Genomic DNA, 72,089 nt, shown 5'->3' with positions numbered 1-72,089 from the left:
ATTCATTTCATAGCCTCCGTCGCGCTTGAGTCGCAGACGCATACATCTTGTAAGAGACAATATTATTTATCCCCGACGACAATGACTGGAATAAGTGCAGAGTCCAAGAGTAAATCAACTATTTGCATGCGCCAGTGTCGGGGCGGGCAGCGAAGTGGGACTCCGTTTATTTTGTTATACAGAGTGCGCTCGAGACCACTTGAGATAATATTTCAAATTTCAACAAACAATTAACTGTACTTTTAAAAATTAGAACATTAACATTAACTATTGTGATATAAATTGGTTTATGTCTAATTTAGTAACTAACAGTGTCTTGATACTTGGTAATTTTTTTAAGTGTTATTTATTTAGATAATATAAAAAATACGATACATTAATATTATATTAATATTAAAAAATATATCTATTAGAAAGTATACTTTTTACGAAGGATAATAATGACTTTATCGATATAATAATTTGATCAATTAAAACATCCCACGCTGTGGATTTCTATGCGACGCAGTGCGCGTGCGCACGGCATCTTGTTAACGACAGGCGCCGGCGCAAGACAAATGGGACTTCATTATTAACACGCGCGAAATGCAATAAGAAATGTTCCTTTTGCAATTTAAACAATATTATTAAAATTAGTCCTTTCAACGCTAATTATTTAAAGAGAACGAGATCATTGTGGATTTTGTTGATTCTGTCCAGTTAATTGCATTTTTCAGTAATAATTATTTACTATAATACTTATAAATAGTTGAATATAAATAAATATAATGTAATGGACAAGAGCCAGGTAACTCAATAAAACTCGTCATAATCAACTGGCTGGTCTTAATCAACCATTTCTCAGAAGGTTCTATAAAACATACGCTCAAATATATAATACTAATGTACGCTCCAATACACGATGTAGGTTATATAGCTATACACTAATGAATTTAAAGATTAACCAAGTTTTCTAGAACTAATCTCGAATTTTCTTCCGCATTCAAAACGGTTAAGCATCTAGTCAAAGTAAAGTAAAGTAAGGAACTGTAATTAAGTGTATTCTAGTAAAGAGCAAAAACATTTTAGAATAACTACGCTCAAGTTTCTAATTACGGGTATTACTGGCGAGCATATGTCGCGCATGTATTTCAGTTTCGACGTCAGTTGTAGTATAAGAGCTTATTGTGAAATTTATAACGATACAAAACTATTAAAATTCACCTTTTTCACTTTAATGGCCGAATTTAAAAGTGGATGAAAATGCGAAGCGCAACTACTTTTTTAATCATATTACACTTACACGTTCTCCGAAACTCCGATATATTGGTTAAATAGGTTTTTCAGTTATACAATATAAAAATATGTCTCCTCATTTATTAGTATAGGATTAATTAATTTTTGTTATATAGTTATGTTTTAGAATCATTGTTATTATTGAATGTCTCAATCTTAAATGTATTTTGTATACAATTTATGAGATGATATAAAATATTATTATTATTAATTTACTTCAAGTTAAAAGTAAACAAATGTGAGTAATCGAGCGACCGAGATTGCCACTAGTAAAATACAACTTGATAATAAATTTTTATTGTCATACAAAACTTCGATGTACATTTAAAAGTTCATTTTTTGAATTATTAAAGCATAAAATTCTGTTTTTAAAGAATTTGTACAGACATAAATAGTGTCATAAATAATGTTCATAAATTTGACGTTTGCTCTCTGTCTATTAGAAGGCAATTTACAATACGCCCCGCTGAACATTTTAATTGCGAAACATTTAACTGAATTCGTATTTAAATGGTACACATCCATTAATCAAAATGAAGCTCTAAGGCCACAAGTCGTTTTAAATATAATACGGTTTTTATTATTTCATGACAGGTTTGCTTATTATATGTGGTAATAATGAAATTCTTTATCTGTGTAACTTTGTGGTTTTAATTATTTCTTTAGCCAACTTCGTAAAGATTGTCTTTATTAAATCGGCCTTATATATAAATATATATATATATACATTTTTGTGAATAGGAATAATATTCTTTTAAATTTGTTAAAATTAATATAATTAAAATTAAATTAATTAATTAAAAAAAAAGCTGAGATGGCCCAGTGGTAAGAACGCGTCAATCTTAACCGATGATCGTTCAAACCCGGGCAAGCACCACTGAATTTTCATGTGCTTAATTTGTGATTATAATTCATCTCGGTGCTTTATGGTGAAGGAAAACATCGTGAGGAAACCTGCATGTGTCTAATTTCACTGAAATTCTGCCACATGTGTATTCTACCAACCCGCATTGGAGCAGCGAGGTGGAATAACCTCCAAACCTTCTCCTTAAAAAGAGGAGAGGAGTTCTTTAGCCCAACAGTGGGAAATTCACAGGCTGTTACGGTTACGGTAATATAATTAAAGTATTCATTAGATACAAGAAATATATATATATCCCACTTTCCCACAATGGGCATAATGGCCGAGGCGTATGTTGGGCAAGAAGATAGACTAACCTGCGGCTTTGAACTCGCGACCTATATACCGTGTGCAGTAAAAATCTAGTTTTGATTAAAAATCATAAAACTGACTTCAAATATTTGCAGATGCAAGCCACAAATCCATTTAGATATGAACATTGAATGCAAAATCCGTAATAAAAATATCTAATGAGTTATTCAATAGATATTCTGATACTGATACTGACTGACTGATATTCGCCCGAGTATCATTTATAAGAACTTTAAGAGTTCCGTTATGTGTAAATACATATGTAACTACCGGATGAATTTCCGAAAGGTGGTAACCGACTTTCGAGCTGAAATTTAACACACAACTTCGTTAGGATATTATAAACTTTCCTAAAAAAGATTTGGAAAGGAAACAATGGAAAATCATTTTGTATATCCGAGTATATCTCTCGAGGCCGTGCGAGAGAATTGACTTTCAAAATTCATGACTTTTCGGAAGTACACCCAAACTAAGGGTAGTTTAGGTGTACTACTTAGGAAAATACACAAAAAAACGTCTAAATCGGTTAGCGTGGTAATGAATTCGTCCATTTGACGTTCTCACAGATCCTATTATCTAATATTGTACAAATTTAAATGGGACCATCTCTGTCATCTATGTCTAACAAAAGAATAATTTCAATCAGATAACAATGTCTCGATATTTTTTATCATTGAAGAAAAACATAATAAAAGAATTATTGCTAAAATTTTATTTTATTGAATTTAATACTTTAGTATAAATATTGCATTAGATTATTGAATAAAGTAAAGTTTGTATAAAATTTAAAACAAATACGACTTGTTTACTTATTCTTAATACAATTGGTTCTATGCAACACATTTATCGAATTTTAGTAAAACATACAGGGCTGTGAGAAATCGTAGCCATTACGGTGGACAGAAGCTCACGTGCATCACATTCACGAGTCGATTTTTCAGGATCAGTTTACGGACGTAAGGTTCGTTTTCATTAGTACAAGAATATTAAATATATATCTTGTAATGCTTTTCTTTTTTATTTCTGTTATTTAGTTTTGTTCGTGATTATATATCATTTAGTAATAACAATAAAACAAACCAACAAATAAGGTATTTTATAAAGTCAGCGATTTATATAAAAAAAAAAAACCCGCAGGTAGGCTGAATGCGTCATTATAAGATTGTTATTTACCTAACATTTGAATATCGTTAGCGCAAGGAACTTTAATGTATTGTTGCTGTTTAGCGGTTGACTAAATAGTGAAGCTTATATATATTATAGGTAAATATGAATTTTTAGGAATACCTACATCACTTTCACCATTATGAAGGTAAATAATATTTTTAAATTAAATCGCTTTTCATGCTACAATAACCTCTCTATAACGTCGTATATCATAAACTAGAGAATGGCGCGGCGGGCGCGGTTAGATTTACTGATAAGAAAGGGTCACAGCGAACAAACGACCCTCCATAAATTTGTATCTGCTTATTGGGTTACGAAATAGGAGCTTGAGATGAGCTGTTCTTTTGATGGATTGCGTTGCTTTTACGACATTATTACCATTTAAAAACTAAATTGAAATAGTGACGCAGTAAGGTCGGCTGATATTTCTTAGTAATAGTTTGTGAAGTGGTTTTGGCTATTTTTAAAGTAAAATATCTATAAGCACGTCTCGTCATGACCTAAATACTTTTTACGTCCTTTACTTCGTTTCTATAGTATTATAATTAAAAAAAAGAGAAATATATTTATTTCAAAATAATAATAATAGAATTAGCAGCTGTTAATAAATAATTAATTGGAAATATGTTTAAATGTGTTTGTCTTTTAATAAATAGATGACAAACCTCCTTGGCATCTTAATATATTGTTTGGTAAATGTGTCCCATTTAAATATTAGATCGGATGTTGGGTTGTCGCTCGAATTTGAATGTGAAGTGACGGCATAGCTTCGAAATCAATAACATTGTACTGCGTGGGCACAGGATAAGCATTGTATGCACGAATGAGACGATAAAGGCAGTAAAATGATAATAAACAAACAATCTTCGTGTTTTTGTGTTGCATATGACTTATAAGGTGATTTTTATTACTTAACTAGTAATGCCTATAGCCAAGTCCAACCACAATAAGACTAAAGACAAACGACTTAACAATGAAGTTATAATTTTTTGTTAATATTTTAGCTGATATTAAACACTGTTCCAATAAAACTAGAATTTTAAAATAATATTTTCTCTTAAGTTGTATATGTTGATTGATAAAAACATATTGCGTAATACTGATATTTCAATCTACTTTATTATACATATATACATTTATAGTGGTTAGAACGCGTGAATCTTAACAGATGATCGTAGGTTCAAACCCGGGCAAGCACCACTGAATTTTCATGTGCTTAATTTGTGTTTATAATTCATCTTGTGCTTGACGGTGAAGGAAAACATCGTCAGGAAACCTGCATGTGTCTAATTTCATTGAAATTCTGCTACATGTGTATTCTACCAATCCGCATTGGAGCAGCGGGGTGGAATAAGCTCCAAAACCTTTTCCTCAAAAGGGAGAGGAGGCCTTAGCCCAGCAGTGAAACATTAACAGGTTGTTACTGAACTCTAAGTTTTAAATTTCCATTACATCCCAATCTAATTCAATATATATTTCGTGGATGACCGCTCTAAAGTAATCAGAGTGGAAATTAATGGCACCTAAATTACCTTGAAACCTTAGAATTTTATCGAAACCATAAGATAAACAATACTATACCAGTATAAGTGTCGTGTTTACGGTTCAATAAATATATAAGACATCATTTGTATGTCCATTATACCCGTTATAATAGTCATGCTTATCATACTAATATTATACTGGGGTAAATTTAGTACGTGTGTTTTCATATCGGTTTTATGATCGAAATAATCTAACCTTTTTATAATTTACTAGCTTCCTCTCGCATCTTTGCCCGTGTGAGGGTCTGAGTTGATATGTATGTAAACTTTCATTTCATTTTATTTCTAGTACATAATAAATTCAATAATACGAGATTGTTAAATTTCAATAATTTAATCAATTATCTGACCATCGTCATGCAAGGGTTAGATTCGACGGATGTGTCTCATACATTATTCAAGAACGCTTGCAGGATAATTTCTTTTAGGTTACCCATTGCTCGTATTTTTACGGACACTGTCCTGCTTCACTCGAATATAATTTGACTTGACGTTCTATCATATTTTCTTAATTTAAATATCATTTATATAACTAATAACGTCAGTAAAAGTCGTAAATAAAGCTAGGCAAATACATTTTTATTTCGTATTGTCAAGTCATTGTGTTTTGAATAACAATACAGTAATGTAGCACCATAGATTGGAACGGGCATTGCTAATAATATTTATAAAGAAATAGATGTTTATAATTTTCATTAAAATGGTTTCAAAATATCATTCAGCTAAATATTTTTATATTTAATTGATTGTTTTTTATTTTCATCATAGTCAACCTACTCAAGTTCGATATTGTTTGTTAGTCAAATAAGCTATTGTACATGTTAACATCAGATATAAGGTTGATGGGTGACTTGGGAACTTGTAAGGAAAGTTGAAGTTGGGTTTGAGTGAAAGTTCGCCTTGGTTCGCAAAATGTTATATATTTATATATATATCTTTTCTTATACGAAAACTAGAGCAGTTTATAGGGATATATGATACGCTTTTTGTTCGATGTTTCTACTGCTCTGCTTATTATATTATATTAAATTTTTCTTGGTATTACTTAAGATTTACGCGTTCTTGAGCGAAATCTTCGGTCTTATAATACGGATGTTTAATCCATACATAAGAGAAATATAATATTTAGAATGAATATTGATTATATTTTCTTATATATGTGCTTTTAATTTTATTTATATTAAGCTACTTAAGTTTCCCGGTTGAATAAAAAAATAGCAATTACTTTATAGCTGTTATTTGTTGTTCAATTGAAAGTCATCGTATTATTGTGTTTATTGACATTTTATTCTATTTATATCCTACCCACTTTGTCATTGGACAAATTGAATGCGCATCGGAAATCCTAACCTGCGAAATGTGTTTAAAATGCTGATAAAGTAACCTTGCGTGTAGAATTATTTCAGTGGAAATAATTATATTCGTTCAGTTTTTATGCTTTACGGAAATTAAAAGAAAAAATTCCCAGTATACCGACTATCTTTGAAAATATTTTATTAAGTCTGCCTTAAACGAAAATTCATTCAACCTCATAAACACTAAGCTAATAAGTACTACTGTTTTTTTTTATAAATATTACTGTAAATGCCTATTTTAAAGAAGTTACTTATATTCCTATTTGACACGAAATGCTTGGGTTTTTTTAATTGTTCGTGTTAGGAGTGGAAACGACCATGATTTAAGGGGTCAGAATCGCATTCGGTATACCCTTAAGATTGTAAAATGATAATTTTTCATTTTCTACTTCAAATAATGCCTTCGTAACTTTTTTATGAATTATTTTACTACAACTATATTAGTGCAAGTTGTGTACGCTTGTGATAGACCTATATATCATGATACATTGTTTGTAATTTTTTACAAGTTTTTTTTAGTCTTGCAATGTCTGTTAGTTTGTTTAGGTCAAATCTTGCAAGAAGAATTAGAAACACTTCCTGAGATAAGCTTGAACTGATGCCACCCATGATAAGTTCTCCAGACTAAGGAACTACTAAGCGATCACCAGTATAAACACGAAATATTCCATACAAAAGCTTGTTTTAAAGTTGTTTTTACTACTTATTTAATTTTATCATACTGGTTAATAGGCTTATTGTAAGTGTACTTTACGTATAATAAGATATGTTATTGTAGCCTACAATTACTTGTCTTTATTTTGTCAGATGACAAAATATAGAGATCTATATTTTCATGTATTTTTGTGTACTTTGTTAATTATCTAATAAATAAAAAAGGCATCGAAGCTTTTAGGTACAACACTACTCCATCCAATCCATTTGAGGTTTTTAACGATGTTTTCCTTCAACGACCACAAAACTAGGGTAACCTAGATTTAAAACAGCGATATAGGTTAATATCTACATAGTGAAATCGTTTCGTGAAGTAAAAATATAAAAGATACTTAAAATATTACGACACAACATGTGATACTAACAACAAAAATATCCTTGTTGACATTTCTATAAATATTCCTTATTCAAACGTGATGCAAGTAATCTGATTTTATGGGCTATTGGACATGATTAATTGTCCATTGAATTAACTAATGTTTTATAGATTTGGTCACAAAACAATAGGAACGGAACATTCAAATGTGTTCACGTATAGCGCTCAATCATACATTGCTAGATTACGTGTGACGTTTTGAATTATAAGTAGTAAAGTAAATAAATCTGGAATAGTACAAGTACGATGATTATTATACAATATTGTTTTTAATTTATAGTTATTGACAACTAATAATCTGTGTTCTATATGCATATATATTTAAAAAATAAAATCGATTTTTAAAGAATGGAGTCACGTTGTGACTATGTTTTTCTCGTATGTCTTCTTACATTATTGTATAATAAGTACAAATTACTAACATTATCGTAATTATTATCATCTTCGGTCAATTGCTATCCACTACTGGACATCGGCTTCCTCGAAGGTATACCAAGGTGCCGGTTCTTCATTCCCACCTACCGCATGCAGTCGGATCCTACCACCTACTTCAAGTCATATAATAAACATAAATTATTTTATTTTATTACTGGCCAAATACATATTTTTTATTACAATAGAAATAAGGTATGGTGTAATTACTGGTGGTAGGGCTTTGTGCAAGCTCGTCTGGGTAGGTACCACCCACTCATCAGATATTCTACCGCAAAACAGCAATACTTGATATTGTTGTGTTCCGGTTTGAAGGGTGAGTGAGCCAGTGTAATTACAGGCACAAGGGACATAAAATCTTAGTTCCCAAGGTTGGTGGCGCATTGGATATGTAAGCGATGGTTGACATTTCTTACAATGCTAATGTCTAAGAGCGTTGGTGACCACTTACCATCAGGTGGCCCATATGCTCGTCCGCCTTCCTATTCTATAAAAAAAAAAAAAAAATTAAAAAAATATATAAATAAAGGAAAAATATGCATGAAGTTTTTATTTTTATATACATGTTACTAAAAATAAATTTGATAACATACTTTACTAATGTATGTCACACAAGTTTATTTTGAATTTTGGGTTTAATCGTAAATTTTCTAAATCCTCTTACAGTTTCCAAATTACAAATTCCATGGGATCATTAGGGCTGAATTAATCAACGGCCAGATAGCCCTTCCTTAAACCAAGACGCGCCCCAATCCTTTAAATTGTATTGTCAAACCAACACACGGCCCTTAGTGAAATAGCTTTTCTAATCGCCATGTGTTACTGAATCGTAAACCAACCTACAAATCCATTGCCACAGACTAGACCCTTAACTTGAACGACGGATCGATTTAAACCAGCATCCGAATAGTAAAGTATGAGGCTTACATGAAATGGAAGAGAATAAATTTGTATCGAGTATATGAGTATGGTATGATTCTAAAGCGCACCGCTACTATCACGTAATTAAGTACCCAGACCTGATGTTCACCCAACCGTAAGGGGACAGTTGCCTGAAATAGTTGAGAAGTTTAACAAAGTTTTAGTTGACATTAAAAAAACAACTTTATATTTATAACTTTAAGGTACATATTCAATTGAAAATGGTAATGATTTCGAGTGGTACAGTAGGCAATTGGGGTAATGGGAGCCCATATAAATTATTGTTTTCTTTGGGTACAAATTAAGTATTCGAATGTACGTAGTTAGCGGACAATGTCTTGTAAAGTGGGTACTCTTGAAATCTACCTATTTTTTGATTTAATTAAAGAAGCTTAGATTGTTAACAGTGTTTGTAATTTTTAAATTTAGGAAAAATAAATATTTATTTAACTTATTCTTAATATGATGAACTCTGAAAAAATAATATAAAATATTATATTATTTTTACATACTTCATATATTAATTTTTTTTTTTGCAATGTATCAATTTATTTTTAATAGAATCTATGGTTTGAAGTCACCGTCACCCGTATACTCATATATTGGTACTGCAAGAACCACGAAAGTAACACCAACGATATGATACACTAGCTTTTTTATCGTTTAATTTCTTTCTTTACAGACTTTTGCTTTTTACTTATTATTTTTTTGTGTTCCCTTTTTTATAGTTTTTATTTATTTATGATATTTTATGTTCCGTTACGTTTGGCGTCAGTTTTTGGCATGTCAGAAATGTGTAGTTTTCAGAGCAACAGTTTTAAATTATTACAAAACACGCATCTTGATCAATCGTTTTTAAATCGAAACTATATTAAGCCTAGGTTATAATTTTATTAGCTTGTTATTCAATAAAAAGCCACTTTCAAGTACCAAGGTGTTCGCATGTTTTGAGAACATAAATGAGATGTTGCTTAATAATACAATAAACAACTTGATTGATCGAAATGACTATGTATTGTTTTAAGTAGAATCTTAACTAATAACAAACATATACATAATATTTATGCCGCTTAATTTCAAGAGGAGTTCAACACATATGAACATTTCATAAATTAGATCCAGGAACATTTCAATATATATATACCAATTTCGAATGTTGATTCACTTGTCTGTTGTTGTATTTGCGGTACTCGTATCCCTCGTCTATATTGTATCAACGTAAAATAGCTGTAGTTGTAATGATTGCGCTTAAACGCTTTCGTCTCGGACTAGTGCTCCGTAACAATCTACAGGCTTTAGTTGAAATCTCATTTAGAATGTTACACGAACTCCATATATTCTTCGGACAACGAATTACAATTTGAAATAAAAACACATTATACACGAACAAACCTATTCGAAAACAAAGTCGTTACTGGATAATATTTTATTTAAGGAAAATTATTTTACATACTTACATTATGCTTTTTAACATTTTTAAGACTCGTACAAGATTGTAAGTAAGGATTGATTCGCCTTTATACAAGTATGTATATCATTATAGTATTGAAATAAATAATTAAATGAGTTTTAAGAAACCTAGACCGATCTGCTAATTAATTTTTAATCAGAAAATTGAAATTGGTATTAATAAATTGAATTTTTTAACAAATACTTATACTCAATTAAAATAATTTTATAATCTTGAAAAATACGTATAAAAATAATATATAAAATTAAGTTTAACTTCAATGAGCGTTAATGCTTGATTTTGTGTAAAAATGTTTATTCCAAATAGAAACACAAATGATTTTTAAGCTTTATCAGTAGGTAAAGATTGCCACTTAAACTTTTTATTGGATACTACGGTACGGTAAGAAGTTACAGTCAAAAAGCATTCTAAAAATGAACTTGTCAGTTATTTTGAACAAATAAGAAAATTTGGTATACAAGATTGTATTGTCGATTGTAGATTGAATTGTCTTAATCTATTGGATGTAAATTCATTTACAAGATTGCACCAATATATAGGCTTTTAGGTATTAGGTACCCTATGTCCTTTTCTTTACTCTGCCACGTTATGCAATTTTAATGATTGGTTAAGACGAGAAAACGTAACAAACAAATTCACTTTCGTATTTATAATATTTAGTAAGGGTTGTTATCGAAATAGCTCAAGCCTGCGATGCCAGACTATACAATTTTAATATAACTAAATTTGTTTTGAGGATAATCGCTACAAAGCTGCTTCCCGAACTTTGTAGTCGTTAGTTTTATTTGTTAATTTGTTTTGAAACCCCGCTTTCACTGATTCGCCCAGCGCTTTACGATTATGGTATTTGAGGACTCAAACTTATCTCGTTAAGATAAATGCGGTCGGCTAGCTTTAAAGGGATTTTACAAACAAAGTTAACTAAATTCATGTATTGAATGAATATTTAACAAATATTGAAATTCTTGAATATTCTTTGTATCATTACCACATTAAATAAAACAGTAAAGTACAAAGTTGGTGACAACTTTGTTCGTAACATGGTTTAGACTTAATTTGTGAAAATTGGCCGCTGACTACGGTTAATAGAGTTCATCCCAATTTCCCGTCGTTACGAAACTTGGCTTTTCAGAAATAATTACATTCTAAACTTTGCTATCCGCGTTTAACATTTCACTTTGCGTTACATTAAGGCTTAAATAGTATCGCATACAGAAACATTTTCTTACATCATTAACTTCTAAACGATTGAATTATTCTAAATAAAAATAAACAATAAGAAACGACAGATCACCTAATAAAGATTCCTATTATTGCGCGAAAATCTCCCACGTTATTGGATCCGACATTCTGCAACAAAATAAATACTTCAAATAAATTATCCGTTTCCAATAAAATAACATCCTTACTACGCTTCGTGAAACATTTTATAGGATTGTTAAACGATTTTGAATTACATATGTATTGGAAGAAGACTGCTAATCCATTGTAATAATTGCGATGTACCGATTTGGCACGTGGCGCGAGTTAGAACAGGCGTTGGTATATTTTTCAAAATCTATCCTCCGCGCTTAGTCGAGCGCGGGTAAACATGGTATTTTCGCCGCTCGCGAAAAATATTGATAGGGTAAGTCGCATTGTGTTAGATCCCGGTGAGAGATGGGGTTCTCACGAATATGTTTTCGAAGACTGGAACCATTAATCATGCATTGAGTGCTAGCACAATACGCCTAATGGTTGGTTTTGTCGCGAATGAACCTCTGATGGGTTTATATATTCCTAAAAGTACGGTAGCAAGGCAACAATAAGGGGGAGTTTTGTCTTAAATGCTTCGCCATTTATCATATTTCAAGCAAGAGTACAATCTGAAAATGTAATTAATGATAAGTATGATTAAAACGTCTTTGGCTACTTCGAGTCTATCCATTAGTATTAAATGAATAGTTATTTTCTGTATTTGTAAATGTTATGTGCGTTATTGATAGTATACTCTCTTATAGTATTATAAATATTAACCCGATAAGGAAGTCTTATTTATTATGAAAGGTTTATGAGAGAAGACCTTGTTCCTTTTGCCGTAAGGCTTATCATTCAAAAGTTTAATAAATATGGTAAATGCATAACGGAAAGATTAAAAATGGTCCGTGACGATCAATCAAATGACATAGCTAGCGATACGCAGTGTCTCTTATTTGCATAACGACCGCTTTGAAAAAATTATGGAGAGATTTTTCGATTGTTAAATATACTTAAAACTCTTCAATTGTAAATAACATTTTTTTAAATTACAAAAAGAGGGGTTCCTCCTCCTTTCAATTATATTTAAAAATACATTATTTGTATGTACAATATAAATTACATAAAAATTAAAACAGAATATCGCAATGTAACGATAAAAGTAACATAATGTCTACTAATACTTTCATCGTTATTTTTACGAACGAGAACAGATAGTTTTTACATTTATTATACAAGCTTTTCTTTCTAGATTACGTATTCATGAAAATGTCCGTTTCTTACTAACTGAGAAATTCAATAGCAACTAATCAATTTAATTCGAAGGACGCTCCTCAGCGTTCCCTGTCATTTCACAGCTTGTTACGATCCACAAGATTGATCGGGCGGCTACGAGCCGACTCAAATTGTAGATCATTTTAATATTTGACGCTGACAAGCGCCCACTCATGCTAGTGAAACTTGCAACTTTATAGTTATGTTTGTAAAATATATAAAATCATAAATCTTAAACTAATCTGAGGGTATTCGTTTTCTTAAAATAGAAGGCCGTTCATTGCTGGGTGCATATTTCTAAGGAATTTTATTAGTCTTGGCGCTGATAGAATTCGTTAAACGATTGGCATAAATCTAAGTAAATCGTATACAAGTTGCTTCGATAAGAACTCGTAGTCATTATTTTATTAAGGAAGACTGATGAGCAGGTTGGCCAACTAATGGTAGTTCACAACCACTTCTTATACCGTCAATGCGCTGTCATACACGCCATCTAAGATCTTATCTCCATTGTGCCTGTAATTATAGTAAATCACTCATCATTCGATCCAAAATACCGGTTAGTGGGTGGTAACTGGTATGTAAGGGATGCGTAAATCTCGACCACCGGCAAAAAAATTAAATTATTTTCATTTTATTTGAAAACAATCGCAATAGCGAACATTTTCGACATGACATTTTCGACATTTTCAAACGAGTATTTTTTTTTTACTTTTAAATATCTAATATTAATAAATGTCTAATATTATAAATGTGAAGGTTTTGGTGTTTCGTTTTCGTTGGTTGTCCTTCTTTCGTGATATTTTACATACGGTCAGTAGATGGACAGTAATTTTAATCACCGAAAACTTCGCGGGTAAAAAAATATTTGTTATTAATATTTCATTCTTTAAATATTGTTATTACTTATCAACAACTTAACAATAACGCCATTACCATACCTATTGTTACTATACAATATATTTTAAATTTCAGAGTTTTTATGTACCCTTTGGCAGATTGACATTTAAAGGAATTTAAAAGGACAAGGACGTAGAAATTTTTTCTTAGATATCAAAATTATAAAAAAAATTATAATTATTCGGTTAATTTATTCTTTCTAATATATAAGAGTGAAGAGTTTGCTTGTTTGAACACTATCAGCATCAGTCCGATTTAAAAAAATAATTTTGCGTTAGATAGCCAATTTGTTGAGAAAGGTATAAACAATAACATTAGGCTATGAGCCACGAGGCTGAACATTTTAGTAACACGGGTGAATCCACGCGGAGCATCTACTGATTAATAAAATTTATGAGAAAATAATCTACAGTATTTTATCTAAATAATGGGAAAAAAGAAAGTATTAGAAATCTGACCATATTAAGTATAGTAAATATTTCAAGTATAAGATGATTGATGATTTTGATAATACGGCTATCAAATTATAATCATAATTCTGTGTTTGTTTGTTTGTGTGCGGTCATATCGCGTCGGCGCAGGCGTTCAGTATAACGCCGCCTAATTGATCGGTTGGTCAACGTATCACAAAATATATTTTTTACCTTGTGGACAAAGGTTTTCGACATTGAACCTTAAAACCCTACAAATAAGACTCAATTGACTAATCAAAAGGTTTATATTCAGCATATTTAAATTTGTTAATGTAGGGGGTACATTACAATATTACTCTCGTCTGATTCGGAAGCTTCAAACATAATTTTAGTCTTTACGTATTAAAAAATAGGGTTTATAATGCTATGATGTTATATTTCAACAGTATAATGTCAATGTTCTTATTTATATTCAAATGAAGCTTATACAAACTATTAAATCAAACATATCCGTTTTCTGTTGGTGCGATAAAAATAATTACGTATTAGCTTTCCACGCCTTATGTGTGCTCGTAACCGTTTATAATTATAGATTTAAATGTTTTCTGTTGAAATAAGTCAAGTTATTTTTTCAAATCAATCTTCTATATATGTATAGATATAAGCGAAATACCACTGATTGGCTAACTCGACATAGATCTCCGATACTGTATGTTTGACTGACTTGAAATTAAGTTGGAGTAACTTTAGCAACGTAGGCGATAAAATATTATAAACTATCAAAATGCATATAGCATTTTATTGAAATATGTTCATTTCAGTTCAACGTTTCATTGAAATATGTAGAATGTATCGTTTATAATTTTTTTACAGCTTACAATTTGTTTAGATTTATTATGTACTATTTACCATGATGCCAGGCGTTCAATGCTTCTTTAATGTTTTTTGTAAAGGACAGCTCTATCCTATAAAGGTACTCGACCTTGCAACCTATTTTACGTTGATGCTGCTTTCTGCCATCAACCACTATACTGTACAAAATTTTAACTACTATTATTAAATATTTATAATGGTTGAAAGCTAGCAAATGGGTCACCTGACAGTAATTGGTCACCACCGCCCATTGACATTGCCACAGTAAGAAATTTTAATCACCTTTACATTATTATTGCGCCACCAGCTTGGAAACTAAAATATTATGTCATTTGTGCATGTGCTTACACTGGCTCACTTACCTTTCAAACCAGAACACAATAATAAATATTACTGTGTTCTTACTCAGTGGTTGGTACTTACCCAGAGGGGCTTTCACAAAGCCCTATCACCAATTACAAATGTGAACTAACGAACAAATGAAAATCAAAAGACATTCATTTTTATATATTATGTATAGATAAGTAGATTCATGACAGCTTATTTATTACTCTAATGGAGAGATTGTGTAAAGACGTCAGCCAGCTGTAATGTACGTTGTACGTATTAATAGCTCGCTTTTAATATATTTGGAACGAAAACTCGCTTAATTTCACTTGAATTAACAACTGACTTGTTTCGATTTTAATTAATAGCTGGAGAAATTGTTTATTTATTTATTTTTATTTATTTATTTATAATAGCAGATTTACAACATACATATAAATCATTGAAAAGATTAATTTATAAAACAATAATAGTATATCTAATATGCATGTCAATTACATCCATTTAATCAAATTCTAATTAAAAGTAACAAAAAATCATCAGCAATTTAAAAAAAAAATGAAAAAATTAAATAATAAATAATGTCATTATTATAATAAAAAATCAATCGGTGAAATCATAATTAAAAATTATTAAAAGTATTTATTAAAACTAATCATGCATTTTATAATGATTAAGTAACTTATTTCTAAAGATTGAGGGAGAGTCACAAAAAATGTCAATGTCTGGAATTGATTTAAAGATATTATTATATTTATTGTTATTTTATTTAGCAGTAGTATTAAATTGAAATTAATTCTAATCGAAAATACTTTTTTCTAGCAAGTTCTTAGGGCAAATTTCGAATGGCTATTAATAATATTAATGATAAGTTCCGAATTTAAATTCTACTGATACCATCTTTAGTTACATTTAAAAAATATATATTAAAGTTCATTTACAATAGAAATATCCTGAATACTACTTGAATAAAATTTACATTTAGAAACAAAAAATTGTCAAAATTGTGTTATTTTTTCATTTAAGTGACAAAGAAATGTGATAAATCTTTAAACGCTAAAAAAACGCTTATTCGTCATCAATAAAAGCGAATATTACTTAATTGTCGAGACTCTAGTCCATTTTTTATTGACGTTGTGGCTGTCGATGCGGTAAGAAGTTTTTACAAAAAAAAAAAGTTTTGTTATTTGTCGAGTGTCGACGGGACAGTTTAAACATCTCCGTCTGCTAATATGTTTGTTTGCTTGGGGTTGATTTGTATACACAGACGGACCACGCCTCGACTTCATTATAGATAATAATAGCATTAACCTATTTATATGACTAGCTTTTGTGTGCATTTATGCGAATAATAAAAAATAATAAAGTCGATATGTAAAAAGTAGTAGTACTACAACACAAGATACAGCAAAATTGAACCACTTCTTAACTTGTTCGTACGTTTAATTCCTGTTTTGGAAACGGTCTTGGTTTTTTAACCTGTCCTAATATTGTTCTTCGAACCTTACTGTACCTGGGTTATTATCTAAATTTGTGTCTTTTACTCTAGAATCAATATTTGTAAAAAAAATTAAACTACATAAATGTCTAATAGCTTAATAGGTTATAAATATTATACTCATTTGTTTGTTTACACGTAACGTACGTCAATATATACGTACATATAAATTGTACGAGTATAAAGAAGCAGAGGACTCTTGTTTATAGTCGATTGACAGTATATAATATCTATATTTGTAAAGGAAAACCTTTTAAGTGTTAATATTTATTTCTGTATCAAAATAAATTATGTTGGTTGGATTAACGAAAAGCAAATATATATTCCGTTTTAAATTCTAGTTATAGTTGTGTAGTAATTTCTTCGACATCTAAATTTTATGTAAATTTAATCTTTTTTTTTAAATTCTAATCCCTATTAACTAACCTCGAGTTGATGCGTCGAGTACCTTATATTTTCATTAAAACCGTAGCCAAGTTCCACCCTTAGAAGTTTTTTGTATCAAAAATGGCGTGTCATGTGACCCTGTTGGGGTGCGCGACAGTTTATCCGCTTGTTTGTCGGCCATGTTGTTTTTTTTGTAGAACTATTTTGTAGCGTAATAAAATATAGACAATTTAAATTATATATTTATATATAACATGCCAATCAACTTTCTGTACCTATCTCTACACTTTTATTTAAATATTGTTTTCAGAATAAATCCAAAATTTTTGCCTTTCAATAGTCGTCGATTTTCAATAACAGTTAAAGTATTCAATTAGTTGTGGTTTAGTAACTGTAAACATGAGTTAAAAAACGTAAACTTTTAATTATAAAACTATAAAAAAATGGTAACTTATTTTATTTAAATATTTGGTTACAAAAACTTAATTTGCATTGTTAGTATATTTTAAGATAATAAGTAAATTTAAGTAACCTCTGTTTATAATTAATCTAGACCTTTACTATATATCGCCGCGTCATTGGGCGGATGTTTAGTGTGGTGACGCGATATTTGATAGTCATGATGTCACAACTACAATTTCGGGATACAGAGCATAATAAATGCATATATAAGCGACACGGAAATAAACTTTATTAACAACGGCATTAAGGTTAAAATACAATGTACAATATTTGCGTTAGTAATTGATTTTGCTAATTAAATAATGGGTGTCTTTTAATATCAGATAATGAATTTATGTCTGGTCATCTATTTTTATTAAATTTTTATATGCAACGTTACAAAAATATTTTATTTTTTTAGACAAAAGTCGAACTAAAATGCATTTTATGTGATATGTCAGTTGATGCTAAACCACGCCATTGTGCATCCCCTCGTATTATTCGTATCAATATAGTCTTATTGTTAGCTTTGATACAAATGTATAATATTTTATTTACTTTAATATTTTACGTAATTCTCTAATACTTTTCTCTATTGTTGTATAAAATGGTTTTTGGAATGCATCAATAAAATATCGCAAAATAATAAGACTATTATTTTGCGTATATTATTATAAGGATATATGAATAAATATTCTTTTTACCGTCTTTTATGTTTGTATGTGTAACGGCTGTTTTAATAAATTAACGGTACTTTTTTAACATTTAAGCAAATTTGCTTTGTAAGAAACAATTTTGTCTTTACTGTATACCGATAAAGAGTTCCTTCATCTGGAGTCATTTCTGGGTGTCAGTCAGGTCATGCTTATTCGAGTTTATATAATAAAATAGTGAAAAAACGATTCCTTTTGTATAGGCTGTTTAAAAGTAGAAACAAATTATTTAATTTTTTACTTACTGGTAAGTGTAAACATTTATACAGCCAAGAACTATTTTATAAAAATAAATATTAATGGAATAATGCTTATCATAAAAATGCATTATCTTTGAAACCGAAACAACATATAAAATGTTACCTCCATCGTATAAGAGGGAATGGTTTGAATACCGCTTCCATTAAAAAGCAATACTAGCTTTAAAAAGGCATGTAATTCTAAACATGATTAAAATACTTGAAAATCTCAAATAAAGTAACTTTGTCTGTTTGTCCAGAGAACCTGAAGTGAAGTATGTTAATGAAGTTTGGTATGAAGCAAGCTTGAACCCCAAGTGAGTATATAAGCTACTTTTATGTAACCTTTAAACACGAGGGCGGATTCGCGGGCAGAAGCTAGTATGGTATAAGTAGATTATTTGCATCATAAGAGTAACATTTTTAAATTACTTACCCGACTGGTTAAGTACCACCCATTTATCATACAAATACTACCTCCAAACAGCAATATTTAAATTGCGGTTACGTAGTAGAATTAGAATTAGGTATAAAATATATTATTTTCATTAAACTGAAGAAATACTATAATTTATTGTGTTTGTCAAATAAATAAGTAACTTCTGTATTTAATAATTGGAATTTTAATGTTTGAATTTTAAATTATAACCGCTGATATAGTACTGACAGAACTACTTTTCTTAGTTAAACCTATAATTGATTATGAAGAAATATTTACTCGTTTACATTCGACGCAGCCGTATAATGAAAGAGTGGCCGTAACGAGATATGAAAGAAAATTGCCTTGTAAATACGATGATGGTAATTGCATGAACCGGTTTAATTGAAAAATACTTAATCATCGGCACGTAGCAAATGGTAATTTTAAAAACATACAAAAAAGTTTCAAATTTATGTTCGGCTTCTGGTATTTGGTTTAATTTTTTTATGGTATGTTTATTATTTTCAAACAAGTTTACTGTTTCCGAGACGAGATGAGCCAGTGGTTAGAACGCGTGAAACATGATTATGTTTCACGCGTTGGTGGCGATGGTTGCGGGTTCAAACTCATACAAGCACTACTGAATTTTCATGAGCTTAATTTGTGTTTAATTAATCTCGTGCTTGGCCGTCAAGGAAAACATCGTGTGGAAACCTGCATGTATCTAATTTCAAATTCGGTTGATTGGTCCACCAATCCGCATTGGAGCGTAGTGGATTAAGGGAGGGATCTCCAAAGGGAGAGGAGGCATTGTCCCAGCAGTAGGACATTTACAGGCTGTTACTTTTTTATAATGTTTCCGTCTTCACCGTTTAAGACAATACTTTCTTAATTACATATGATAGAAGAATTTACCAAACACAGTACAAAAATTAACAATTACAATTAACATTAACAACAGATTAAAACACACATAATTAAAACCTCATTTAGTTAACGCCCTACCGATATTCGTTTTGAAATTATTCTTCAATTCCTCGTCGTCGGGTCGATCTGTGTCCAAGAAAAAATTCGAACCTCATCGCAAACACGATCGTGAAATCTTAAATGAAACTTGTAAAATGAAGTTTAATCTGAAACACAGAAAGGAAGGCTCGACGAACAACATTACATATTTACTGATTAACAAGTTACGCTTACCTTTGCTTAACAAAATTAGTTTAGATTTTTATGAATATTATTAATATCTGGTCTATAATGGTAGGTAATGTACGAAGAAGTACGTAAGAATCCGCACCCTTATTTCAATTTAAGGAAGTGAGGCTCCATCACGGATGTTTTGTGCTTAATATATTCTTATTACGCCATATTTTTCCTTTCTTCCCTAAATTGTGATTTAAATTTACGATTACGGGTGAATTGCTCGTTTTATAATAGGGGTGCTCCTGATCTCGGATATAAAGTTGCGATACACTGGTTTAGTCGTAAAAGAGATTATTTTGTATTGACAATTAGTTTTCGAAAATTGGCTACTATGTTTACTTACTTAATACATTCATTGGCACATATTTTATTTTTATTAAAATGAATATAAGGTTTCTGAGTAGTTTTACACTTAGTCTTAAGCCAGCTCATTTGATAATATTTTCTTTCATTATGCTATTCTTTATCCTAAAATTATCGTCAGAGAATAATTGAGTCCACTCGCACTCAACTCGTGATTGTCGAAAAGGCCGACTAAGAGAAATTGTGGAGTTCACATATGTTCGATCTCTCAGAATGTCGAATCAAAGACCAGTACGATGGTGGAAAAAAACCTAACAGATAGGGATAGGGTTTCCAACAAGAGTAGGCGCCAGATAGCCCGCCAGATATGACAGTCGGCCTAATTATTTTTAACTTACAGTATTATAAAACATAGCCAAACCAAATAACTCGGATAAGGCCAAGCGAATTACGATGATGATGATATTTATCTCAGATGTATAAACTTTGTTGACTAAACTGATTTGTTTTCCTATTATTTAGAAGATTAGGGTAATCATACAAATAGTATAGTAGAACGAAATCCCAAAAACGTCAACATCTTAGTTAGCAAAACCAAGTTCAGTTATCTTTTAATTTATACATTATATCGTTTATACTTTTCCAGTTAGATAAATATATTTCTCATTGTGACAGAAATGATGTGCAATCTATTGTCGTTGTAATAAGTTTATTACATATAATGTTGTATTTCTGTTGAGTATTTGAGTTGTTTATTATTGATGTTATATATTCTTTTGTATTCTTATAATAAACCGCAAATGCTAATTTCAAGGCATTTCGAAATCATTTAGTTTGCGCACTTTAGTAACCAAGAGTAAAAAATAGTAGGTATCAACAAATCATGTCGTAAAAGCTTGGTCTACTACGAAAAAAAAGTCTTTTCTTTTATATAACATATAACCTTTATCAAGATCAGGTGGTTCAATAATCCGATTACATATAACACAAGCCATAAGACAGCAACTTCGAAGCAACAGCTTAAGCTATGAAGTGCAAGAGAAATCTCTGCAACTTTGATCCTACAAAATAATATTAAATGCTACGCGATACTGTATCATATAGTAATGTAAATAGAGTTTAAAAATATTTTTGTGTAATTATTTAATGCTAGTCAAGAGTTTTGGCGCAGGTGGCTAAGAGGAACTGGTAAATTGTTCCGTCTTCCTGAACAGGTTAATTATTCAAAGTTCCGCTGTAGTAACTCGGTGTTACTCAACATATGTATATAAATCTCGAAGTAGATTATTTTTAGATTATTATTATTCATGTACGGAGTCCTGTTATTATATCCCAATCTTAAAATATATTTTTATTTAAACTTCAGAACGATATAAAATTTTAAATGTTACTTTTAAGCCATTAATTTTGAACCGTAAAATAAATATTTACTGTGTCGCGTAATCGACATGACCAGTTACGAAGCTAATTGAAAGCAATTTCGAAAATACGGCACTCGAACACTTAATAAACATTCGTTTAAAATATTTTAACGTCGCTCAACCGTCATGTCGAATGATGAAACTCGAATTTGAAGTGGCACGGACCTTACACTATAATGACCATGATTTGAAATTGGAAGTTATATGGAAGAAAGATGGCCGAGATGGCCCAGTGCTAGCCGAGATGGCGCAGTGGTAAGAACGCGTGAATCTTAACCGATGATCGTGGGTTCAAACCCTTGCATATAAGCACCACTTATTTTTCATGTGCTCAATTTGTTGTTATAGTTCATCACGTGCTTTATGGTGAAGGAAAATGTCGTGAGGAAACCTGCATGTGTGTAATTTCACTGAAATTCTGCCACATGTGTATTCCACCAACCCGTATTGGAGCAGCGTGATGGAATAAGCTCCAAACCTTCTCCTTAAAAAGGGAGAGGAGGCCTTAGCTCAGTAGTAGGACATTCACAGGCTGTTTGTTACCATGCAAGAAAGAAGGTAGACTAGCAACAGAAAAAAAAATCATAGCAACTCCTTAGCTTAAATAGATTACTAGTACAATTGCTTTATGTCAATTCAGTGAAGGTGCCATCGAATCATCCAGTATTTTACCGCTAACAATCAATACATTGAACTGCTGTGTTCCGGTTTCAATGACGGGGCCAGTATAATTATAGAAATAAGAAATACAACATTGACAGTGTTTGTGCAGATGTGACCACTAACCTTGAGGTGTGTCTTCCGGTCTGTTTTACAGCTTGTAATGTAGAAGGTAAGAAGTCTTTTAACATAAATACCCGGTAGTATACAATGGCAGTCATTATTACGAAGGCCCATAAAGCTCAATCTTTTTTTTTGTTTTTTTTTTTTTATATAAATCAAGAAGTAAAGAAATAAATCGTGTTTATTTGTTTTTCATTAACGTACTATTTAAAAAAAATTATATCTTTAGAAAAACCGAATAACAAAACTTTTCTAATAAACAACGAACTTTAAACTATATAAGGAATGCAAAGATAATACAATTATAACCTTTTTTTTATGACTAAGATTTTTATGACATCAATTGTGAGTTCAGTAGATAATAAAATAGAAGGAGAGTCTTCTCATTTCTCGAATCTCATGGTCACAACAGTCCCCATTCGTTTGACATGAGGTGATTACTGCGCTTGTTTATTTTGTTATTATTATATTTTATCTAAACACAATCGTGATTACCGAACGGACGTGTACGACGTCGGTATACCTTGTGAGTGATTTTGTTTTTTTACTTTTTATATATTTCGGATTGAGTCCACTTGATGAATTAAGCTTTGTGAACGCCATATGGTTTGAAATTAATAAATTTATAAAATAAATAATTTTATTCTTTTTAATATTATATTATTATATACATTATTTTACTAAAAACTAGTTACAATTTTAATAAAAGGTTTTACTATTTCAATTATTAAGGTTTTTTGTTCACACATGTACAATGGTCAATTTGTACTGTAATGTATATAAATGTAGATTTTAAATCACATTTTTCAATGTTATTTCAAAGTAAAATGTCACTAGAATGTATAGAAAATACGCGATTCGTCGTAACAATCTTGACATTTCATGTTTCTGAAATGGAGACTTGATAGTAATGTTACTGCATCAATAAGCAGGAAATACATTCGTAAAGGAACGGAGAAATACCATTATTATTCTAAATCGCTAGTCTTTTTATCCAAGTTAATATATTATAAAACAGTATTTTTATTTGGGTTTTCGTTTTACTTCTAAAACTAATGAATGATGGAAGACGAGGACTGAGGTAAACGCTAATATAGGCTTAATTATTTTTCAAAGATATAAATAATATGTAACTTTAAGTTTTGTTCAAATCCATCTATAATATATACGTATGTGGTTTTGCGTGACACATCTCAAAGTTTTACAATAGTTTTACAAAAAATTGTGTAACCCCGTTCAAACCCGTCTGGGTAGGTACCACCTACTCATCAGATATTCTACCGGAAAACAACAATACTTAGTATTGTTGTTCTCCTGTTAGAAGCTTGAGAGCGCCAGTGTAACTACACGCACGAAGGACATTATATCTTAGTTCCCAATAAAATATAATCCTAATAAAATATCCTTCAGTATTTTCAATAAGAAGAAAATTTAAAGTAAAATGAGAAACCAATTCCAACCTTAGTCTTTAGCAATAAATCAATTATCCAAACGTTTTTCTCACTTTTCTCCCGAAGCCTGAACATTTTAAACGCGAATCTGGATCTTCGCCAGTTGAAACAAATCAATTTTTCAACTTTTATTAAGAACTATTGAATAACTGCAAACTACAAGAAACTTTTAACTCGATTGTTTTAAGACTGCTTCCTATTCATTCCTAAGAAACATATTATAAGGTTTTTTTTTAAGTCTCTTATCGTGCCTGCTTATCCTTTTCGTAAAATTAATTAAACAAATTAGGTCCACGTGGTGATGGTGGCAACAATGCTAGCAGAATTTCTTCTTTGAATCGCATTTCCGATCGTCTGGGTGAAAAATGAACCGACCCTCCTGTCACCAGTAGAGGCAATAAGACGAGGTGTTATACTTGCACTATTACTCCACATTTCAACTGCAATCGGAACAAAGGCATAATTTGGAATATGAGACGCATATTTGCAACGTTAGTTTGTTTTAGCTTTTGTGTCGGCTCCGGCCCTTAATATTGTTTCTCTGACATACTCATCTCGGGGCCTTGTATGTATAGTATAATATTTCTCACATCATCAATGTCTATGGGCGGTTGAGACCACTTTCCATCGGGTGGCCCATTTGCCCGTTCGTCGACGTATAACATAAATATACATATGTACCTATATAATGCAATATAGTACAATAGTTTAATTACTAGTTTTATTATTAGGGGTTTTTTTTAAAATAATATAAGAGTTACTAATTGCAATATATAATTTGCGATGAATGTCAAAAAGTAGATGAACAATACGGTACTCGGTGGCAAAATCACGGAATAACGGCGCCCGGCTGCAGTGCCTCTTTCTACTGGCGCACTCTCCTGATTGCGACTCGCGTGCCATTCGCATTTCAGTATCGATAGTAGAATCACAAAAAATATGTCCATATTTTTAACCCTCTGTCTTACCCGCTGTCTATTTCACAAAAGATATCTCTGCCATCTTATGATGAAAAGAAAAAAACGGTATTATAGTGTTGTCTTTTTTGTTTTATTTCTATGAACAGAACATTTGTAAATGTTGAAATAACTGCAATGCGACATTCCGTAACAGCCTGTGAATGTCCCACTGCTGGGCTAAAGGCCTCCTCTCCTCTTTTTGAGGAGAAGGTTTGGAGCTTATTCCACCACGCTGCTCCAATGCGGGTTGGTAGAATTCACATGTGGCAGAATTTCAGTGAAATTAGACACATGCAGTTTTCCTCACGATGTTTTCCTTCACCGTAAAGCACGAGATGAATTATAATCACAAATTAAGCACATGAAAATTCAGTGGTGCTTGCCCGGGTTTGAACCCACGATCATCGGTTAAGATTCACGCGTTCTTACCACCGGGCCATCTCAATTGCATTTGATAATTCCGTAAAAAATTTACACGAAGATTTCTTTCTTCTCCTCGTTTGTTCCACGTCACAAAACAATATCAATGAGAGAAATAAACAATAGTGGTGGTAACACAAAATGGCGCGCTGACTTATTGCACGAACTTACTCTGATTGCGAGCGTACTATGGCTCAGAACTGTGACGATGATTTCAAAGATGTCAGTTAAGGCAACGAAATATGTTTAACAAAAATAATTTTAACTCACTATATCATATTATTTGAGATATGTTATTATAGCATATAAGCTGACTTTCATGGAAGCAAAATATTACAAAAAATGTTTAAGTCTTTTAAGTTTATTATACGATATACTAGTTTCCGCCCGCGAAATGGGGAAGAGAGGTGTACCCTATGTTCTTTGCTGTACCCCTGATAACTGCGTTGTCAGTTATCAGTATCCAAAACTTCATGATGATCGAGTGGTTAAGATGTTAAAGCGTAAAAACCTTTATAATATTTGTAAAGATATTTATAGTAATTAAAATAATTTACTAGCTGGTAATTTTATAGAAGTAGACTAGTCGCGTTAGTCTGAGGAACAGCAGGTCCGAATCAAATAATTATTTTTACGTTAGATAACCCGTTTCACGATAAAGATATGACATGATTTATAAAGGTACGATAAGAAATTTATACATAAATATACGATATGATCGGAGCTTATGGTATATCAAATAATGAGAATATTTGAGAATAAAAGTAGGTATTCACTAATAACTAACACCGTATGAAAATAATATTGACCTTGCTTAAAATACCTTAGAATATATTCAGCCATTAATTATATAGGAAAAAGATCTTAGTTTATTAATTATTAATTAAATAAAACATATAGACTCTCGCTATTAATTAAGGAAACATGTATTGTATCGTTCTTATATATAATTTCGTAAATATTTTCATTCCAACTGTACGAGAGAGCGACTTGGGAACATGCGCAGCGTCTTAGTAATTTGAAAGCGTCGTTCGTGCTGCTGCGAAATAAACATATGCAACTTTGAAGTTATATTAAACTGACTGACTGAGGAGAACTGTACTTAAGACATATGAGACATATCTCATAATTTTTCCTATTTACTTTTTTTAAAACACTTACTAGTTCTTCTATCTATCTTTTTTTCAAATATATTAATCTGAAGCAAAAGAAAATACGTTTAGGCATTTGATTGTTAGTAGTAAAAAAATAAATATTATTTTGTTATTTAGGATGATTTAAAAAATATATATCTAATATTCGATTTTTAATATTAATAATAAATGCTAAGTTAAAATAAGTATATGAAATATACGTATCAATCGAATATTTGGCGAACTTTATATCAAATTCAAATTTTCAGTCTGTTTATTAATTAGGTACCTAAATTATTCCCTCCATAAGAAGAACAAAACCAAAGTATATACAACGTGCTTACTTTTCCCCGAAGCTTTGAAACCTGATGCGACTTTATTCCATCCTTTGGTACGACTGCAGAGCAATATGCACTTGTCAACTAGGCTGTTCTTAGACTCGACTAGGACATCAGAACGCTAAGTTGCCGGAGGCTTTGATGTCATCGTTTTGTTCAAATAATGCTAGTGAGAATCGTCTAAAAGTGAAATCGTAGTCTCATACGTACATTTGTATCATGTTTTTTTTTATATAAGGATACTAGCAACGGCGGTTTTTAAGGAATAAGTTATATTCTTATTTTCTCGATAATGATCCTTTTGGGCTTTGTGATGGTCGAATCAGCGATTCGCGTCGTTAAACAGTAATTAAGCTTTATTCAGCCGATAACAAGTTTAATCTCTACAGATACAAAATTACTTAGGTATTACAATATCAAATATTTTATGTCAATCGAGGAATATTTATTTCATAATAGGAATTTTTAGAGATATGTCAAATCAGTCAATAGTGGTATATTATCTATGAGATATTCTCATTGTCTTTAGTAGTCTCATATTCTTTCAGTTTTGACAGTACGCCACGAGGCTACGCGTGAGTATGATTTATGCCGGATACTTCTCTATAATTAACACGTTTAATGTGAATTTGCAAATAAATAAGACAAAAGAAAATGTGATAATAATACAATAAGAAAAGTATTTCAAAAGTAGTAGGTACGTGGTTGCTTCTACCACAAGGATATGTCCACGTAGTCGACAACGAGTCGGACATAATCCTTACATGCATCGCATCTGTAGAATATTCAAACCACAAAAAGAGTAAAGACAAACCACTTTGACATTGAACTGACGCGATATCATTGGTCGGGATCTTGAATGATATATGGTTTTTAATAACGATTCTCGAAAAAATGGCGCCTTGATTGGCAAAGTTATTATCGAAACTTAGGAAATAAAATTATAGTGGATATTAGTAGTTCAGTTCAGTTTCAATAATCAAGTGCTGATTTCCGTGTATAAATATAAAAGTGCTATTAGCAAATCGTATGAAATATCTAGGTCTAAGGTTTGTTCAACTTTGCGCCTTGTTCGATTCGAATATGCTATACCTATTACTAATATACTTGTGTACTTATTATCCAGCCCCGAGTAGTGTGGCGGAATAAATCCCAAGTACTATTAATGCCTTTGCCCAGCGGTATGACATTAATAAGCTGTTTACAAGTTCATCTAATAAATAAATCTTTATTCAGACACATTTTTGATACATTTTACATTATTGAAATTATCACTCTTGTGAATTGACATCGACAACTTAGTCTGTTAGTCACATTTGGCAAAGGCCTCCTCCATTCCTTTCCATTCCATTTTATTTAGTGCGGTCCTGGTCCATGTATTCCCTGCTGTTGTTTTAATTTCATCTTCCCACCTTCGAAACAACACAAGTTCATCTATTGTAATAAAAATAATGGATAATAATTATGTGTCGAAATATAATCTTTAATAAAATAAATAAAATGTTATAAAAATAAGAATACATAACACAATAAGTAGTTCTATGTAATACGTAACCTTCATAAATACATCATTAATAACCATTTTAGTTTTAATATTCATTAGTTAATTGCTATGCATGAAATAGGATAAAAAAAAACTGACAAACAGGAGACTGTTTCTATAAAGGTTCCGTTATTTTAACAGATATGTGAAATATTAAAAAAACAAAAAAAATTTTAGTAAAGAGTGAGATGCAAAATTAATGAAGATCTTTGCTGATAATTTTTTTTTATCATCATCATCATTTATATCAAAATTTTAAAACGACTTGAGAATTAAATGTGATTTTTATAATTATGGTTAATATTATTAGATTACTTTTATTTACTATAATAAATATTAAGCACTTAGTAAATTGTAGTGAAAACATAGTATATATACATATAATTCAGCAAATGATATAACTGCCCGGCTAGCTCAGTCGGTAGAGCATGAGACTCTTAATCTCAGGGTCGTGGGTTCGAGCCCCACGTTGGGCGATATTTGATTTTGTACATTTTTTATTTAATTATTTCAGCTGTAATACCTTAATTATATTTTTACCTATAATAAAAGTTTAGATGTTATTTTTATTTTAATTACACTAACGAAGAAAATTAACATAATTACTGTATTATTTTATTGTGTCTCGGTAAACACCTATTTATAACTAACTACTTTGAACGGTCTATATTTCTTTCACCTGTTTCCTATAAAAAGAAAAAAAAACATTTTTTTTATATTCACATATTGTTTTATTATATTGTAGTTACTGTTTTTATGTTGTTCAGAGGCGCGACAACCTTAATACATTCAACTGAGATCGGAAGTTAAGGGGCTTTCAATAGTGGTATGAATCAACAGAACAGGTTTGAAGGGAACGAACATTATTTTTATTGGTGTATGAGACCTGCCATCTAGCGTTTTGAATGAGAACGACGATATGGCAAAATAGTTAGATTTGACATCAAATTCTAAACGAAGTTCTCTAGTAACCTAATAGATGGCAGCACTATAAAATAATTTTCTACTTTTTTAAAATTATTTTAAGTGGTTTCATATATTCTTGTTTGATGTTACAAGTACAACTTACAAAAATCCGAAAATCAAGAAATGCTATATTAATAGTAGGATCAATTTATGCTTTTCATAGATTGAGAAATAAACCGTTTACTTTCAATTAGTTTTATTAATTAATTAAAACGCTAACGAAAATATAAAAGATACACGAATACTTGATGTGAAATATTTGTAGATCTCAAAAATATTTACTAAATAAAGTAAACACTAATAGTTATTATATTTATCTATCTTTCATACATAAGTAACGGTCATTGTTATTGTTATATGAGTCTAATGTAAATTAAAATTGAGATTTTACTCTTTGTAATTTTATTGGAATCGGTAGTTTTAGAATGATTACAAGATGTTATTGGTATAAACAAAAAAAGGTGTTACTTAAATGATAAAATGGCGTAAAACTTTAAGTTTACCGATGCGAAGTCGGGACGGATAATTAGTTAGATATAAATTCAAAACAGTCAATTGATATAAAAAAATAAACATGAGTTTATTTATAACATGTTCGTTTTTTATAATAATTGCCATGACGAGTTACATAAAAATTCTTGTTTTTATTAACTTATATAAGGTATTATAATTGCATAGATGAGAGAAGCCGATATACATATTATAAAGATTATCTTATGTTGCGACTTACATCAAATATACCTGGTTGGCATTAAAAAAAATTAAACACAAAGAATAACTCTCACGCCATGTTTTTTACATCTAAATAATAATATTATTAATATCAGCAATATACAAGATGGCAAAACTATTTGCCAGCCCAGCTTGCAATGCATTTTTTTTCGAAACAAAAAATGCTAAAACGAATATATTATTAGTAAGTTGATAACTCGATGACACGTTGGCAGTTCACACGAGAGCCGAAAACAATGTTTCAACTAAATCGGGAACGATGCGTGAACATATAATACGAATAAAAAAAGTTTTTGTTTCAAACGACAATGAAAAGATTCTTCAGATAAACCTGATCTGTATAATTATTGATAATTAAAAAATATATACTTACGTTTAAAATAAATATTTCCTTTTTAATATAAATTTAATTTAGGATTTTAAATGATTATATTAAATATAATTATGAAGAGTACAATGGTTAGTTAATAATTAATTGTGAGTTAAAATCCAAAGATTTTATTCTGGAAGGTAGCTATTTTATTATTGCAATAGGTAGGCGGACTAGCAAGGACCACCTAAAGATGGTAAGTGATCACCTCCATAGACATTGTTGCTGTAAGAAATTTTAGTCAATCCTGATGCTTGCGATGAAAGACAATCTTGTGAAGAAAACTATGTTTAGGATAATATTCTGCTACATTATACTATATTCTTCGACTTACATTGAAGCAGCGTGGTGGTATAACCTCCAAACCTAAGGAGAAAAAGATAGGTGGTAGGTAGCTCTATAGTGGGACGGAATAGTAAATTAATACTTTTTAATACTTGTTTGGGATATTATTAAGTATCTCAAATTGTAATTGATTTATTTATTTTACGAAATCCAATATAATCTTGCTCCTAGATGGGATGTTATGATAGTATGATAGTATGTTGGGATAATATTTTTATATTTGACGTAGACGCGTAGTTGGGGAAGCAGCATTATATTAAATTTTGTTAGTTGGAAGGTATATGAATATGCAATTAATCGTTGAGTTGATAGTATGTGGTCACCACTACTCATAGACAAAAAATATTAACTATTCCTCACACCGCAAAAGCAGCGTCAGCCATAGCTATACAATAGGTACCTTCTGCATTAAATGAAACTGTTCCACTGATCAAATTCAAACCGGAACTCACTCATGCTGTGTCCCTAATGCCAGTTAAACTGGCTCACTCAAACTTCAAGCTGAAACACAGCAATACTGAGTATTGCTGTTTGACGGTGGAATATCCGACGAATGGGTGGGACCTATCCATAAATTACACAGTCCTGCCACCAAGTAAACATATGGTAATACAATTGAGGTTATTATACTGAAACATAATTGATTCCGTAAAATGATGTATAATGTTTTCGTCAACTTCACGATGATAATAATAATTATTAATAATTTTATAAGATAAACCATTTTCTTGTATCGTCTCAGGTAATTGCTGTACTTCCTTTGCGACATCATTTAGTGTAATTTATGTTGTTTATATAAAACGTAGGAGACACGCAAATCAAGCTCTGTGATGTTCGAGATCCTCTATAAAGATGTCGAGATTTTCCATATGTTTTGTGATCTTAGGTAAGAATATTTATATATTATTATATGCACAGACGAATATTAAGTGAATATGTAATATTAACAATACTTTTTCATATTTCTAATGACTTTAAAGACAAACTTTTTTAAAAAGTGCATCTGCTAATATTTAAAGTAGATTTTTTTGATATTAGGTAAAAATATTTATCCTTGTTCAGTTATATTCATAGATTATTAAGTCACTATGTTTCTACTTTGTCATATGTATTAATATGAACAATATTATTTCATAACATTTTCTTTTGAATATTGAAATACTTATTGAATAATGTTTTATGGTGTGTAAGATAAAGTTGCTCGAATAATAGGTCTGACTGGAGTAACTCAACAAATATCATCAAAAGTTGATTTTGCGGAAGAAGAATCAACGGCTGTTGAGAAAAGTTCCGACACCGATGAGGACGTTGAAGTAAAGCACACTATCGTCGTTTCAACGAAACTCAAAAACAATAACAGAAGGGGTCTGCACACAGACGGTAACAATATTTTTAATCATTCCATTAAATCATTTATATTACCGGAATACATCTAGAACAACAAAGGAGCATATTACAATGTAGGTACGTGTGATATCCTGTCTATTTGTTTAAATGTTGATAGTTATATGTACATTTTTTAGGTGATGCGGGTGTTCTTACATACAAATTCGGCAATAAAAATGCTAATGATGAGGACAGTGGTGAAGTTCCCATAGTTAAAGCATTCAAATCAGTTGAGTCGACTCAGATAAGAACGCCTGATTCTCGTCTCAAGCCCGCTACATATACTTACCCGGAAATCGTTCTCCGTAATAGAAATTTACGTGACGAATTTGATTTATATCCAAATATAGCCACAAATTCGATGCAATGGAAACCTTCATCATACTTTAATAATATAAACTGGTGGAATCAAGATAATTCCGATTTCGGCAGTCACATCCGAAGGAGTAGACCTGATTACCAAAAATTTAATAGACGAGTAAATGATGATGGTGTTCGAGAATTTTATTGCAGAAAATGTAGAGAAATGAATGGTCTCAGAGGATGCGTTCAACCGAAAACGAACTCTTTCTTACATGAAAGTACGACTCCAAAAATTAAAATTGACGGAAAATTAACAAAATTAAATTGAATATGTACTATGTTTGTTTTATTTGATGGCTACATAGCACGATGATGATGTTATCTCGTAACCTTGGCAAAGGGTATACAGGTTGTAACTTACTGATGAGTAATATGATGATCGCGATGATGATTTTAATAAATCTTTATTGAATTGCTGATTTTATGGGAATTCTTCCATATAAAGCAACTTTAATACTATGGGTTTTTATTAGTTATAATAACAATGTAAATGTTATGGTGTAAAGATGGGCATAACAAATATCGGTCTTCGCCCACAACGTATCGAACAATTACAATATTTTATTAAGAACTTTTTGATGTTGAAAGGTGATAAAATAATGTATATATAAATAAAATATGAATTGAGCATACATAACAAAATCGTCTTAGATTTAAGTATGTATGTACAAAGTATATTGCTTGTTAGTTTTAGCTGTGACGGAGTTATTTATATCATTGGTTACTATTCTTTTTTTTTTTAAATAAAACATTTTTTGTGTCAGCGCCAACTCATTTATTTCATATATATATATTATATTTAGTAAATCACTGATCATTATTACATAAATGCCTATAATGTGTTTTAAATATTATTATAATACATATGCTCAAATCTTATCACAGCCATATGGACACGTGTCATTTTGAATACACAAAACATTAAAATTACTAAATTTTGTTAATAAAAAGATAATGAAAACTCGCGGCGCTATAAAGAGAACCTTTTTAGCTGTGAACTTGGTACTTGGTAATCTTTCCGTTATCATTGACGACGGTCTCCGCACCTCGCACGCCTGTGACCTTCCCGTCTCTGTTAGAAGACGAGGCGAATGAGGAACTGGAAACGCTCATGAAATTCGGATTTCTATTATCAGATTCACCGAGGGTACTCGTTACATCCACGTTCGCTAAACCCTGAAAATATTATAATTAAATTATATAAATTATTTGTGAATGAAATACAAAGTCAGGTTGTATGACGCACACAATTCAACAATAGCTTTTGCTATTCTTTAAGAGATAGACTTTTAAAACGAGTGGGCTATGATTTTTAATATTTTAAAGACATGGACACGTCAAGTGAATCGCAGTGCAGAGTAAATTTGAAGACTAATTGAGTTTTAGAATTTAACATCATTGCAAAAATTAATAAAATTAGAAATAAATAAACCGAACGATATGTCTTCGAAAGCATTCAAACGTAACAAGTGGTGTAACTAACCTGTGTGACTAACCTAACCTAACTTTTGTGGAACAATCAATGCACATTCGCATATTCGCGTGCTTTCTCGAGTCTACGCGGAGGATTCGAGCTGACTCGCTGCATTTCCCTAGATGTGACCCTTAGAGCTTAATATATTTAGTTTTGTGTATAATATGGTTTATACACTAATCTTCGAATGAGATATTAGATGACTTTGCGTTGAGGCACATAGCCATAAAATGTTCGTCCTAACGCTTGTCTTTTATGATATATTAATATGTTTCTTGGACCAATAAATAACTGATTTGGTCAAATGAAGATTTATTACATTAAAGGAACTATCCTCTTTATCTGAGACTTTAGATCTTAATCAGAAACACTAATTGTTCGTTTCTGATTTAACAATAAAAAAACTGAAACATATGTAGTTGTAATTAGACTAATACTTTTATAGTACACTTAAAACTGATAAAATTTAAGATTTGCATACTTATGCGTCTAAACGTTTCCCACGATAAGATCAAAACAGTGTGCCATTAATATTCATTATGGCTTAGTCACGTTTAAAAATGACCTAACTCAACAATGACGTAATACGCACAAAACGTATTCAAACTTCAAATACTTCAAAATGTATCTCTACGTTTAGTTTTTCATTTTAACTATGTCCTAATAATAATTTGTCGTAATAAAGCTAAATTGCTTTAAAGAACTGCATGAGAACTGTACTTCTGATTAAAAAATTCAAAATGTATTCGATTTTTGAAGCGATATACATAAATTTCTTAGCAAAAAATCAGATGAATTATAAAATACAAAAAAATAAAGATATTTAAATAATGTCTTACAGGATTGACTGGGTTAATGGATGCAATTTGACGTCTGTAACCTGGCGCAGCTACGGCACTGGCGAAGGCCGACTGATGGGCATTATTATCCATATTAGCTTGGAATCCTCCTGGTCCAAAGAATGGGCTTCCAGTAAATTGCGGTAACCTAAAGAAATTGGGATTATAACCTGCATGGTTATATGTTATATCAAACGCTTTACGAGCTGCGTGTGACGCTAATCTCTGACTTTCTATATCAGAACGAAAAATCCTGGAAACACAATATATAATTCAAACAAACAACACATATATTAGTCACAAATAAGGCAAAATGAAAGCAATATAATGTGCTTGTGTTAGTAAATACATCTTTATACCCACTCATATCATATGTATTTTTCGTATTAGATAATAAATATATGAAAAAGGAAAGACACCATAAAAGTATTAAAATAATTGTAAATAAACGGGACGTACAAAAATGTTTAGTTTGTTGATATGCTTCAACGTTTGTTTATTAGCAAAGAACTCCAAATAAAAAATGACACCCATTCAAATTCTTAATTGTACCAAAAAAACACACGTCATTTATTAAATAATACAGTTGTCGTACATTATAATATTACACAACTTTAAAAAAGGAAATAATTTGTAAAATAAATACAAATAAAAACGTTAAAAACACACATATAAGAAAAACTCTAAGTTAGAACATAAATTTTAAAATGCCGGTATGAAAATGCATGGCATTGTAAACTGTAATGTCATCTCGTTATATATAAAAAATAATTTAACCCCTTTGAAAGATATACTCATTTACCTGAGTCTAGAAGGACGCGATCGTCTGGTTAAGAGTCGATTTCTTAGCTTCGGGATACTATAAATGATAATGTAAAACAATATTAATTCGTTATTTTCGATTTGTAAGGTTGTTGTTTAATTTTTTTTGTTCTAATTTTATTGTAGATTGGCTGACTAAAAAATGGTCTACTTGTGGGTAAGTGATCACCCATAGACACTGCCATTGCAAAAAAATAAGCTACTTCTTTACCGCCAAAATATCCCTTATGCCTTCAGTAACACCGGCACCATTCAAACCGGGCCACACCAATACAAAGTATTAATGCTTAAACTATAAATTACTTATAATGAACTGATATATTCTAGTGAGACGTTTAATTAACTACACACTATTCATTTAATTTAATTCTAGTACAATGTTACTGGCATATATACTTTATTTATTTATAAAACACCATTTAAAAAAAGGGTTTTGTCAATCTATGGGCAAAACTGAAACAAAAACATAGTAAGTCTTTTATACGTGCCACTGGCAGAATATTTTGCGCTCAACCTGCATAGATAAACGCTATTGGTTATAAACTATTTGGCATATTCCGGAATTAAACGTTAAACAAAATATACCTACGTACTATTTCCATTTTTTAACACCTAATTTTCTATCAAAAAGGTCTTTAGCTGGTCATTACTTAAATGTGTGCAATAATTAAATATGCATAATACTAGAAATGGTACTTATATAATATCTTGTTAGAAAGATATTAAATAAAAAGATAGATAGCAAGAAGAGAAGTAAGGAAATGAGATTTTATGTAATTAAAATAATAAATCTTCCGTCACCGTAAGCTCTATAGCTTGAACTCAGTATTTCGTTTCTTACTGTTGAAGTATGTTATCAAAGTTCCTAAAGTAATCAGGAATGAAATAGTCGATATCGTTGAATGGGACAGCGAAGGGATCACTGTATGGTATGAATGTGTCCCTCGGATCGAATGTCCCACCATACCTATTGCCTGTGGAATCCTGATAGCTGTAGACACCTACACCCTGCGATGTCGGATATGCTGAAATTAAAAAAAAAAACACTATTAATAATAATAACAGCACATAGCTAAGCTAGCTGTACATGTAACTGAAATTATAATCGGAAGAAAAAAAAATACTTGTTTACTTAAAAAAGAACGAGACGGCGATGTCTGGTGTCCACAAGCACGCTCTAATAAAACCAACAACCATATTATACAAATATTTGTCAGAAGCGGAGCTCGACCTTACGTTAGCGCAACTGCCAATATAGCATTGTTTTAATTTTAGTTGACACAATATTACTGTAAGGTTCGAATAAAATAAAAACTTTAATTTAAAATAAGCACCGAAAACTCAAACTAACGATAAGCAATAATTTCTTAAAAGTAAATCAAATCAAATAAACTTTTGATATCCTCGTATAATTATGACGCAAATCACTAACTAACAAGCATTGTCTGTTATAAAACATTTCAAATCGTGGTTTAAAAAGATTATTACACATACATTAATAAATTAATGATTCACCTTATCGTTAGATCATTTAATGATATGATGCTTCTGTTGGATCGTGTTGAAAAACTCAAGCCCATTAATGAGTGGAAAACCCTTACTTATAATCATAAAAACAATATTAATAATTGAACACGGATGAGTTTTGAATAAGTCGTATTACATATATAATTATTCTAAAGATTATAAAAAAAATAATTATCTTTGCGTTTCTTGAATAGAACGATAATTGCATTTGAAATCTCTTAAGGAAAATTCATAGGAAAAATAAAATATCCTAATATCATACGAGTGTTATATGTTGTCCTTGAACAAGCTTCAGTTCAGAGTTATTATTCGCTATAGAATCATTACCTATACTTGCTTATTGATGGTCAAAAATCTACCACCAATTTCGAAAGACATTGTCAGAATGTTTTACACGAGAAAATACGTTTACAATAACTATTTATTTATTTAAAACGGCTTTTAGGCAATCACGTTTTGTATCTTTATAAATTTGTGAGTTTGATTTAACCTTTAGCATTTAAGCTGAAAACGGTTTTTAACATTTTTTAAAACTTTAATGACGACTACGACGAATTTAAAAGCGACACGCCCTGAAATACCAAAACAACTAACCGTGTGATAATACAACTATTTGCAAATTTATGTTTGTTTCTTGTAATAAAACGAATGTGAACTTGCGTATTTGAATATTATAGATTTACAATTCTAACCATAAATTTATATGTCTTATAATAAATGTGACACAACAAACCGTAAACAAAACGTAATTGCATTTTAAAACCCTAGGTTATTTTTTTTAGTTTTAGTAAACAAAATATATCAAATTATTGCTTACATCGTAATCTTCTATTTAAGAGATGGAAGATAAGACATCACAGTTAGGTAAAATAGTATATTGTTCTGCACTGTAAGGCGGTACTTAGTTAACTACATTACAGGCCTCGTTGACAGCCTCAAACTTCATTATTTACAGTGTGACTAATGAAACTGTGGTATTGCGCAATATTTTGCAAATAATATTAAGATAAAGCAAAATTTCGAGATGGCCCAGTGGTAAGAACGCGTGAATCTTAACCGATGAACGTGGGTTCAAACCCGGGCAAGCACCTCTGAATTTTCATGTGCTTAATTTCTGTTTATAATTCATCTCGTGCTTTTCGGTGAAGGAAAACATCGTGAGGAAACCTGCATGTGTCTAATTTCATCGAAATTCTGCCACATGTGCATCCACCAACCCGCATTGGAGCAGCGTGGTGGAATTAGCTCCAAACCTTCTCCTCAAAAGGGAGAGGAGGCCTTAGCCCAGCAGTGGGACATTTACAGGCTGTTACTGATTACTGAAAGCAAAATTGCTAATCTTACATATGATTTTGGGTAAATCCAGTTTAAAATTAAAAATAAAATATTGTATGTTCAACTACACTGTAGTTTCAAGGGTCGTGTCAGATCAGAAACATTAAAGAATAAATGTTTTCTATAGAAAAAAACGTCAATGTATTTAGGTTATTGGAAAAAAAAATTACGTTGATATTTAAATATTTAAGACGGAAAATGGTGTATTTGAAATGTTTCTTTATTGTCGTTATCGCTTGAATTTGATATAAAAAATTAAATAAGCTGAAGTATTCTAATATTATTTCTTATCAAGATTGAAATAATTTTTGTCCAGTAAATCGATTAGACGCAGGTTAAGATCGAAGTCAATGTAAGTTGTTTATATTCCTTAAATATCAAAGATGACTTAAACATAAATATCTTACAATATATCAAAACAGTTAACAAAGAAAATATATGATTAAAATAATGACATAATATATTTTGTCTTGTCTTAATTTATTTTAATGATTCATTTATTTTGTTTATTCAGAAGTCTATCTCATTTCGGGACCGCTTTGAAAAGAATTTATGAGTTTTTATAGACAAATTAAAATAATTTATACGCGTTGATGTCCGTTACAGTCATTCATTATATTGTGCCGTCCAGAATTCTCTGTAATTAACTTACATGTTTAATTATAAGGCTTTGTGTTATATTTAAAACTAACACCGGATGCGAGGTGTCTACGTTCTTGTTAATTGCTCCGAGTGAAAAAGCAGATACACGATAATAAAATATAAAATGCGTAATATGTAATTTTCGTAGTAAACATCGCGATGGCGCCAGTGAATTAGAATATGTACGTAATTCGCACCTGAAGATTGCGGGTTCATACCCGGGCGAGTACCACTGAATTTTCATAGGAGAAATATGTGTATGATATGTATTTCGTGTTCGGTGAAGAAACATCACAAGGAAGCCTGTATCTGTCGGAGGAAAATCTGCCACATACGTTTCTTCCAACGCGAAAAGCAGAAAACTTTCTCCCCAAGAGGAGAAGAGGCTGTTACTTATTTTTTTTATTTACGTAAATATATAACTAGCTCTGACTTTGTATTAATTCAACTCGAAAGTTAAGTTGAGTTTTAATACAGAGAACTCATATTGTGTCGGAGTTTTAGTATCAGTGAAATGCTTTGATACATCCATTATCACGTAATACGAGATAAACAACTGTGTGAAGGAATGAATTATTTATAGTTACCGACGTTGTCTGTTCTATAATAACAAAACAATTTGAATATATACATAATTATAATATAAATTTTTACTAACAGTTCTTTGTTCTCTTTATCTATTCTTGACAAAGAATAAAATAGTCATATGATTTTGTCATAAATTATTAAAATCTCCAATTTGAATTCCTAATAATTCTTGAGTTTATTATATTGTTGTTATTCAAAAGAAGTATTATTATTACTATAAGAAACTATTTTGTCTAATTTATGAGCCAATATATACATTTATAAATTTAAATACTATACATATTTGGCTGTATTATGTTCTTAAACCAAAAAATAATTAATAATAAGGTTTTTGTATTAACCAATAAAAAAATTACGTAACTTCTTTAATTATGAATGGTTAAAGTTAGTAATTATTAAGATATTATCGCAATATATCTCTAACTTAACTCTGAATCATATAACTTGTTGAAATTTACGGTAGGTTTCAACTTTGAAGATTATTCCACTGCGCAGTTCCACGGCAGGTTTGTGGATATTATTTTTATTCAAAATTTTCACGTTTCCTCACGATATTTTCCTTTAAATGCTGGCACAAGACTAATTATAAAAAATACGATAAGAGCTCTTTGCCAAGCAATGTGTCATTTTTGGGGTGTTACTCGTAAATGTACAAGGCATATCGAAATTAATTATTATTGGAATATATCCAATGCATTGTGCTTAATAAGAATTTATAAAAATAATTCAAACTATTATAATAATACCTTACTTTTTAAATCAGATAATATAATGAGAAAGCTTTGCTTGTTTATATTATAGGATGAATTACGGGCCACCTGATGGTAAGTGGTCACCACCGTACTTACTATACTACACACGGTATATTGATGTAAGAAATATTAACTACTTACAGCGCCAATGCGCCTTGGAAACTAAGATTTGATGTCCCTTGTGCCTGATGTTACAATGGCTCACTCACCCTTCAAAGCTCTTTAAGTTTGGCGGTAGAATATCTGAGGAGTGGATGGTACCTATCCAGACGGGCTTACACAACAACCAAGACAGCCTGTCCATTGTAATGTGAAAATTAATTTATAGATGATTCAGAAATTAAACGTTAAATAACAAGAATAATGACATCACGATTTTCATGATGTATACACTAAATAAAATAAAATAAAATTTTCCATAGATAGACCAAGTGTAGAATAATGAACGTCTTTTTTTTAAATGTTACTAAGGAGATAGGCCTTCTGGTTACTGAATTTAAAGATACGATTTAATTTCGTTAATAATGGCCTGGCTTTGTGTGTGCCTTACTATATCACAATATAGAATCGCAATCAAAATTACTTCGAACGATATATATATATTTTGTGGAGTAGCAAGTGATGTGTTTGAAATATCTCTAATGAGGTTTTATAAGAGTCAACTGAAAATTTTAGTAGTAGGATAATATATAAAAAAAACTAGTTGTTTTACTACTAGGCCTATGTGTTAAGTCAGGGTGACTTAACACATAGGCCACCTGACTCCTGCCTCCACCCCTAACACGCGAGCTAACCTAGTATTATCATAATTTATATGTGTATTTATTCTTACTGAAACAACGATGTGTAATTGTTATAACTATTTTCCGGCACAATAACGAATGTTTCACGATTAAATGTAAATTCCTACAAAAGGAACATAATTTTTATTTTAATATGTACGATAACCAAAATAACCGTTTTGATTGTAATAAAATTAACATATTATCAATAAATAAAGATACGAAGAAATTTTATCTCGACATACCAAGTAAGAAATACACCGGAGAGCCTACAGGTGAATATAACTGTTTTTATAAGATTATGTACATAAATATACGTATATGTTAATAGTATTAACTTGAATTTTAAGGTTTATATCTCGTCAAATTACAGTAACAGCCTGTTAATGTCCCACTGGTGGGCTAAGGCCTCCTCTCCCTTTTGAGGAGAAGGTTTGGAGTTTATTCCGCCACGCTGCTCCAATGCGGTTTGGTAGAATACACATGTGGCAGAATTTCAATGAAATTAGACACATGCCGGTTTCCTCACGTTTTCCTTTCCCGAGAAGAATTATAAACACTAATTAAGCACATGCAAATGCAGTGGTGCTTGCCCGAGTTTGAAACCATGTTCATCGGTTAAGATTCACGCTTTCTAACTACTAGGCCATCTCGGCTTTTTGTCAAATTAAAAAATAATAAATAATAATTACATAATTACAAACCATTCTTATCTGGTCATAATAAACGACGATGTTAACAGTTGGATTAGTTACTTTACTTAATTGGACATAAAGCTTAGCCGATTTTTGTGGCGACGGAGATATAGTTCGTATAAAGTAAAGCGCAAAATTATTTGTTAACACAGGTGTACTTTTTATTCCCTATAAAAAGTGTAAGTCATATTTCGATGAAATCTCTTCACGACCGGAGATAGTTCAGACGAAAACACACGTGAATAAGATTTTTTTGTCAGAAAACCAGAATAACTGGAATTCAGAGCATTTATGATGCGCAACGGTAAAAGCTGTATTATAGAAAAAATAGTATAAATATTTTATAATTACATTAAAAATGTACCGCTGTTTTTTATTTGTATTTTTTGCTTATCCTAGACTTACAAATTGTTCAAGAAATTGATTTGCTTAATAAAGTTGACAGTACAGTTTTACTGGTAGGGTTTGTGCAAGCTCGTCTGGGTGGATTACCACCCATCATCAGATATTCTACCGCAAATCAGCAATACTTGGTATTATTGTGTTTCGGTTTGCAGGGTAAGTCAGCCAATGTACTTAGAGGCACAAGGCATATATATAACATCTTAGTTCCCAAGGTTAATGACGCATAGGGATGTAAGCGATGGTTATCATTTCTTACAATGCCAATGTCTATGGGCGTTTGTGACCACTGACCATCAGGTGGCTTATATGCTCGTCCGCTTAACTATTCTATAAAAAAGTAAACTTTTTATTAAAAACTAATAAAATGATAATAACGCATTGTAACACTCACTTATGTATGTATTAATTTGTGTAAACTTGATTAAACCGGTTATCGGTCAAGTTCAATAATAAATACATTCGTGTTGGAATGCGTGAACAATTAACACGATGACATCGTTAACAGAGACAATTTGAATAAAATTCAGAATTTCCCTTAAATATATATACGGTAAAAACTAAACTAAAGGAATTTGTTGTTAAATGTCTAATGAACGAATGTCTAATATTTTATATTGGTACCTCTGTTTATTTTGTTTTAAAACTTTATCGATCACACTTTTCTCTACGGTAGTCGTAAAAAATATATAAAATATTAGTAGTATATTATAACAAGTTCAACTTAGCTATAGAAATGTACTGGTACATTACTGTGTGCACAAGGGATGTAACATCTTAGTATAACTCTGGGGTTAGTTGGCCCATTATCCGTGTATGGAGTTATCAGACTTCGTGTTGAGCAAATGTCTACGAGTATGTGCAAAAATAATAATAATATAATAATAATAATAATATCTTGGGACAATATTCACACACGGCCATCTGATCCCAAATTAAGCTTGTACAAAGCTTGTGGTATGGAAACTAGACAACTGATATTCTACATATACTACTTTTCTTTTGTAAATACATACTTATATTTTGACGAGCCGGTTGGCGTGGTTGGTAGATACTTGCCTTTCACGCCGAAGGTTGTGGGTTCGATTCCCACCCAGGACAGACATTTGTGTGCATGAACATGTCTGTTTGTCTTGAGTCTGGGTGTAATTATCTAATGTTGTCTCTGCCCAATTAAAGCTTACAAGTTTGATAAATCTTTAGGCGTGGAACCTGTATCCTTGTGGGCGTGCCGTAGATATAAATATCTAAATATTAAAATATTTGCGTGTATTTGTTTAATTATCGTCCCAATTCTTATGTAAATGATTTAGTATCGTTGCCATTTCCTTTTGCACTTAATTACCTGTGATAAATACTGCGAATTATTTTAAAATCTAAATTATTTTTAATTAAAATTGCGATTAAAAAACTATAAGGATCTCGTTAAGATCAACGGATTTACTGAAAGAGATAAAGCGTTGTAAGGTATGACACTACTGTTAAATGAAAAACATTGCAATACACGAGCGTTTACAGTAAACAGGCTTGCACTTTTTAAAGTATTTTAATTAAATACTCTAATTATGCACATATTGTTAAGTTTTTACTATTTTTCATAAACTAAAAAAAAAAATATTTTCCCAATTTAAAAGAAATAATATATTATATTATATATTAACATATATAAATTGATTTTAGCTTGTCGTTTTTTAAGCAATTTTTATTTTACATTTCGTATAGGTATTAATCAAATAAAGCAAAAAATAACGCCTTGAAATCAAGTATAAAATAAGAATCTTTTCAGAGACAAATTGTAATGCTCTTGTCTAAAGCTTAACCAACTCTTTAATAAATTAATACATATCGAAAATAAAAAAGTGTTACCTGTGTACTACCGAATTTTAGTACAGACTTAAAAGATTTCATTCTATTTATGAAAATTGCTGAGTAAACCTTAACCACAGGTTAATAAATAGCAAAATGACACTAAAATATTAAATTTAAACAATTTTTATGATCAATTCAATAAAATTCAAATGTTAGGTACTTCTAATGTTTGTTCGAAGATTATTAATATTTGGTATGATCGCATTGCGTAAATAATCAATTGTTACGATTGAATACGTTAAGAATGTTTTATTGCACTTGTTTCAATTGTATAAGCAGCTTATATAATAATGTGACAAAGAATAACTATAATTAGTTAAGCGTAATAAAAAAACGACTTGTCAAAATTAAATAATTTGCAGAAGCTGCCTTACTGTATTTTTTTAATGTATTTTTTTGTATGGAACTTCAAATATAATCTATAGGGCTTAAAGTAGCATTCCAATTACTTTTTCTAATAATGGTTTTTTTGCATTACCAACTCAAACTAATTAATTTTCGTTTTCTGTAATAAAATATGGTTTATATATAAAATATATAGCATGGCTTAAAAATCCTAAAATAAGTCGTGAAAATTTAGTTTGTAATCAATTACATTATTTTTATTTTTTATAGTATAGGCCACCACCACGAGCATATGGGCCACCTGATAATAAGTGGTCAACCAACGCCCATAGACTTTGGCATTGTAAGAAATGTTAACCATCGCTTACATCGCCAATGCGCCACCAACCTTGGGAACTAAGATGTTATGTCCCTTGTGCCTGTAATTACACTGGCTCACTGACCCTTCAAACCGGAACACAACAATACCAAGTACTGATGTTTTGTAGTAGAATATCAATTCGCAACATATCAAAACTCATGAGAATCGAACTTCAAATCAGGCCGCAGTTTAAATATTTTAAAGAAATATTATTGAAATGTAATGTGCAAAACAAACATGACAAACTAAATACGAGGCATATTGGAATTAACTACAAAGCAATTGGAATAAGAGTAATGAGATACGTTTCCTGTTAAATCAAAAAACGTTTAATTCTGATGGATGAACCTTTCAATTGATCAATCATTTGAAAGGTTAGATAGGTTTTTAAAATAAATACACGAAACATATTATTTCCTCCAAATAAATTTTAATAAAATCATTACTACGAGACAACCTGGTTAAAAAAAACTTACTATTCTGTCAATGATTATCCCATTCATAAATTTTAGTTTCAGTTTAATATAATTATGACATTTTATTATATAATTCATTTCATTCATTATTTCATTATTTAAAGTTATATGTAATCTATTCAGATTAACATGGTTGTCGATTTTATTACTTTGATTTGATTTTTAATTTATTTTGTTTCACGAATGACAAAGAATAATGATACTTTAATACGAGAGTATTTTTTTCTTAATTAAAATGATAAACAAATTAATTATGTTTTAATAACATTTTACAATATTTCTATGTAAACGTTACATTTAATATTGCTTGCTAAAAGGCTGATTCTTCTTTATAGTTATAAGATCTTTGTAAGCCCAAGTTCGCAATAAAGAATATTTGAATTTGAATTTTGCTGTATATGGAATCTATGACGCATTTTTAAAATATTAATATCATTTATATAATGAAAACATTTAAAAGAAATATTTTGTAATAGTGTCAGTTAAACTATAATATTTATGTTTAATAGATAACTTTCTCTAGAATATTTGTGTATATATGTGTATATGTTATTTATTTGTGTGTATATATATCTATGTTAACTATATTTATTATTAATTTTTTTTTTTATTTAGTATTTATGCTTTTTTTATTTCTTATAACATTTTTTCTAACTAAGACTTTTGCTGTGTGAGTAGTCTTTTTTTTAAATGCGAATCACTCACAAAAAAAGGATGGAAGGATTATCCAATTAAAGTATTTCTAAATTACATCAATTGATTAGTTACGAGTTTATAAATTATTTATTTATTGATCTCAGTAAACTAAATGGATTTTAAGTGAAATAATTAAATCGATTAAATTTTATACACGAGCCAATGTCTAAGCAAGTTTTGAATATTGGGTTTTCCAACGATTGTTTATTGTTTTAATAGTTTGATATTGGTCTTTGTTATGTAAAACAGAACCATCTCAAAACTAGTTACAAACTTACGTATTACTAACAGCTTCTCTAGGAAAGTTAAAATTGCAACTTTTGTTTTATCAACACGCGTTAGAGATAAAAGTTTTTGTAATGAGCAGAAGTTGTCAACAAAAAAAGATTACAATGTTGTGTAAGTATAAGTTACTTTCTCAAGATTTACAAAAAGTTATAAATACAGAAATTGACAACTATTTAATTGCCAACGCACCTTTATACAGAACGAACACCAAACACATATTATGTAAATAATAAAATGTTCTAAGTAACTTGATCCTTATGATATATTATAACTATTCGTTCAAAGCCTCTTCTAAATGTTTTTAAACATAAATGATGCCTTGATTACTTAGTAATGCAAAAATCAAAGAGGTTTACAAGTAATATTTTTTTTATACTTATGATATGAATTGGCTTCTGTCTGCGTAACATCGTCCAATTATTATGCTAGCAACATTAGTTCGGCATTCCAATGGTTGCCAAAAAGGATGGTGTTCATTGTTTGTTTTATATATCATAATTATAGAAACAAAGTCAAACTATGCATATCTTTATATGCAAATGAAGTGACTAAACTAATTTTAGAAATTCCGTTAGATTATTTATTAGTGTAATATATAATATTATGAATATACAAAATATTAATTATAATAATTTAATTCTAATAACTTATTATAATAATATTCTTATAATCATTAATTATAAAATGAAATCTTTTAAATAATACATGTATAATGCTAAGGCAATATGTAAAAATACAGTAGTCTTCTGTAACTAATGATACTTTTTTTTTAATATTCCTCTGTTTTATTTAACTTGGTCCCGTGGAAAGATGACGAAGGAAAGAAAAACAGGTTTAATAAATCACTGACTCCAAGTGATTCTGTGTTATAAATACAAATATTAACAAGATTCATCTCGCGCTCATCTGTGTCAAAAGTACATCACACAGGTTTGCATTAGTCTGATGTAATTTTACCACATATGACTGCTGCATTTTAGCAGCGTTTTGGAATAAGCTAAAAGCCTTCGACTTAAAACGACCTTTCCCTAACGATGGGTCATTTACGGGCTGTTCGTTAATTCAACTAACTGTTTATGTAATATTTTTGATGAACATAATAAATTAATTCAGGTATCATATTATATATATTTCTTTTAGTTTTTATACGTCTTAGTAATTGTTGAAGTTTTAAATGAATATGAACAAAACAGTTTTTTAAGGAGTTTCCACCTAACCTAATAATGTGAACTTAGCCTATTTATAAAGTAAATCGTGAATTACAAGTTAAGACCACACAAAAAGTATAACCGGTTATGTATGTACGAAATTAAGGATAATACATATCCAACAAAATAACTGATTTCGCGATAAGGACCTCAACTGAAGGTCGTTATCCTTGCAAAATGTATAATATTCATAATTGCACATATTTTACTTTGAGTAAAACAGATTTTAATGTATGTATTCTATTTTGATATGATGCACATGTAATAATTGTCTTAATTCACTTAAAACTTATACGCTTCACTATAGTAATGAAACTTAAGTTCTGTACTAGTATAGAATATAAAATACTAAGTAGGTACTCACCATAGCACAACGTAATTTGGAGTAATAACACACTGATCAAAACAATTTTCATCATTACGTTACGTTCTTCACACTGTTTATATTGACTCTGGACTTTAACTGGATACCTTTGTTACAAACACGAGTATCTCCGTCGAATGGTCGCTTGTTAATGTTGTTAATGAGTTACCGCAGTCTATTAAATGCTCTTCCTGACCGCTTATCAAATCGTACTTTTCACGGCAACATGCGATTAATGTCGAATGCGATAAGGGCTAAGTTCCTTTGATAATTTCGCAATATGCTTCTTGTTTACATGTTTTTTTATTCTTGATTTACTAGATGTACTAATATTTGTAGTATCCTCGTTAAAGCCCAGGCTTTGGCGTGATATAAAAGTATTAATTAAGTTTTTGTGTTCTGTACCATTTTTAATTCGATTCAATTATTTAAAATGCCTATTAGTGATCTGAAACTTGTCTTTTATTATCTAATGATGATTATTTCACTTATCTCTATGGCAGAAAAAATATAATATCTGATCTTTGACTTTACATTCGACATTGTATGAGATAAGATCAAACAAACGCTTCGTTTATCTCATTGGTACATTATATACCTAATATGGGTGACATAACAGTCGAAGTTCAAGGTAAAGAACAATATACGCTAATATAATAAATGCACTACATGTAATGTTTTTTTTAAATATCATCGTAAGTCCATTTGCTTATAATGTTCTAGTGCAAAAGAGCATTACGCTGTGTTTGAATATAATTCAAAAGTAAGTGTAATGTTTATTCGTAGTATAAATTTTGTCTTTTTATTTGGTTATTGTAATGATTTTAATATAAAAAAATTATTTGAATCGCCAATATGGTCCAGTGGTTAGAACACTTGTATATTAGCTGAAGATTGCTAGTTTAAGCACGGACAAGTATCGGATAATTATTTTGTGCTTAGTTTGTGTTCATAATTCATACCATAATCGGCGATAAAGGAAAACATCGTGGACCTGCATTGGAGCAGCGTGGTAGATAGCTCCAAAAATTCCCTTCAAAAATAAAAGGAAGCCCAGCGCAGTAGTCGGACATATAGAGCTTGTTTCTGTATTGTAAATAGTTAATGAGCACGCTTTCGTCATATCTCGTCCCTGAGTATAATTGTAGGGGAGACCGGGGCAATAGCAAACATCAAGCGTTATAGTTTACCTAATTTTTTAACATCACTATTACTTTTTATCATACTTAATAATTAGTGTTTCTATGTAATTATTTACTCAAAATCATATTTAGTAAAAAAATATATAATTTGTTTCTTACACTGGTTATAAACCGCATTTTTGCTTACCCCTAGCAGCTTTATCCCGTAACCGTAAACCGTAACAGCCTGTGAATGTCCCACTGCTGGGCTAAAGGCCTCCTCTCCTCTTTTTTGAGGAGAAGGAACCTTCTCCTCAGCTTTATCCCACTCTCATCTAATTGTCTTGAAAATTCGTATAACGAACTTAATTCGTTTATAATCACCATGCGATGTCAATGACCTAAGCATATCTGTGTTGATATTCTAGAATTCAAATGTAACAAAAAAATAATTATACGAATGTTTAGAAGGCAACACTTTTGTAGATATATTTTTATTGATAGTAAGATGGCAATCAAGCAAATGGACTGACTGATAAGCATTCACTAATTATAGAAGTGGTAAGTATTCCTTACATTGCCAAAGCGCTGCTAACCATATTATCTATGCTATAAATAAAATCATTATCAGAATATCATAATTAAAATAATATGCTATACCAGCTTTCTTCGGCGGCTTCGCACGCGTGGGGGGTTAGGTTGCATATGTGTAAAGTTAGGATAAGCTATGTCTATTCTAATTCTCAAATCCAGCGGGAATTTTTGGAATAGTTGAGTAAAACAGCCTTTCACGTTTATTATATTAGTAGGATTAAAATAGTATTTAGTGAAAATGTATTTTCTATCCATAGAGAGGATGTTCGTTGGATAATATATATAGCTAGTAAGTACATAACACATACAGATAACATAAGGTTATTTAATGATTATGAACTTGTATGATTATATCAGATCTTTGTTATTTACAAAGAACCTTCATCCTATTACTTTTGAAAGGCAAAGATTTTATTTATACATAAAATATAACGCTTGTTCGTTTTCTATGCGTTCACGCATTGTTCATACGTTTGTGTATACTTTGCTGTTGGCAATCTCGTAATACCAGAAGGCATTGTTTAGTACAAAATACAAGTCAGTGCAAAGTGTCCATTATATAAACATGAAAACTATTTTAAGGAAGTTGACACCGATATTACTTAAAACCGAGTTAGGAATATTTAGTAAGAATTCGTTGATAGAAAATAAACAAAAGCTTTTAAATTTTTTATAATTCAAAGATAAAATTCTTATGAAGCTATTGACCTACTTATTGATGATTCTATTCACTTTGATGTGTTAAAGATACTATTTTTAACAACAAGTTAACCGTTAAAGTGTTGTTAGGTGGTTCGGTTTTTAAAATATATAATATATTATACTTAATTGCCTCGTTGATCCAGTGGGTATAACGCCGCATCCTGCGATCTATGTTTCAAACAGGTCGGGCTTGTAAAAAGTTATTGGGTTTTTTTTCTGTCGAGAAATGATCGAGTTGGAAGTTTGAATGTGGCAGTATCTACTGTCATGTTTGAATATTGGCAGTATATACATTTTCTTTGTGCTTCGTGTCAAAATTACGTAAAGTAAGTAGTTTGATTTGCAATACCAAAGGTGTAATGCACTTTACGTACACATTTACGGCGACACGACTGGTCTCATCGTCAGTGGCGTCACTTTGTCAATGCAACTAATGTGGTCGCATGGGGAACCTAACAAGACCAAAAGAATAATTTTATTTCAATTTCGATAAGAAATCAGAAAAAAGTGTCCTGTTCGTAATTAAATTACGAACACGCGATTTAAACTATATAATTTTTTCGAGGACGACGAGATATATGATTGCATGGTCGTCTGAGTACAATTTTTCTACCATTAAAAATATATATTGGTATTGTGTTGTGTTTAAAACTATAATTTCAGATAAAAAAAGTAATTATAATTTCATTTTTATTTCACTTATAACGAAACCAACTTTCAAGTGTCTAATGGCGATAAGTCGACTATTCATGCAACGCTCGGCTGTCCACATTCGTTTTCATAATAGGCAAAGCGGTCCTCTCTTACAGTTTTTGCATTGGGGATCGAAAAAGCTGGCTGATCTCCTTTGAGAGTAGCCACCGTTGCTGACACCGGTCAAAACAACAAAATGTTAAAAAATATTGTCTATTATATATAAAAAAATGTTTTAACTCCTAAGGAAGAACAATAAATAAAGATAATAAAAAATAACCGGTTAAACGTTACGTTGACATGTTAGGCGAGATAAAAGTAAAGAAACGGGGTAAATTAAAGATGTTTCTTAATTGCGCGAGCGATGGGTAAATTATATTAAAGGACAAGTAAATTATATCCATAGTTCCTATTACAATACATCAATAAATACAATAATGTATATCAGCAATGTTATAAAAAGCGACAGCAATAAAAAGTATATAAAAACGTTACTGTCAATTCGACTTTGATGCTTATATTAATAGGTATTGTAAACAAAAAACTGGTCTTTAACAAACCACGTAAGAGGTTCACAGGAGCACTTTTTGTGACATCCAAATTAGCTTTGTCTGACGTAACATTGCGCTTCGACGAATTTCACATTAGGCGATAGGATACCTACTTAAACTACTCATGTTTTTTCATGTGAAATAAAGTGCTTGTTATTGAACAAAAATTACTTTTTTTTAGTGTTGAAAGGAAAATCCAAGGGTTTGGTAGTTAATAAACACCTTTAAATGCACTAATATTATAATATAATATACACTTCACATATGCATGGTTAGACATATAAACTTAATAGCTTATTTATTTATATACTTATTTTTCCATAGACAAAGTCCATGTTTTTAAACAGAAATTCAATGATAAGTACCTACTTCGTAAATTGTGAGAGTATTTTAACTTAAAAACGAATATGGTACAAAAAATTAAATACATATTTTATTGGTATGTTTTTAACTTAAATCAAATTTTTATTTTATATGTATTAGTTTATATGTATGTATGTATGTTTAAGTATATGTATATATATGTCATATATGCTCAATAAATTTTAAGTATAAGTTGTTCGCACACTATGCCCGATTAATGATCCGGGCAAAAAAAATCATTTCTCTTTACTGAGGTGCCTGAAAGATATATCGAGGTACTGAGATGTCTGTACAACGCCGCTACAATGACTGTCCACATCCAGGACTGTAAGACGAAGGCGATCCAACTGCGCAGAGGGGTGAGACAGGGGGATGTAATATCCCCGAAACTGTTCACCAACGCGTTGGAAGACGTTTTCAAAACGCTGGATTGGACTAGGTATGGAGTCAATGTAAACGGCGAGTACATCTCACACCTTCGATTTGCCGACGATATCGTCATCATAGCAGAGTCGCTGGAACAACTCACCGAAATGCTGCGTAGCCTAGGCGAGTCTTCCCGGTGTGTCGGTCTCGGTATGAACTTGGACAAGACCAAGGTCATGTTCAATAGGCATGTCGTGCCGGGACCGATATACGTCGAGGGGAAACCTCTCGAAGTTGTTAGTGAATATACCTACCTAGGACAGATAATACAAGTCGGTAGGAACAACTTCGAGAAGGAAGCCGATCGAAGAATTCGCTTGGGATGGGCAGCATTTGGCAACCTTCGTCAAGTCCTCAAGTCGTCTATACCGCAATGTTTGAAGACGAAAGTCTTCAACCAATGCGTCTTACCTGCCATGACATACGGTGCCGAAACGTGGACACTAACTGCGGGACTAGTCCACAAATTCAAAGTCGCTCAGCGTGCTATGGAGCGAGCTATGCTCGGAATATCTTTGAAGGATAAGATCAGAAATGAGATTATCCGGAAAAGAACCGGAGTCACCGACATAGCTTGCAAAATTAGCAGGCTGAAGTGGCAGTGGGCTGGTCACGTATGTCGTAGGACCGATGGCCGTTGGAGCAGACGAGTCCTAGAGTGGAGACCGCGAATCGGCAAGCGCAGCGTAGGGCGCCCTCCAGCCAGGTGGACCGACGACCTTAAGAAGGTGGCGGGCACCAACTGGATGCGGAAGGCGGAGGACAGGGAGCTTTGGCGCACCTTGGGAGAGGCCTATGTTCAGCAGTGGACAACGATTGGCTGTTGATTGATTGATTGATTGAAAGAGGTCACTGGTGAGTGATAAGGCCGCCTTTGCATACTATATGTTCTACTTGTTATTATATTTTATTAAATGCTTGTAAATTGTGTGCAATAAAGGATAAATAAATAAATTTTTCCATGTGTTGTTTCATAACTACCGTTATTCGTTACGAGTATGTTTATCTCTTAGCAATGCGAGTTTTTGCATACCTATTTCTTCTGAGTCATATCTTATATGGTGACATAATAGCTTAGACCTATTCTGTTACAACAAAACCACTCATTGCAAAACATGATCTTGAAATGTCAGAAGATGATGTGTCATTGACTATAATAATTATATCATTTAAAGCAGAAAAATTGCGAATCGCCATAAGTTTGTTTTCAAAATTTCACAAGCGAGATATACTAAACGTGGGACTGACTTCGTCTGTCTCACTAAATTTTACTACAAAATGAAACTGCTACTGCGAGTTTCAAGTACCTATGTTCTTACATATTATTATATGATAGATATTCTATCTCTAAACATTATTTCCTAACTAACGTTTTCACATACAAATAATTAAACTTGATTTCGTTTTCGTTTAGACAGTGAATTTATCGTTTAAAGTTTATAGCCGGTTTTAATACTTTTATAGTAGCTACGCGTATATATATATAATAACTTAAGTGTGTAAACAATTCTAGATAATCGATTTAAATCTACTTATGATTTTAATATCGATTTAAAACTTTGCAAATATAAGAATTACGGATGACAATACAAAGTACTACCAAGCTGATTTGCACTCGGTCACTACATTTAAGAAACAATTCGTTTTGCTTACGGATAGTAGATTTGTCTACGAGCTATAATTCAGACGCAACGATTGGCTTGCTTCTTACCGATCAGAAGCCTAAGAATAACGGATAGTAGATTAAGTGTAATATGAAGTTACATGAAAATGACGGATTAAAAAAAAAACAACAATTCTACTATATTAAATCGTAGACGGACTTTAATCAATGCCAAAGGGTGGATAATTTCACTCATCATTTGCTTCCAGTAAAAAAAAGTTGGGGTAATTTAGTTAGTTTTTACGAAACACATGTAACAGACTAACAAAGGCGTGTTATGTAATATACTAGGCGTGTTATGTAGTTTACTCCCGCGGCTTTGCCCGCGTATGGCAGGGGGGGTGACTTCGGTGGTACCTTATGTTCTTTTCTGTACCCCCGAGAAAATGTATGTGTAAGCTTTAACTCGACTACTAACGTTTGGTTAATTTGATTTTACTTTAAGTAAAAATTACAACTCAAATATCCATTACAAATAGTACAAAAAAAATTATAAGAATATGAAATATTATGTATTATAGTAAGTAAAAATAAAGTAACAGCCTGTGAATGTCTCACTTCTGGGCTAAGGCCTCCTCTCCTTATTGAGGAGAACGTTTGGAACTTATTCCACCACGCTGTTCCAATGCGGGTCGGTGGAATACACATGTGGCAGAATTTCAGTGTAATTAGGCATATGCAGGTTTCCTCATGATGTTATCCTTCACCGTCAAGCACGAGTTGATATATATACAAATTAAGCACATGAAAATTCAGTAGTGCTTGCCCGGGTTTGAACCCACGATCATCGATTAAGATTCACGCGTTCTAACCACTGGGCAATCTCGACTTATAACATTATAAAAATATAGAAAAACATAGCTCTGATAATAATCATTATTATTTTTCAATAAGAGCATTGTAGATTATCATAATTCATAATTACTGGTATATAAGAAAATATACATATTAAATATTAGCGTCCTCGATACCGATATAGGTACTTACTGTAAAATGAAGATTTTTCGTAGAAACATAAGATTATATTCTAAAACTAAGTTATTTATTTACAAATACTTCATGGGCATATTGTTAGACCCAATGATTATTTTATTGCCGACCTTTAAGGACTGACCATGAATTTCAGTTTGTGTAATTTGATTTTTATTTTCCTTTAATTTCGTGTTTCATCTCCGCTATATATTCATATATAATATGTATATATTTTTTTTCTTCAAAGGATGTTTACTGCATATTTGCATTGTGTTAATATCGATTGACAAATGTAAGAGATAATGTCTCATAGAGCTATTAGCCTTTTTTTTCTTTTTATAGACATTTTTCTTGTAGGTACACGAATTTCACAGCTTTATTTTACTCTCAGATAAAGTATTATAGTTTTTCCTTGTTAGTCCGTGGCATTTGAGTACAGAAATCAATCAGAAAAATTACGTCTTAAATTTACATATAACAAAAGTGTCTGGCATTTTTGATACCTACGATTAATAATATGTAATTAATACCATCATCGTGCCCCACGACCAGAAACAAAACATCACGATGATCGAACCGGATCATCATCATAAATATATATTAAAAAAATATGTTTTTTAGCGCACGTGTTAATAAATTATGTTTTTAAATAACTTTTTGTTCATGAAAATGGGAATTGGGAAATTGTTTGATGAAATGAATGACATCATTGTAATTTCGATTATCTGTGGTGGTAATTCATTAAGGGGTTTAAATATGCGACGATGCTTATAGTGTAATATATATAGTATGGTGAATTAATCGACACAACCATTGTATATAATTAGGTTTTAAAACATATAAATAATAGGTCGAATAAACTTTACAAATTAAAAATATATTTTATAATAGTCAGTTTACATTTTACTGTAATATATAGGTGGCATTTTGTTTTACAACTTATTGCCCTTTTGTAGTTAGTGTCATAAAGTGAATTTTTGGGGCTCCTGATCAAAAACTGCAACAAGTGGTTTTGGAAGTCCTCTCTTGATGTTAATCTAACACTATCTAAACAAATCTGAAGAAACCAAAACAGGAGAAAATCTGAAGGTGCAATGTTAGACTATATGGTACATGCATTAACACGTTCCAACCAATATTTTTTGAGTGGCTAAGGGTGTGTGTGTTGTCTGGCGTTATCATGATGAAAAACCACACTTATTTCTTTTGATAAATAACAGCCGTTTTTCGTCTATTTCTTGATTGAGTATCATTGGCTGTTGAAAAAAGTATATTCCGATTTACTCATTTGTGCAAAATAAACACGAGCAGCTGTTCATGCGGTTTATTTTAGTGTTTAAATTTATACGAAAGAAACGTTTTATGATGTATAGAAGAACTCATCAATCATATAATTTGCGTCACAAAAGTAAGGCAAAAGGAGCCAACTTAGTATAGCTGAATCGAAATACAGCACTTGTTTTCAGCTGGCCCTCGGAAGTTGTGCAAAAGTTATTATATGCTCATTATTAATACAATTTGCTCCGTAACAGCCTGTGAATGTCCCACTGCTGGGCTAAAGGCCTCCTCTCCTCTTTTTGAGGAGAAGGTTTGGAGCTTATTCCACCACGCTTCTCCAATGCGGGTTGGTGGAATACACATGTGGCAGAATTTCAGTGAAATTAGACACATGCAGGTTTCCTCACGATGTTTTCCTTCACCGTAAAGCACGAGATGAATTATAATCACAAATTAAGCACATGAAAATTCAGTGGTGCTTGCCCGGGTTTGAACCCACGATCATCGGTTAAGATTCACGCGTTCTTACCACTGGGCCATCTCGGCTCAGTAATACAATTTGCTCAGTTTTGTATTATTAAAGTTTCTTAGTTTTAAGATGTAATTATAGAAAAGCGTATAACTGTAATTACTATTGTAATACCATGTTTAAAAGTTAAAAGTTATAAAAGTTTTCACACATATAGCGTTATAAATATAGATAACGTCCGTAAAACCCTCACAGTTATTAAAAGTAACATATATTTTATACTTTATATTTATCGGCCTTAACTAAATTCCGATTTCCATTTCAATCAAATTCGTCATACATATTTACATTTATCCGTTACTTTGTTTTTCATAGAACACTGATTTTAACATTAAAGTTATTCTGAATAATTATACTATATATAATTATTTGTCTATAAAGTACAAAGATTTATACTTTATATTGAAAAAAAAATATGTAGGCTGACGGCAAATGGGCCACCTGGTGGTAAGTGTCACCCTTTGCCCATAGACGTTGGCGCTATAAGAAATATTAACCGTTCCTTATATGGCTAATGTACAACCAACCTTGGGAAATAAGGTGCTATGTCCCTTGTGCACATTGTGCACTGAAGGGAGAGTGAGCTAGTGGCTCACTCTCCCTTCAAACCGGGGCACAAGAATACTAAGTTTTACATCCACATGAATATATGTTGAGTATACCACCTGTATCAAAATAGATGGCTTGCACATAGCCCTACCACTAAGTAAAGATAGTCAAACAATTTATTTTCATAAGTTGTTGCTATTTATAGTAAAATGAATTGGAACGGATATGTTAGTAAAAAACTGGTTTTGTGTTGCTTTTTTTTCTTACATAGCTGCCAAAACAGTTTTAAACGGCGGCAAGAGGTAGCAAAGTGAAATTTCGAAACACGTCAAAGTGTATCAACAAAGTTCCACAATACTCAGATTACTTTTTTTTTAATTGAGAATATTACTAGTATTAATAAAGATGAATTTTTCACTTACGTAGCAAACACATATGTATTACGTTGTTTTAGAATAATAATATAATAGTTTATGTTTGAAAGAGTAACAAAGATTCATCCTTACAAACTTTCGCGTTTGTAACTGTAGTAGGATTTGTTTTGGTAGGCTGATCATCAATAGTGCTTTTGTTTATATTTTCCTATCATTAGTCCTGGTCTTTTATAATTGTGATTTATATTGGTTTCTAGAGTAGTATTTATGTAATTTAGTTTTAAAAGTGATTTGTATGTGAATTGATTTTAATAATATTTTTAAAACTATTGTGCAGGTTTTGTATTAATACAATACACTTAAAGATAAAATTTATAAGAGCTTTGAAGTAGTTCTTCGCGACTATTGACCTATCTCAGTACTTTTCTTTTTGTCGTTGTATCTCCTTAGACGTGTTGACCGATCCTTTGGTGTATCTTATCTTTAAATTGTATTCATTTTATTTTATTATGCCTGCACTTTTATCTCCGTGCTGTGCTCCGTGTTCACGCCCCACCAGCATTCCTTTTTTTTAACGCTAGAAAAACGCTTTACGCGTTTCCCCCACGGGAAGAGTGGGGGTATGTGGGGCTCGCCAGTGTCCAAGGTGGCGAGTGCACCCCGAACATCGGAATACCCGCTAAAAAACCAACAGTACCCTTTCCGTCTTTACGACTAGCGCCACGGGATCGCTTTCGCATGCTACCGTGACGCCCTGAATTTCTAGTTAGCTCCTTAGTGCCTATGATAGTGTCGACTTATACCAGTTTCCGTCCTCCTAATGGTAGCCCGAAACCGAACATAAGAAGTCACAGAACTCCCCCATAATGCAATCATCTTATAAATCAATCATACGTTTTTTGTCGTCGTAGACAACTTTTCTTTCAATTTTTCTATAGAATATGCTTTATTGTACACCAAAAGAGTTACAGAACCATTTTAAATACAAACACAAAAGAAATGAAAACTATTTTGTACAAAAGGCGGTCTTATCGCTAAAAGAGCGATCTCTTCCAGACAACCTTTGGGTGAAGGACATGAAATAAATAAATAAATAAAGCGGTAAGGAGGTGTACTTATCATCTTAATTTTTATTTTTTAAATAAATGTAAATATTTAAATTTTTCTACACCAATGAATTAAAGATACGGTTATAATGGTTGTTGAAATATAAAGTATGTTAGGAATTCAGAAATACTACATAGTTTTTTTTATATAGAATAGGAAGGCGAACGAACATATGGACCACCTGATGGTAAGTAGTCACCAACGCCCATAGACATTGGCATTGTAAGAAATGTCAACCATCGCTTACATAGCCAATGCGCCACCAACCCTGGGAACTAAGATTTTATGTCCCTTGTGCCTGTAATTACACTGGCTCACTCACCCTTCAAACCGGAACACAACAATATCAAGTACTGCTGTTTTGCGGTAGAATATCTGATGAGGGGGTAGTACCTACCCAGACGAGCTTGCACAAATCCCTACCACCAGTAATTCAAATTAAAGTTTTTGTGAGAACAGAACCATCAAGCCGTAAAGTATTTATATTCAATTTATGATCAACGTAACAGAAGGTTATTAATGTACATTGTGATGTTGCATGAACTATTAAAATTCAATAAATGAAATAGGATTGAAATAAGATTCTCAAACATTGTACATATAAGCATGTTCAAGGTACAATCAAATGAGGTTGTGCGTATTGCTCATCTTCTTTATATATAAAAATCAATGTCTCTTTGTTTGTTCCGCATACATTCCAATATAATTCATGCGATGCTGATGCGTTATTGCACGCCTGCGAAGGCTTTTCTAATAGTGCACTCAACGTACAATAATTCTATGTAATAGTTAATAATTCTATGCAAAAAAATTAAAAAGACAACTTTTGCACCTCATAAAAAAGCATTAAATAATATGTTATAATTTTTTTTAATTTATAAAATGTTAACTTAATACCATTTAAAATAAATTTAATCGTAAAACTCACATACATGATAATGCTCTTAAATATATTCAGGCGTATTCAAGAATATATTAAGCTTTGCTTTTGGAATACTGTTACCTGTATATTGCTCAACACTATTACTCCTTCATATTAAAATTAAAAAAATCTTTTACCGAATTTTTTTTTTCATATAGAAGTATTTTCATTACTGACAGCCTCGTTGCTCTAGTGGCTATATGTAAGGATGCAGACTCGGAGGTACATAATAAGAGTTATATGTTCTCATATAAATTTGTCTACATAGGTATATTTACTTGTACACTTGTATCTCAGTTCTTTAAATAAATAAAGTTATTTTTAGTAAGTATTTCAATTCTTTGTGTATAAGAAATGAAAATTAACCTTATATCGAAGATAATACACTGCTATAAAACCATTTTAATAAAAAACTAAGTTATTGCAAAAAAATGTAGTAGTAATTATATAACGCATTATTATTGCAAGAAATTACTTTAAAGACGATTAAACCTGATAAGGAAAAGATGATTGTCTTAAATAAAACTAGTTAATAACAAGTTGTTTGAAGTTTGTAATTGTATAGATAGATAAGTTAGTATATCATATTATATTACTTCTGCTTAACATATTTATTATATATTATCCAGTCGCACTGTGTGTGTGTGTATGTGACTGAAAATCGAGTCTGAGGGAAATTAAAGTTTGCATTCTCTTGCTATTCCGAAGTGTTCGGCCAGTCATGTTAAATAAATAAATGCTTAAGTGTGACACGATTGTTCACGGCTGTTTTAAGAGGATTGTAAAAAGTAACACTTTTATTTAATCTCAGCGCCATAGTTAATGCATCTTTGCAGAATTAATAACTAAGTATTTTTTTATAATTCATTCTTTATCGACAACTGAAGACTATACCAAAACGGCCATTTTCCAACACAATTATTAATATATTCTCCTCCGACTCCACAAGTTCAATACAATTTCTTTCTATTTTAAAAACACGGAAATAAATAACATATTCTTAGAATGTCATTTTCTTTAGCGAATATCATTAAAGTATATACATTAATAAAATAACATTATACTATTAATATAATAAAATAATATTGTATAATTCATGTATTCGTATCTACATTACTTCTACATACATAGTAGGTATCATTGTAGTTTTGAATTGAAGCTTTAATATTTATTAGGTATTTAAAAAAAATACTGGTTTTCAATTAACAACTTTAATTTGATATGCTTTCTAAGCTACTACTAAACTATATTTAAAGTATTCTAACATTTTTTTATTTTAATAATATAAATTAATTAATTTGAATCTTTCGAAAATTGTTCAAGTTACATTATTAGATTTAAAATTATGTCACATTTTGTATTAGTTTTATGAATCGAAGTTAAACTAGCATATTATTTTTTTCGTCAGCCAATCACAGGTTATTCCAAATTCAAATTTTTAGGGTTTGAACTCGTGTTTCGTGATATGACCGTTATCGTTGATCACTTCAACACCTTGGCCATCTTCAGTCACTTTTCCGTTGTCATTATGCCGCACCTTGTAAGCGGAGACTGAATGGCCATAAACATATGATTTGCCATCTGGATTCAGGTTTTCGACATTACCAGTAAATGCAGGCTGAAAATACAATAACACATTATAGAGTACTTATATTAAATAAATACTTCTTTAAAACAATAAACAAGTATGGTAAGATGCTACGATCATTACATAAATAACGTAATATTAAATATAATTAAATTACATAGATCGTTTGATTGACAGAGCTTTAGCATAATCATAGTTTATGTCAATTACGATTATTATAAAATTAAATTGAACTAACGTATGCTAAAGTATGTAACGTTAGTACGTCTTTAAGTATGTAATATAATTATTGCTCTTGCTGTATACGTTAGTTCAATTTAATGCTGATTAATTCAACCAAGCTGCTCCTAATATTATTAATATTATGCACGAAAACTATAATTCTCGCCCCAATCCGGTTTTTTATTTTTATATATAATTAAATTAGTTATGAAAGAAAATACTTCACGGATAAATTTCGGCATATATGTGTATCCATTGGAGCTGCTTGGTTGAATAAGCTCAAAACTCTGTCCCTAAGAGAAGAGGAAGCACTCTGCCACCGTAACCGTAACCGTAACAGCCTGTGAATGTCCCACTGCTGGGCTAAAGGCCTCCTCTCCTCTTTTTGAGGAGAAGGTTTGGAGCTTATATCACCACGCTGCTCCAATGCGGGTAGGTGGAATACACATGTGGCAGAATTTCAGTGAAATTAGACACATGCAGGTTTTCTCACGATGTTTTCCTTCACCGTAAAGCACGAGATGAATTATAATCACAAATTATATAGCACTCTGCTAGCAGTGGGTCATTTAAGATACTTTAGTTCACGTTTTATTTTCATACATTCATAGTATTTGATTAATCTAAGAATAAGATTTATGTTTTTTTATAAAGTAGTTAAGCGTGATGGTAAGTGGTCCGCATCGCCCATAGACATTGGTGCTGTAAGGAATACTAACCATTCCCTACATCCCCAATTCGCCACCAACTTTGGGAACTAAAATGTTATGTCCCTTGTGCCTGTAGTTATACTGGTTTTCTGACCCTTCAAACCAGAAAACAAAAATACTAAAAATTGTTTACCGGTAGTCGCCTACCCACACTTGCACATCCTTACCATCAAAGCCTTACCATCAAAGTTTAATGAATCAAGAAACTCACCACCCAATTATTATTTTGATTATATTGACGCAAACTGAAAAAAAAGAGAAAATTAAATTAAATCTCTAAATGTATTCAATTAGTTAACACCAACCGTAGTATTCATACTTTTTAATTTGTTCCTGTATACATAGTAAGTTAAATACATTTAATTCATATGACTATAAATTTGATTTCATTTTAATTAAAAATGTCTTAATTATTGTTTTTTCTATTAAAGTCAAAGTTAAACTTGCTTAATGATTGTAAAAAATCTACTGTCGTTTCGAAAATAAATTTCTAAGACTATAAGAACCGACGAAAGAGACAGAGAGATTTTTTTCGCTATAAATATTTAAAACGTAATAACTAGTTTATTTGAAATAGCTTAAAAAATAATTGTTACATTCTCAAGATGTGATGGAAATCTACAAAATTGTGTTGCAATATTTGATAGCACACTAACTCAAAACATTTCTAAACGTTCTTATTTATTTATTTAGTTAAAACTTTTTTAACCACCACAATATGTACTTGGAACGAAAGGCAGACTTAATGCCTGAAGGCATTCTCTGCCAGTCAACCTTTAGGCTAAGCAATATCCGTGAAGGCGGTAATTAGTAATCAAAAATATTCATACATACAAATATAATACCAACAAAATAAATACAGAGCTATAATAATGGAATTAGTCTATTTAGTAACACATCCATAAATTGTACTTACAGTGTGTTGAAGATGTCCCAGTTGCCATCTTTCGCAGCTTCCGTTATCTCCGAAGGAACTGGAGAAGCTGTAAATAAATTCAAAAATACCTGAATTCTATACTGATATACTATATAAATAATTATATCCTTGTCCAATACATCGTTCGTAACAGCCTGTGAATGTCCCACTGCTGGGCTAAAGGCCTCCTCTCCTCATTTTGAGGAGAAGGTTTGGAGTCACGCTGCTCCAATGCGGATTGGTAGAATACACATGTGGCAGAATTTCAGTGAAATTAGACACATGCAGGTTTCCTCACGATGTTTTCCTTTACCGTAAAGCATGAGATGCATTAAAATCACAAATTAAGCACATGAAAATTCAGTCGTGCTTGCCCGGGTTTGAACCCATGATCATCGGTTAAGATTCACGCGTTCTTACCACTGGGCCATCTCGGCTTCTTTATCGTCGGCTTATCTCCAATACATAGTCTAATATAAAACATAATGAACAAGTTAGTCGTAGTGAAATCCTTAACAGGGTGTTAGTCTTTACTTTCTTACTGCCTCGTTGATGTAAGGCTTGATGTAAGGCCGCAGACCCGGAGGTCCTGGGTTCAATTCCCAGGTCGGGCCAATAAAACGTTATTGGGTTTTTTATTTAATTGTATAATCAGTAAAATAAGTATTTATTATTATCTACTATATTAAACCGTTGTATTTATATTTAAATAATCGAAACATTCAACATCCTAATAAATTAATTCGTACTGAAATTATTAAAAATGTGTAATTTATCACAAGATTATATCAAAATCTAGTTATAATAACTACTATTTGTTGTTTTTGAGGTCAACACCAGTTAGCCGTGACATAATAAGGTGATGATTGAAAAAAATGTAATAAAATGAAAATAGCTGATTTAATTTTAATATACATCCCGCATCTTCTTGTTTATTCTGATGATCTTTATATAATTAAAGGAACATAAAGTAACAACCTAGAATATCTAACATCTGGGCTTAGCTCCTCTCCCTTTGAGGAGAAAGTTTAGAACTTATTCCAGCACACCGCTCTGATGCGGGTTGGTGGTTACATTAGGAAGAATTTGAGTGATTTAGACACATGTAACCTACATGTCTAATTCAGCTGAAGAAAAGCCGCCTCTCTTCTTAAGTAGAAGTTAGCATATTTCACCACGTTGCTCAAATGTCGGTTAAAATCAGGTCACCCGAAACATTTGACAATAATTAGCATCAAATGTAGCTAAATGTAAAATATTAAACATGAATTTTAATTATACATATATTTTGCAACACTAAAATTTTATACTAGGAGTTATATATATATATGATTTCAATTGATTTGTTTTTGTAGAATATAATAAAATATATCACAGAAATGTTTTCGTATCTAAATATGAACTAAGCTTGCTTTTGGAGTAGGATGTTGTCCAAATTTGTAATGTGAACTGTTACATTAATTATGTAAAAATAGTTTTTTTTTCTGAATATTTAATACTGTGTGACATTTAATTAATATTTTATCATTCTATTTGAAACTGTATTTTATTATTATTATTTTATTTATTCATCACTTAGAGTTTTAATTATAGAGAGAAATTTTCAATTATAATCAACATACCTTCGATAAGAAGTGCAGATCCAACCAACAAGCACAAAAATTTAAACATTTTAAAAAAAAATTATGTTCGATCTGATAATATAAATAAATAAATTAGAAGTTGCGCAGCCAAGCGATGTGTGATTCCGAATGCTACAAACGCTGAATGAAACTTCTTATATCTGATATTAGTACGTATTAAACACTAAAGGCTATTTTCAAACACAATAGACACATTTACTATACGATTCTTTTGTATGAATAAGTGTCAAATAGTTATCGATTCCTGGAATAACAAATGACAGATATGAACGTTTCTGTGTTGTTAATATTAGCGTATTAAATTTGGCTATTTTGTTAATGTCTATAGAAAATTCTCGCAGATAATTTGTATTATTGTCTTTGCTTTATTTAAGATTTTCAGTCTGATAAATTTCTTTTAAGTTTTTACGACTGTAATTTGTAATTATGCAAATAATTATGGATAACCTTCGAAATTGCTGGCGTAGAATATTGTATTGTGTAAAAATGAATAAAGGAATACTAAGAAAGTATATGTTTAATTATAAAAAAAATGTTAATACTTTAAATTTAAAATTACTATTGTTATCACGAACCAAATTGGCACAGGACCGAGGCAGATGGATTGCGAAGAGAGATGCCTCTATCCAGCAGTGATGAAGACGGCTGCGAATGATAATAATGATGATTGTTATAAAGTTTTATTTGCACTATACACATGTAGAGCTATTCTGTATGAACAAACATACATTTCAGTGTTATAGACATTAACATAGTGTTCGACAAGTGTGTGTCAACAAGTAAGCCCAAGTTATTATATTTATTAAATAATAATAACTTGGGTTTACTTGTTTACACAGAATACGTTTTTATTCGCTATATATAAATCTATTTAAACGATATAATTAAATACTAAATACTTATATCATTCGTTTACTAAGGATTAATAAAAATACGATAATAAATAAATTAATAATGTATTTATCACCGAAACTGTTTATTCTTAATTTTAACGAGGATTATTTGGACGGATATGATTTATATTAATAAAATAATATTATATTAATTTATATTAATAAAGTTAACTAATGTTTTTTAAAATATCGTAATATGAAAATCTGGAAACGAATACAACTTGACACTTTATATTGTAGTGCTATAAATATTCCCTGACGTCAGCGTAGTGACAGGCATTGTGTGTGCTGCCTTGGTCACGCTTGTTACCCCCTACGCAAGATTGATATTTTTATTTTTACACGGTGACATATGTACGAGTAAAACAACAAATTTGTATTTAAATTTATGCAAAAAAGTAGATTGAGTTTATACAGAGTTTATTACAATAAGAATATATAACATTTAGAACTTAAAATTTAATATTTATCTACCTATATTTATATTGCTATTACTTTTCAAATCGCAATATTTTTTCGGGGTTTCAGTCTTATTGTACCTATTTTTTTTTTAAATTATACATTTCAATGTTGTCAAAAGCCAAAGCTAAAGAAGATCTTTATTTTTGGAAAATATTTTTGAACATAATAATTGTCATTCTAAAGTTGTTAGGTATTATAATTATTGAATAAGGGACATACAATCTTGTTCTGCTTGCGAATTCATCTTGAGAAAAATTATCGGCTTCCTATAATGCCGATGATTATAACAGTAAGTACTGAGTCGCACAGTATAGAGTTTAATGAATCTTGTAAAAATTGTAAAAGCCTTCTCTAAAAAAGTACATTTTGATTTAAATTTTTCAAGCGGCGTCAATTTCACGACAAGTAATTAAATTCTATCTCACAAAATGAAACGTTGCATTTGCCCGCTTAAAAGCCTTTTATTTCCTTAATAATAATATCGTTAATAGTTCGTAAATATAAGTGTATTTAAAATGGAAAATTGAGACCGACTGCTCATAGTAGTTCTTACTAAAGAAAATGTTGCCTTGCGGTCGGTCCACCGCGAGACATCGCAAGGATCTGCACCCATACATATTTATATTACAACTGGGTCTGGAATACCCTATCGACCTCCGTTTTCGGAATGTTGGCGATAATGTGGGGTACCTTGAGATAAGAGTGAAACGAGCTTAACTTAGGCTTCCAACATCACCTTCCATAGCCAAGCCAAGCGCTAGGCAAAATATTTAAAAAAAAACAATACAATTATTGAAGTGACATAAGTTTATATGCGCGAATAAAAAGTATTCTGCCATGAATAAAACAAAACTATCGAGTTATTTATTTGAATTATAATTGTCATAAAAATAAAAGCCTAATCATTTAACTTTATTTGTTGTTATATCTTTGACTTTTCCTCCTTTAGGTTCTTAGATATGTATGTATTCGTATTTGCATAACGACTATCATTATAATTTTTGAATTATCACTTAAAATGATGACATGAATAATCTTCCTGTACGATGTGTGTATATTTAAAATAATACAAGGTGTTGAAACTAACATGATCTAATTTATTAAAATCAAATTCTAATTAAGAAAGTAAATTTAAAAATACATTTATTATTTAACATTACATTTTTTTTAATTATTGTCTTGTTGTCTAGTCTCCAAAGGCGTTTTGTCCGTGCCTTTTTTGTATTTTCCTCTCAGTTTATAGTTTGGTGTTTTGTGTGCCTGTAAATTTTCATTTCCAGACGGTAACGTAACAAAAACATTGGATTACGAATTTTTTTTGTCTCTTTGGGTTTGTAGTTTCCTAGGCTGGTCTGAATGATGTTCGACCCCTGTCTTTGATGGGTTGTCTCTATTATGGATCGCCATTCTGAGGTTACAGTCAAAAATTTCCGTTGTTTTGCCATTTATAACCTATTAACCAGTACACTAGAACGTATTCAATAGTACTCACTACGATTTAAAAGATCTACTCTTTAAAATAATATAATTTTACCAAAAATATTCTAAATAACCATCTCGAGCTTTTCGATTTATTTGTAGACAAATTATGATTAGAGCCTTTTAAATTTGCCCTGTCTTTGTCTTTTTTTTCGAAATATAAATAATTGCAACGCTTTTGGATAAAATCGGTTCGAATTTTAAAAATTTGACGGTATACTTTACAAGAACGATTCGTACGTGCTTAATTTGTATGTAGTTTATATTAGTGGTGAATAAAATGAATTCATTAACTATTTTAGATGAGAAAAATAGCTGTTTCATTCCAGTTATATTGGGTTCTATCTACATTCTGAACCAGTGGCAGCTTCCATTTAATCCTTTACCATCCTTATAAGTTAAGTAGGTAATAATTATAATAATAAAAAATTGACTATTCTTTAATTTTATTGCATTAACTTAAAATTTATATTTAATATAAAAAATCTATCTTAGAAATATATTAAAACTTCTTATGATAATTATATAATCATAACGTGTAACTGTTTGTTATATTATGTAACCCGCTTCGAACAAGTGCGAATATGGTTTTATTACAACATATTATATGAATATAAATAATTATAGCAAAGTGCTAATTTAAAATAATCAGTAGATACCTGTCCATAAGACAAAATAATTATTAAATAAAACAGATGCGTGATAAATCATACATTTTTAGTACGTTTAATTAGATATATTTATATGAAACTGCACTTTTATTTCACATAATATACAATTGGCATATCAAAAGTCTCAACAGGATACAATAATTCTGTAGCCAACGGCACCAAGTAGTAAATATTTTGCTGCTGATCCTGAAATAAAAAATATATAATAGAAACTTTCATAATATAGCTAATAAATAGGGGTTAAGTATATTAATATATTATATATATATATGATGTTGCTTTAGTCCCAAAGATGAAATTGAGAAAATCTGGACCAAATAGATACGTAAAATATTAAAACTTCGTTAATATTTTTACTAAATATTGTTGTTTTCCGGGTTAAAGAAACTTTAGTTAGTAACTAAGTCTTCTGTTATATAATAAAATAACGTAAAATTGAATTTAATTTATTTTCATAGACCTATTTACTAAGAATACCGACCGGCTTAAAGAAAGTAAAGAGTTACAGATCTGTAGCAACAAATAAATGGGAATAATGGAACTCATTTCACTAATGTGACTCTTAACTCACGACATAGATTCGCTTTTAACTCACATTATTACTCATTTCAGTATCTTTCTTTTTATCTCCGTTTCCATCTTCAGCTTTCCCCTTGTTATCTTCACTTTTCTTTTGAACTACATTGTCATCTTGTTTGTTTTCTTCTTTGGGTTGTTTGTTTTCTTCTTCTCTTTTTAAATCTTCTTCATTACTATATGAACATAAAAATATAAAAAAGTGATCAGCTAATTTAAATTTTCGCAAATAAACTTATATGAACACAAACCTGGATGCTTCTTGATTCTCTTCAGCTTCTCTTTTATGGACTAAAAATAAATTTAAAGATTTTTATTTATAGTTGAAATTGATGTTGTATAGATAGTTTTATATAAATAATTTTATTAAATGGCTTATTTGAATGACTTTGGCTTGTGTGATATTCTGTAAGAATTCATTTCCTGTATCACTTGTGAAACGTTAAAAACCGACTTACAGTGAGATACAGTATTGCATATAATATTGTTTTGAGCTCTTACAGATTAACGCTACTGATTGGTCTTTTAACGACTTAATGATTGTTAAAGGGAATATGTCACATATAGCTAAATTAGATACATAATACTTAAAACCATAATATATATGTTAGAAAAATATTTGTCAATTCTTTTAAATGCTTTAATAAGTAGGTGGTTCTTATTACTTCGAATAATTACAAAAAAACACAGATACTGGCTCTGTAAGAACTATGAACCATTATTTACATGGTCAATAAATGTCACCGAGCTGGGGAACAATAGGATATTCTGTGAAAACCAACTCGAAACTCACTGCTGAAAATGATTGTAAAATGTCAGAAAGTGACATGCGACACTGACCATAATAATTATAACATGTCAAGAATACACCCATCGAAAAAGTTAATCGTCATAAGTCGTTTGTCAACAATTTACGGGTGAGTAATTAAGTAAGTTCTTATAGAACAGCACTGTCCTAGGGAGCTGAGTCTCATCTGCCTTTTATTACACTGAATAATTCAGCCAACAGACCGGAACACAACGTTACTAAGCGTTGATGTTTGGTGGTAGAATATGTGGAGTCGCTGGTAAGTAAATTGTAAAATTATATTATTTAATTCATATATGTATTAATCTTACCGGTTGCACAATAAACTAAGGTGAGGCAAAAAAGAAAAACGATTAATTTACTCATATCGAAATTTTACGAAGAGAATTTAAAAAATATTCAAATACTTATTGCACCAGTCTGAATTGGTTTCAAAATTTTCTCTTTATTTATATGATACGTTATGAGCACAGCCTTGAGTTCTGTTTTGTTATGTAGATGAGAATATTTGAGAAGATTTGGCCACAAATCATTTTTACGGCTAACATTAATAAGATTATTAGTAATACGTTCAAATTATGTTGTTCATACAATAAATGTTTTATTTTCAAAAATACTCATTTTGAGAGCTGACTTGGCCCAGTAGATAGAACACCCCTGAGGAGGATGGCAGCCGGGATGGCCTCGCGCTTCCGTACGCACTAGCGAGGAGTGCGGGGGGGGGGGGCGAGATTACATCCGCGCATGCGTTATATCAACACGATCCCGCAGCCTCTCCGATCCGTGCCGAGTACGGCCATCGCAGTGGTTCTAGTGGGTAAGAATCCCACATAACCCAGTTCCAGTGAAGGTTTCCATGCGTGAAAAAAAAGTGGTTAGAACACGTGATAAGCCGAGCGAGAGTGTTTATGATTCATCATTTACTCGACGGTGAAGGAAAACACGTAAGAAAACCTGCTTATGTATCCACCGACCCTCATTGTTACAGCATGAGAGATAGGCTCCAAGCCTTCTCCTCAAAAGCAAAAGAGGCCTATCCCGGCAGTGGGGGCATTTACAGGCTGTTACTACTACTAACTGTATTACTCATTTTAAGCGAGGTGGATAGAATAGTCGATCTCATCGATAGTTCGCGGATTCCGGATTCAAATCCGATCAAATCAGTTATTTTAATAAAGTTATGATTCAAATGATTTAGATTAAAATATATATTTAAATTTAGTAAAAGTACCTATTCTATTAATACTGCATTACTTGAATTTGTCCTTGACCTGGAGGTCATTTACATTATTCCTTGTTCTAGTAAATACAAGAATATCTCAATAGAGAAAAGGCAGCTAAGTATGAAGTACGCGACAAAACGATTCTGTTTTGTTATCTTGTCTTGAAAATATATAATTGTATTTGACATTCAGGATTTGTAAAACGTTTGAAGAATCGCTTTTTCGCGAAAACGTCCTTGTAGTTGTTGACAATCTATAGAACATTGACTAAATTTTGCGTATATTTTACTGTTCACAGAACTGTATATATTTTAAAATATGTATTTTATTCGCTATTTTTTTTTACATTTGCAATTGTATTTGGCCAGCTACAAAATTGTTCGTAAACAATTATAAATATTAGTTATTTATATGAACTTATATTTATATATAGAATGACAAATTAATTAAAACATTAGATTAAAATTAGTCTAATAATTAGCCTAAATTAGATTAATTTAATATAGCGGGCTCAAACACAGACAAGCATGAGCTTATAAATTCGTCTCGTGGTCGGTGGCGATGTAAAACATCGTGAGGAAATTAGACGTGTTGGATGAAAATTCCACAAGCTTAATATTAGAGAAGTGTGGTGAAATAAGCACCACGCATTTCTTTAAAAAAAGGACAGGAGGCATAAGTT

General features: G+C 31.0%; 3 protein-coding genes and 1 non-coding gene across 7 annotated transcripts; 2 read left to right on the top strand and 2 right to left on the bottom strand.

Annotated features, from left to right (window-relative positions):
* Positions 1-29,148: 29,148 nt before the first annotated feature.
* Positions 29,149-29,221, top strand: Trnak-cuu (transfer RNA lysine (anticodon CUU)). Its single transcript has one exon. It is a non-coding gene; the product is annotated as a tRNA-Lys (tRNA).
* Positions 29,222-31,922: 2,701 nt separating this feature from the next.
* Positions 31,923-33,183, top strand: LOC126769457 (uncharacterized). Its single transcript, XM_050488271.1, has 3 exons — positions 31,923-32,044; positions 32,371-32,538; positions 32,682-33,183. The coding sequence occupies exons 1-3, from the start codon at positions 32,011-32,013 to the stop codon at positions 33,173-33,175; spliced, it is 696 nt and encodes a 231-aa protein (XP_050344228.1). The 5' UTR covers positions 31,923-32,010; the 3' UTR covers positions 33,176-33,183.
* Positions 33,184-33,658: 475 nt separating this feature from the next.
* Positions 33,659-48,622, bottom strand: LOC126769463 (uncharacterized). Of its 4 annotated transcripts, none has more exons than XM_050488296.1 (5): positions 48,373-48,542; positions 37,010-37,067; positions 36,023-36,079; positions 35,221-35,473; positions 33,659-34,083 (listed from the first exon to the last, which is right to left on the bottom strand). In XM_050488296.1, exons 1-5 carry the CDS (start codon positions 48,425-48,427, stop codon positions 33,895-33,897), a joined length of 612 nt encoding a protein of 203 aa, XP_050344253.1. In that variant the 5' UTR covers positions 48,428-48,542; the 3' UTR covers positions 33,659-33,894. The 4 variants fall into 4 exon arrangements, with proteins under 4 accessions (XP_050344253.1, XP_050344272.1, XP_050344243.1 ...); XM_050488315.1 differs by having other exon boundaries at positions 35,221-35,368; XM_050488286.1 differs by lacking the exon at positions 36,023-36,079 and having other exon boundaries at positions 36,884-37,067; positions 48,373-48,622.
* Positions 48,623-61,426: 12,804 nt separating this feature from the next.
* LOC126769669 (uncharacterized) lies at positions 61,427-65,436 on the bottom strand. Its single transcript, XM_050488561.1, has 4 exons — positions 65,275-65,436; positions 63,653-63,719; positions 62,948-62,981; positions 61,427-61,834 (listed from the first exon to the last, which is right to left on the bottom strand). The coding sequence occupies exons 1-4, from the start codon at positions 65,321-65,323 to the stop codon at positions 61,655-61,657; spliced, it is 330 nt and encodes a 109-aa protein (XP_050344518.1). The 5' UTR covers positions 65,324-65,436; the 3' UTR covers positions 61,427-61,654.
* Between the last annotated feature and the right edge of the window lie 6,653 nt (positions 65,437-72,089).

The sequence above is a fragment of the Nymphalis io genome, chromosome 1 (assembly GCF_905147045.1).
Source record: "Nymphalis io chromosome 1, ilAglIoxx1.1, whole genome shotgun sequence".
Classification (NCBI taxonomy): Eukaryota; Metazoa; Arthropoda; class Insecta; order Lepidoptera; family Nymphalidae; genus Nymphalis; species Nymphalis io.
Note: the sequence above shows the minus strand (reverse complement) of the source record. Positions and strands in the feature narration are given on the sequence as shown.

Bases quoted from the DNA above. Each gene is read 5' to 3' on its own strand.
- LOC126769669 (XM_050488561.1), bottom strand. From the start codon at position 65,323: ATGTTTAAATTTTTGTGCTTGTTGGTTGGATCTGCACTTCTTATCGAA. The intron at 63,720-65,274 runs GTATGTTGATTA...ATTTATTTACAG, and splicing joins ATCTGCACTTCTTATCGAAG to CTTCTCCAGTTCCTTCGGAG. The intron at 62,982-63,652 runs GTAAGTACAATT...CTTTTTTTTCAG, and splicing joins TGGGACATCTTCAACACACT to TTTGCGTCAATATAATCAAA.
- LOC126769463 (XM_050488286.1), bottom strand. From the start codon at position 48,427: ATGATGAAAATTGTTTTGATCAGTGTGTTATTACTCCAAATTACGTTG. The intron at 37,068-48,372 runs GTGAGTACCTAC...TTTTAATTTCAG, and splicing joins CCAAATTACGTTGTGCTATG to CATATCCGACATCGCAGGGT. The intron at 35,474-36,883 runs GTAAGAAACGAA...TTGTGTTTCCAG, and splicing joins TTTGATAACATACTTCAACA to GATTTTTCGTTCTGATATAG.
- LOC126769457 (XM_050488271.1), top strand. From the start codon at position 32,011: ATGTCGAGATTTTCCATATGTTTTGTGATCTTAG. The intron at 32,045-32,370 runs GTAAGAATATTT...CTCGAATAATAG, and splicing joins CATATGTTTTGTGATCTTAG to GTCTGACTGGAGTAACTCAA. The intron at 32,539-32,681 runs GTAACAATATTT...TACATTTTTTAG, and splicing joins AAGGGGTCTGCACACAGACG to GTGATGCGGGTGTTCTTACA.